The sequence below is a fragment of the Myxocyprinus asiaticus genome, chromosome 5, assembly GCF_019703515.2.
Source record: "Myxocyprinus asiaticus isolate MX2 ecotype Aquarium Trade chromosome 5, UBuf_Myxa_2, whole genome shotgun sequence".
In the NCBI taxonomy this organism is placed as follows: Eukaryota; Metazoa; Chordata; class Actinopteri; order Cypriniformes; family Catostomidae; genus Myxocyprinus; species Myxocyprinus asiaticus.
The window spans coordinates 12,680,626-12,752,714 of NC_059348.1; the positions used below are offsets into that span (position 1 = coordinate 12,680,626).

Below are 72,089 nucleotides of genomic sequence, written 5' to 3' on the forward strand. Positions count from 1 at the left end.
AGACTCTGATGTACTTATCCTCTTGTTTAGTTGTACATCTGACCTTCCGCATCTCTTTCTGTCCTTGTTAGAGCCAGTTGTCCTTTGTCTTTGAAGACTGTAGTGTACACCTTTGTATGAAATCTTCAGTTTTTTTTTTTTTTTTGGCAATTTCAAGCATTGTATAACCTTAATTCCTCAAAACAATGATTGACTGACGAGCTTCTAGAGAAAGCTGTTTCTTTTTTGCAAGTTTTGACCTAATATTGACCTTAAGACATGCCAGTCTATTGCATACTGTGGCAACTCAAAAACAAACACAAGGACAATGTTAAACTTCATTTAATGAACCAAATAGCTTTCAACTGTGTTTGATATAATGGCAAGTGATTTTCTAGTACCAAATTAGCAATTTAGCTTGGTTACTCAAGGATAAGGTGTTGGAGTGATGGCTGCTGGAAATGGGGCCTGTCTAGATTTGATTAAAAAATGACTTTTTTTTTAAAATAGTGATGGTGCTGTTTTTTACATCAGTAATGTCCTGACTATACTTTGTGATCAGCTGAATGCCACTTTGGTGAATTAAAGTACCAATTTCCTTCCGAAACAGCAAAATCTGTACATTATTCCAAACTTTTGGCCACCAGTGAGTGTGTGTGTATATATATATATATATATAATGTATATATACATACATACACATATATATATATATATGGACATTATCTTAATTGCATATCATTATTTGTGCATGGATAGTCTCCTACATTGCAGATAAGATTAGCTCTTGTAGGGGTGTACAGTACACTGTCTTCTTTGCTCATCAATAAAAAAAATATTCAGGCAGGACTAGACAACCTTTTCTCCTCTGCTCTTGCCAAAACAAATCTCTCATCGTGATTTATAACTTTCAATAAGTCATTATGCTTGCTTATTAAAATGTTTCATCAAGATCTTGCGAAACACATAAAGACAACATAAATAATGGCCTGTAATTGTTCACTGCAACTGAACTTGTGCCAGTATGTCCTCTCTGAAATGTAAGAAAGAAATACTTATACGGTTTCTCTGCAGACATGAGTCGATCTTTGACTCTACTGGGCAATCGTTAACTAAAAGGAACATGAATAATGGGGAAAATATGCATATGCTTTATGATATTCACAGTTTCTTTCTTCAGCTTGAGAGATGTTGTCTGAAATTCAAAAGGCCATAATGAACTCCTGTATTACAGTATATCAGAAAACGGGAATATTTATTCCATGACAGAAGAGTCGAATTGGTGTTTGCTGAATCAACCATCAGTTAGGGGTATTGCTCACACTTGGGGTTAGGGATTTTAATTTTGATGCGTAACATGTTTGTGCTACAGACATGAATGATACCTCAAATTATGTGGCTTGTTGAGCAGTGGCGTTCTATTACGTTTCTGAGAGATCAGACTTGTGACCTGATGGATGATAAAATTGCCAACAAATTAAAAAATAATACAAATAAAAATGGACTTAAATTGAAAAAGAGACTATAGTCTATGGACCAGAATATTATTAAGACTTGGTGATGGGCTTGTTTGTCTTGGACCAGTAAGCAACCACCCAAAACACCCCAATAACAATAGAGCAATGCACTGCAAACCATGCAGAATACCTTAGCAACCACTTAGCAACAGTCTGGCAACCACTCAGGCCAGAGCAGATTAGAATTTTCAGACAAATTGTATGCACAGCCTAGCACCACTCACATTTACTTCAGAACAATCTAGACATGTTGGGTTAATCAGTGATGCTGGCTAATAGGAACCTGATCCTGGAGTGATACTGCTGTTAAAGGACTAATGCAGGGGTCTTCAAACTTTTTAGGCCTAAGACCCCCTTGGTGGACAGTGAGATGGAGCAATTGGACCCCATGTTACTTTTTGTACAAGTATTGCTTTGGCCTATAAATAACATGCATATAGTACCTTGCTATGACGCTTATGCAAATCCATTAACATAATCATTATTTATGTACAGTCATATACTTGTACATTTCATATTAATTTTACTTTGGCTGTTAGTCAGTTAACATTTTTAATCGATATGCCGTTTCATTAATGACAATGAATCGCATTTAATCAATATTTGATGAAAAAGGCTTCCAAATTAAGCTAATTCAATATATGACAATTAAAATATTTAAAATGAAAATATATAATAAATATTTGATTTATTTAGCTAATTGAAAGACATTACATTATTGTGGCAGACGAGTAAAGCTTTGACTAGACAATACAAACACTGGCTTTAGAAGTCAATATAAGCCTTTTGTTTGGTTTATTTCCATATCACTGACCATAAGCCTTTTGCTGGCCAACACTCCACAACAATCCATTTTAAAATTGAGTTTTACAATCTGTTTGAGGTAGACTTAAGAGATGTTTCCACAGGACGTGTTCATGCATTCCGTCTGTACACATGCTTCAGACGGTCACTTTAGCTGCATCCAAACTATGGTTGCGTTGTGTTTCACTTACTTTTCTATCCTCTTTAGCAGTAAACGCTGCATTTATAGGATGCTGTGTCAAGTAAAAAAAAAAAAAAAAAAGCATCTCGAAACCCCTGCTCTTTTCCATCTAGCTGTCTTCGTTCAGCTGTCGGTTTGTTGTCTATACAGTAGCGTGTTGCCTGTACAGCTGGATCTGCACTTACTGCCCCCTGCTGAGGAAACTACCAATTGGTAGGAAAATTCCTTATCACAGTAGCATGATTAATTGCGTTATTTTTTTCTACGCATTATTTATAATGTAATAAATAAAACTGAATTAACAAGATAATTCCACACTCTCACTTCATACATTTAATATGGAAGGGACAATGCAACATTTATCTGAATTTTTTAATGCTTAATTTTATTTTGGTTGAAGTTAACTCAATATTGTATTTTCGTTAAATGCTTATTTTCATTTGTCAAAAATCATACAAAAACTGGCAGACCCAATGCAGTATTGCCACGGTCCTTTTGTTGAAGATCCTTGCTGGACTAATGGGAAGCTATGAACATCCAAGTTCAAATATAATCAAATTAATATGTAAAGAGAATAATGATTTTAATAACCATTTGATTTCATTTATTAAAAATTCCTAATCCTATGCTGGTACGACACAGAATGAAAATAAATAAATAAATAAATAAAAACATTGCCAAAGTCCATTATTTTACTTAAAGTTAAAAAGAGGATGAAAAAAGTTTGGACAAATCTCTGAGTTCTTTATCATTGACTACTTTTAGAATAAGAGTAAAGTCATCAAAACTAAATGAACCCAAATGGAAGTATTGAATTATATAGTGACGAAAACATTTTAAACAAACCAAAAATATTTTATATTTTAGTAGCCTTCGTTTACCAAGATTACACCTTAAACTTCATGAAGTGCATACTTTTTTTTTTAAAGAGTTGTGAAGTATGCTAGATAATTGTTGCCTGCTTTTTGTTCACTTACAACTCCATCCGTCCATCCAGCCATACATAAATGTACATTTATGTATGTCATATAGCAGACACTTTTATCCAAAGCAACTTACAAATGAGGGACATACTGTACTGTGCAAAGTCTTAGGCACATTAAATTTGGCACCAAAACATTAAAATGGTGTATCAGTAGGAAATATAAATTTTTGATTTTACCATTCCCTATGCCAATCGAAATGAATAGAAGAAGAACAAGGAGCCCTACAACAGATGGTGTGGCCCCCACAGAGCCCGGATCTCAACATCATTGAGTCAGTCTGGGATTACATGAAGAGACAGAAGCAACTGAGACAGCCTAAATAGATAGAAGAACTGTGGCAAGAAGCTTGGAACATCCTATCTGCCAACAACCAAGAAAAACTGTGTCCAGGTGTGAAATTTTGCTGTTTTAAAGGCAAAGGTGGTCCTACCGAATATTGATTTAGTTGTTTTTTTTTTTTTTAATGTTCACTGGACTTTGACGTTAACTGATAAATGGAAACTATTGATGGCATTATTTTTGAAGACATCCTCACTATGCAACATTTTTTCACAAGTGTCTAAAACTTTTGCACAGCACTGTATGCAATTTGTGCAAAAAATCCAACAATCTCTGCAGTATCACACTGCCAAGTTCCAATAGTAGCTAGAGTACTATATAAGCTAGAGCAGAAGAAACAGACACAGAGAAAATGATTTGTTATTATTATTATTATTATTATTAATTATTTAAATAATTTACATTTAGCCAGAGTAGAACCGGCTCCCCCGGCTGAGCCTGGTTTCTCCGCAGATTTTTTTTCTCTCTACTGACTAACACCTTTTGGAGCCCCTTTTCCCCCTTGCCACAGTTGTTTTTCAATTAAACTCTTAACTGGGGACTTTACGACAAGCCATACAGTATGATTGTCTGTTAAGCTACTTTAAAACTATCTGTATTGTGAAAATTGCTATACAAATACAATTTCGATTTTTATTTATATATATTAAATGAATGTATTTAGATAATTAAATATAAATAAAAATATATGGAATATAAAATTATTTATTTTAACTTATTTATTCATATTATCATTAAATAATAAATTCATATGTTACTATAGCCCATATGTCCATTTATACTTGTATCAGTCCAATTACCTATGTGTTCCATTCTGTAAATGTTATGGAAATATGGTTACGGATTTTTGTGGGAATTCTTAAATTACACTATATTACTGTATTCATAATTGTTTGCCTGTCTATTCCAGCAAACGTCAATAATTAAGCCAGACGAGCTTTCAAAATCCAGCTGCTCTCGCTCTCTCTCTCTCTCTCTCTCTCTCTCTCTCTCTCTCTCTCTCTCTCTCTCTCTCTCTCTCTCTCTCTCTCTCTCTCTCCTGCTCTAAGTCAATGGGAGGGGCGCAGAAATCCTCGCAGCGTATAAGAAGTGCAGTTCTCACCCGCAGGAATTTTACACAGCAACTCAGGACGAACGAAATGAGCTGCCCCAGAGCCGCTACAAAATGCTGGATGGACACCTACTCCTGGGATGGTTATCATTCACCATTATAGTGCATCTCATCAGCTTGACTGGACCGAGCGCAGCTTACTTCGGGTAGGTAAAACAACTGTTCTTCTTTTACTACTCTTGCTTTTAAATGTGTTAATGGAGACAGATGTGAAATGATGGATCAAAGATCATACATTCAAAAGAAAACGCAATCTAGAGAAATAGCGTAATATAAAATGTTACTCGAACTCACCTGTGAAGTTTTCTCCATAACAGCCGGTAGAGTTGCGTTGATCGCATTACATCCAGATGATGTTTGCATGCAGCATTCAGCAGACAAAGATGCCACCTGCTTTGTTTTACCTGTTATTATTTACAAATCCATTAAATAATGCAGCATCATCTACTATTTAATAATAGGCGTGTTAGGTGCCTTTTAATTTGAATTAATAATGTATTACGTCTTAATTTAGTAGTGTTTTAAATGGCAGTTTTAAGAGATGCTTCTACAGGATCAGAAACAGACATGAGCAGCTCTCAGCAGCTGGTAACAATAAAGCCGCGAAGATCTCTAACCTGGTGGCAGAAACGTCTGTTCATATCGCAGATAATATTTCTTCGTCCAGCATAAACACTCGTGTTGGCTCTCTCACTAGGATTAATAAGCGCAAGTTCAACAATGTGTGTTGAATTTACAGTTTCCCCAGCTCCCCCTATAAACATTCTCCTAGCATAATTTTAATTGAGGTAATTGTGGACACTGGAGATGTGATACCGCGGGAACGCCTTTGGAATTTATTCCTCTCTGACGCGTGCATTTCTGCACATTTATTTTATTTATTTGTTTATTTTATAGTTTTCCTTGTCTTTCAGCGGTCACACCAGAACTTCATCTTTTCAGAAACATGTGTTTAACTTCTAATCATTGTCTTTGAGCCACTGACACTTGTTTCAACAAGTTGGAAACCAGATTTGGAGAGTGGCAGAGTAGTGAGGTAGACTTGTCTTGCACTGCGTTGAAACTCACATTTTAACTATTTAATCTTTGAAACATTAAATATATAGGACAAGTCTCAAAAATGACTTTGTAATAATCTATTTCCCCCCCTGACACAATCCATGAATAAGCAGGTATCTGATATTGCCCCAGTATTCTAACCCAGTCAAGTTGGGTCTATGCTCTGAAAAAGTGATCTAAGGTACAAGAGTTCAATTACTGCTTTATGCATTTCAATAATTATTTTTCTTGGCTGGTGGTGAGCATTGATGAAAGATTTTATCTAGAAAGGTGTTGTAAGTGGAAGATATTGTTTGGGCAAATCAAGGGCCAGGGTAGGAGTGGCTCCCTAAGGCCCCATTGAACATTATGAAGCAGTAAACCGGTTTGTTGGGCCGCAGTGGTTGTAGATTGGGTCTAAACCTTTTCTTCTACCCCCTCTTAGGAAGTCAATAATTTTCATAAATGCTGGCCTGCTTTACCATGGGTGGGATAGCACTCTATATGAAGATTTATAGTCACTGTTATTTGATCTCGAAGATCACTATCAATTGCAATAGCCTCTTAAGAATATTTTTCCTTTAATTTCTGGCACGTCACTTGGAAAACGCTAAACTCCAATGTCTGATAATGAACAAATATGCAGTGTCAAGAGACTGTGTGCAATAAATGTCGCAATATTTTTAGCATTCAATCTGTCATGTTTATGTTAGGGTAATCAGCCATTGTTTAAAGGGATTCAGAGTTTGCCAATTTCAGCACTTTGTCTTCTTTGACGGAAATTGCTTGTGCTTCCATGTTATCAGGTCATGAAAACAAACTATAGGAAACTCATTAGCGATATTTCACTTTGGCATTATGGGTGTTCTTTCTTATCTCTCACAATGAGCGTTCATTTTTAAAATGCTGATATATAGCATTTTCTCGAAATGGCACAAACGCTTTCATTGAACTCAGTGAAGGGGGCAACTCTTCAAATGCAGATGGACTGTTCTAGATGGTTTGATATATCAAGTTGAAAAGCTTGTCCCTTGACCTGGACTTGGCATAGAGGAACAGAGTGAATTACAGTTCATACCTGGTTAGGCACAATTATAAATCATGTAATTTCAACCTTGGACTCTCAGTGTCAGAGATGGCATGAAGCCACTGTCAAACTTGCGTCTACTAACATGTGCAAATAAATACCTTCCATGAGGCTCATGCTGCATCCTCTGGGTACTGATTTACTTAAAATAGAGGGTCAGTGTTGCATACCCAATTTCCCCAGTGCGGTGGAGCATATATGTAACCTAAACACATCTCTGTTTGCCCACGGCCCCATGTCTCTCAGGGTTGGGTGGGATTCCTTGCCTAGTTGAGCCATTGCTGAAATTGTCATCCTGGCCACAAGAATGCAAGCCTTCGGTTTTTACCACACAGTCCCCTCCAGCCCGTTGCGGCAGGTGCTCCATGTCAATTTAAGCTGGTCTTGTTCAGCAGCAGCAGCAGACCTGGAGAGACCAGGTTTGGTTGGGTGGGGACGAAGTGGTGGTGGAATTATTGACATGTTTCTGGAACTAGGAAAGGAGGCAATGCAGGGGATGCATGCTTTTTATCTAGGTGTTTAGCTCACATCAAAAAGCCTAAAGTGAGAATAGGAAGGGGTTACATGCCGAGAAAACATGGGGGAAATAAGCCCTGAATATCCATGGAATGAGGTTCTTTTGTGCCTGGCTCTGACAAGTTCATACAGATCTCCTGTGGAGGCCAGCCTGGGGTCAAACGTGGGGATCTGCTCTGTATTACTGCCCTAAGAGTCAACTTGAATTAGGAAATGGGGTAAAGATTTATGACATTTATGAGAGATGTTGGTTATTTCCACTTAAGTTGTTATTCTAAATATTAAGAGAGGTGTAAATCACTTCTGTTGTGTTACAAATCTTCTGCAATTTCTAAGTGAAATGAAAATCCCAAAGCTCCTGCCTTTTTATCTCAGTCATAGTTCAAATGGATCCCATGGCTTCTGTTCTTTGAAATATAAAGGTGTACTTCGTTTTTTTTCCTTGAACACTAGTGTATGCCTACAGTCAATTGCTCTAGTCTTTCAAAGTATACTGCATTTGACTGTGCGCAAATACACAGGTGATAACACATGCACACTATGACTGCTATGAGATACTCAACTCTTTCTTTTCAGGAGTTTAGACTCATAAAGATGTCTTTATAGTCTTTCAGGCTCGAGTTATACAAATGCATGTATCTCCCTACCTCCACACAAACGCTCTTGATGTACACATTCACTGTTGTTGTTGTTTCCACCATTGTGTCCCATTGTCTTCTTGCTCTGCTTTGTGAAAGCAACAGCACAACTGTGGGTGCTGCCACCTTGTAGACCCACTTTTTAGTGCAAATAATTACATTTGCATGCGCAGACTATGCATACAGAGTACGTGCATTTAGAAAAATCAGGCTGCATGCGTACAGTGCTTGTGTAAACTACTGTTGACAAAATGTATGTTGCTTGAGATGAGACCCTGAAGATCAGTTCTGGAGTAGTCCCTGATAGGGGATCACTCAAACTCTAGCTTTTGAAGACCATTCTCAATGGGTCGTTTTAGTTGTCTGGTGGGGTCTTCTGATGCTCATTGCATCTATACTGAGAGTACTGATATCAGAGTTGTGCAACACTCCTCAAAAGTTATCGGTTATTTATTCTGGTTGAATTCAAGAGTGAATAATGAGTCGTTCTCAGGTTTTATCAGAATCTGTAGACATGTGGAGAAGTACCTGCATCCTCTAAAGCTTCCACCAGAGGGTGCAGTCACTACTGTAAAAACCCTCTGCTCTTCAATCAGCATCAGCTCCTGTATGAAACCTTAGCACAGTGGGAAATGAGTGGCAAAAACAGATATGAGAACAGAACTCTGTATGAAGAGGATACAGGGAGAAGGTAAAAAGAGCAACAGTTCAAAGGTATTCAAAGGTAGTTGTGGTCAAAACAGCATTTCATCTGTTTGCAGTGGCACTTTGGCAGTTTTTTGGCCGCAGCTCTTAGGAAAACCCCTGTACAGAAGCAGCTTGCTGTAGAGGACATTCAGATTTAATCTCTTGACTAGACTTATGCTTGGGAATGTTGATGAGAGCTGCTGCCTGAGCTGTGGTGGATCGCCTTTCAGTGTCAGAGAATAGCAGTATCTACGGACAACTGTACATAATTTTATTGAATCATACACACATACAGTACAAAACTTTAAATCGCAAAATTACAGTTACATCAGACGTGGAGTAGTGTTTTGTAAAGGACTAGTCTCAGGTTTACAATGTCCACACTGACCGTCTGATGTAGTGCTGTCAAATTAAATTAGAAAATAATTTAATAATAAAAATAAAATAAATATAAAAACGCAGAACAAAATGCTAAAACTGTGCATTCTAATACTGGATGTGTGCGAATCACTGACGTTGAATTCAGACCGATTGCAGTCTTGCACCATAAAAGGCTAGATGCAGCGCAACAAATACAGTTTAACAGAAAGCTGGTGTCTTGAGACGCTTCTTAAAGGTTGAAATTCTTATTAACTTGACATGGCATCTAAAAAACACAGCGCTCCTGCATGAGATGCTGAATATACAACAAAACGTGCCGAAACAATAAAATGTTTCCGTCTAGCACATGTTTAAATAGAAAAACAAATGGTAAACTGGATGGTTGCAAAATAGTTTGGTGTGAACAACCCCTTAGGTGGAGGTCTTTGGCCATTGCGTCTTGCTCTCTTATCAGCGTTTCTCAGATTAAGCCATGTGTTTTGAGATCCTTGCATTCAGTTTCATTCTGTTATGCTCCGTCTATTTGAACAGTCCCTGGGCTCATAGTCTGAGCCAATTCACCACCGTGTTTAGCCAAATAGCACTGCTATCTGGTAATATTACTAAGGTACATTCAACTGTAAGTAATGAAATACTTTATGCACATTAGTTTAAAATGGAATGGAATTTTTAACAGGCGGGAATGTTCTTTGCAATAATTTAACATGGTGCTGTATGGTTTAAAATGTATTCAGTGCATACTCTTGTGGGCTAAGGAAACAACGGCAATTTAAAAATCTACAGACTTTAAAATACTAATTTAATTCAAATTTTTGTAATATTTAATGTAAAAATTCGAATTTAGTTTCTCAGCCCAGTTGACAGCCCCACACAAAACTGAAAGAAATTTCTTGATCTGGGAGCCAAATCATTTAACTGAATTGGTTGTTTGTCGCAGTTCATGTAAATGAGCCGGTTAAAATAAGCGATTCACTTATATTTATCATTGGGAACTCCAACGGTAATTAATACATTTTCATGAGTCAGTTATTTTGGAAATGAACTAGTTCACATAAATGATTCACTTAAGCCCTGCGCAGCCTTAAAGCGACTTTGCCTTCTTGAAGCAAAATATTTTGTGTATTGCTGCTGTTCATCACTATATTTGGATTCTGTTATATAAAATAGGGTGTTTTCTAATTTTGTCACCCTATTTGTTAACCCTTAAGAAAATTAACCATGGTGTTACAATAGTAATATTTTAGTAACCATGACTGTAGTAACCACGTTTTTTTGGTGGAAACCATGGTTTTCATACATTTAACCAAGGTTTTATTAGAGTAATGCTTGACTGTAGTTTAACTAAGTTATGAGCAGCTTGTAGTTTGGAAAGCAGTTTCAGAGTAGCTTCCCCAACACTGGGTATTTCAGATAAAGAAAACAAACTGTGGCTGGTTGCTTTACATGTCAGTCATATGGTCTTTTTCTGCCCAAGTGGGTGGTTCTTATACAGAATAAGCTGCAATGTAGACCAGAATTTATGCCGTAGTCTGGCTATGCGAGACTAGTACAGGAAGAACCCAATGCAAAAAACTACAATTCTATTTCCAATGGGTATCATAGTTTGACAGCTTAGCTTTTCCTCTATAAACACACTTTAGATTATCATTATCTCATTGGCTTTTCATGAGATTTTCAGTAACCGCTTGAAAAACATAAATCCGTGTCTCTACATTTCTACTGGTTTGTTTTTCCTCAATGGACAAGCTGTGAGAATGGCTTCTCCCGCAGGAGTCATCCCAACCCCATCCTGATTATATGGTATTATTGCTCTGGGGAATGTCTTTAAATGTGTTTGGCACACTTGCATCTAAAGGGCTCAATATTCTGGTAGCATGGCTCCAACAACAGTTTGGAGGTCTGCCTGGATTTTTTAAGAGAGGGCGGCTCCGCTCCTACCATACCTCAATCAGATGTGCGTTTAGTAGATATGTAGACCGTCGTCAGAAATGCACTGATGGGCATTGCAGATGGGAGGACGGCTAGGCGAAACCAAAAAGCCAATATAGAATCTGAATAGTTTTTGGTGGTCATGGATTGATGAGATGACGTTAATTAGTGGCACTACCATGGTGTGTGTTTTCCGTCTCCCACCACAGGCTGTTCCTTCACAAAGGGCTTTGGGTGGACTGTGGTCCTAAATGATCAGTGACTACAGCCAAGATTAGATGACTGCAAAACCATAAGATGACTGTAAAAAAACCCTGAGCTATGAACCATTCATGTGCTTGGACTGGGAGTTGTTCATCTGCTTTGAAGCATAACAAATCTCAAACAGTAGCCTTCATTACAGACATGACAAGCCTATAATCTACTTTGATTAAGTTCATTCAACTTGATTCCATAAAAAGTAGGCGTATTGAAATATAGCTGCATTGCTTTTTTTCTATTTTGTTGGATACAATTATGTCAACATGATTTTTTTTGCTATCATTGTTGTAACCCTTGTTACATTATTGTTAGCCTGCATTAAATTACTGCATAAACTATTGGAAAGATATTACAAAGGCTGCATAACCTACAGCAGTAGTATTTACCACTGGTTAACATTAACTGGCCCAAGTGATGTCTGCTAAATGTAAAATTGCTTTCAAAGTGGTGCAAGTCATAACATTTTAATGAGAAATTGCGAAGACAGACATTCTCTATTTCCATAGACTAACGTGCACTGGGTGTGCACAATAAAACCAGGGCTGTATATTAAAAAAGTTAATATGGTCAACTTTGATTTCACATTTACTTTAATTGTATTATTTATAATAATGTATTCAAATGGATTTATTTAGCTAACCCTGACATAACCCATGTCATGTCAACAATGCTTGGCTCTTATATGTGCAAAATTTGGCACTGCATGATGTAATCTGTGAACACCCAAACTCATAATGACAGATCCTGCCCTTTGAGAGATGCCAATCATCAGTTATAAAGCAAGAAGGCAGAATGGATTAGACGTTTTGACAAACTTGCTTTATTAAAAGCATTGATTAACTGAATGTCTGAATGGAAGGCTTTGATTAGGGAAGGTTAAATTAATCTCAATCACCAGCTCTACAGACTGAACTGGGCCAGTTCTCAATGGTAATTGTTAGCCAATAATATGGCAACCAGACAGTTGAGGCTGGTCCCTATACAAAACATACTGTCAACAAACAATGAGGTACAGCAAGGGACTGTTCATTATTTTACTGTGCTCACAGCCATGTAGTCTGATTGGTCAGTGTATCATTTTGTGTTTCTTTTAGCTGAAACCTAAATGGATATGGATAGTTACTCACCTTGTGACAATTAAGGCTTTTTTGAACAAATCTTTTAGGTGAATGTATCGCTCTTGTTCACTTTCATTTACTGACTCATGCCTCATTTAAAAAGTGAGTGACTGCTTTGGTGGATTTTTCTGGACTTCTAAGACTGATTAGTAGAGCTGATAGAGCTTTTCATTGGTTGGATGAATTTACTGAACAAATACGCCATTGATCGAATGTCGAACGAACGTCGTTTTTGAGTACAATTGAGTAGTTTTCCCAACACGGTTTAAGGACGTTATATAAATTCATATTTAATTTATTTAGGTTATTTTTAGCTTTAAAAGACACATGCTGTCGCTGCCTACCTACTGGTGTAATGATGTGACATACAGAAAGAGTCAATGAAAGAATCAGTATATAAATCTGAACAAATCTTCTTGGATTGAAGGATTCAAGTCACTGGGATGAATCAAAATGCCCACTACAAGTATAGAGCACAAAGACAACTTACGGTTAACAAATTAAAGACACAATGAAATGGATTGGTGAGCACAGTTTTCTATTTAAACCGGAAATTGTGGCTGGACATAAAACAGCCAATTGACTTTACCATGATTTGCTATTTGTTGGGGAGTTTGCTGTTTTTTTTTTTAAATAAGATTTTTAGAAGAATATCTCAGCTCTGTATGTCCTCACAATGCAAGTGAATGGTGACCAGAAATCAGAAGGTCCAAAAAGGACATAAAGGCAGCATAAAAGTAATCCATAAAACTCCAGTGGTTTAACCCATATCATCTGAAGCTATATGATAAGTGTAGGTGAGAAACAGATAAATCTCCACTTTTGACAAACCCCGACCAGTAGGTGGCTAAATGTTAAAGTCAGTTCCACAGCACAATGTGGAAGTGAAAGTGTAGATTTACAGTAAAAAAAGACTTAAATATGTATCTGTTTCTCACCCACACCTATTATATCACTTCAGAAGATATGGATTTAACCTTTGGAGTCTTATGGATTACATTTATGCTTCCTTTATGTCCTTTTTGGACCCATATTTTTCTGGGTTTCTCCCGTTTTTCCACCCCTCCTCCCGCTGTATCCCAATTTACAATGTCTCCCGATAAACTCATGATTTTCCACATCCACACTTTGCACATGAGAATGTATTAGACCTCCAGGTAGGATTGCCAACCATCCCATAAAATACAGGATTGTCCCATATTTAAATATGAAATGATGTGTCCCGTATCGAATCTATACGGGAACTGATTTGTCCCGTAAGCTGGTCAGATGGCGTCACGATGAAATAGTTCCAGATCGTTAATTTAACATTGATATAAGTTGAAAATTTTTCATATGGTGGGTAAGGGGTCGTCTGAAAAGTCCACACATTGTGCTGATACGTGCTAATATTGTGGAGGGTGTGGTAAGGGACCGTCTGAAAAGTCCACACATTGTGCTAAAACTGTGGATTTTTTTACATTTATTTTTTATTGAAAAACAGAAGATTCACTATAAATGTTCAGTAAGATGTACAAAATTACACTGAGCCAACAATGTAGGAGTGCTATTACTGACTCATAAAGACAAGAAGTACAGGTGAAGGAAAAAAAAGTAAATAACAAATAAATGTAAAAATACATATATACCAACACAGATGTATACATAAATAAGATAAAGAAGATAAATAATCGAATAAATAAAGAAAATACACACTACCGGTCAAAAGTTTTGAAACACTTACTCATTCTTTATTATAATCTTTTTTTTCTTCACATTTTAGAATAATAGTAAAGTCATTAAAACTATGGAATAACATAAATGGAACTATGGGAATTATGTTGTGACTAAACAAAATCCAAAATAAATCAAAACTGTGTTATATTTTAGCATCTTCAAAGTAGTCACCCTTTGCCTAGAATTTGCAGACATGTACTCTTGACATTTTCTCAACCAACTTCTTGAGGTATCACCCTGGGATGCTTTTTAAACAGTATTGAAGGAGTTCCCATCTATGTTGGGCACTTATTCGCTGCTTTTCTTTATTATTTGGTCCAAGTCATCAATTTCAAAAACTTTTAAATTTTTTTTTATTTTTATTAAATTTTAGTTTTATAATGAAATAAATTAATATGGTGGCACAATTATATTTTTGTCTAGAAAACTAATTTCAAACATTTAAGCATACGCCTTCAGATCAAAAGATTTTTAAGATCATGAGAAACATTTCTGTCAAGTGTTTCAAAACCTTTGACCGGTAGTGTATATATATTTTTGGTCATGGTCATGGGTCAGGAAAGTTCTCAGCATTTAAGAAAGGATATACACTTTATTATTAATACCTCAAAAAGTATTCATTGCTTAAACTGTGAAGGATGTGGTAAGGGACCTTCTGAATACATTTCTTGGTATTATTCATCTTCAATGTAGAATTACTGACTGGCACTGCCGCTGCTTATATGCATATTATGCAGTCTGCGTGGTGATCCTACTCCCTACGGGGGCACCAGGAACTCGACCAGCTGCCGTTCCTTGAACATATGAACCACGTACCATGTACATTTTGTAAACATTTAGGAGTACATCAGCATAAAGAGACCTTAAAGTATCTTTTAGTTTAAGCCACAAGACGTAAGCAATATGTGTGTTAACATGATTTTAGTGTGATACAATCACTTACAAACCTTTTCTGTGTAAAGATATAGCCAATTTTACAACTTTGTTTCCATGATGATGTAATGTCAGCAAACCCTAAAACGACTGTAGAAATGAAAATTTAAACAACTTTACAGTTCAAATAATACATGAGTTTTAACAGAAGAATTCATGCAAGTGCTTTTATAAAATTATAATCTTCACATTTCTGCCTTTAAACCCTCCAAACATTTGCCCCATTCACTTCCATTTTTACGATTTTTGCACGAGTCGAAAATAAATTTGTGTTAATCAACATTATGCCACATGTGCTGTAGATTGAGCTTAACTTGTATTGAACCCAGAATATTCCTTTAAAGTTAACCTAGATTGATAAAAAGCCATAAAACTTTTTAAATGACAAACATTTTATGGGGTTGAGGGTTAAGTGGGTCTTTAAGCCTGAGGTACATGAGAAAAGTTCCAGGTTTGCTGAAGAAATATGTGAACACATTTTTAAATATTGTACTGCATTTTGCATTACGGTTCCTCTAAGCACTTAGATTAGAGGCTTAAAGAAGCTGACTTCACAAGAGTCTCCAATATGTAGGAAATACTCATTAATCTCCGTCAGAAGTAACTGTAAATAACTGTAACTAATATAGCTGCTTGTGTTTTGTGAGATTGATTGGGTGGGTAAAAGGCATTTTACCCTCCATTTATTTTAAGCGTTGTTAGAATTGCACATTGAGATGAACTTGATTGATGTATCAGCATTCCTGGAGAATCACTGTCATGGATGGTATGTCATTATATTGTCATACAGCTAACATATAAACCATAAATGCTATTTTACTGACCCCCACAATCAAAACATGCTAGAAGTCCCATCTTTTATGCCTGCATGGTCAAGGCAAACAGATCATTAAGGTTTATGTTTGCGTGCTTTTATTAAAGGCTTTTAGTGAGAGCCCAGAGGAGAGAGTGGAGCTCTTGAGCGGCTCTCGTACCTGTCACTGGGTTCTGGGTTTCTCAGTGGCATGGTGTGAGGTCGATAGGTAGAGTCATGCGGAGCTCCCTGGTGCACCCACGCTGTGCCAGTCACACAGTCACCATCGCTGAGCAGCTGACCCGTGCACAGCCCCGTGGTTAAACCTCTTACTAACGCTAACCACACACACACACACACACACACACACACACACACACACACACACACACACACACACACACACACACACAGAGTACTGTATGCACCAACCTACTGTGTGTGTCTTGACTGAGAAACATTTGTATTTATAATTTTCTGAAGTTGTGGCGCAAGAAAAATTACAAATTATATCTCAATTGTTTCCCCTGAGATTAAATGGAGTTTTTTTTTTTTTTTTTTTTTTTGCTGAAATCTCCTCCTCCTTAGATTTTTCTCAATGAAGAAATATCATAGTTGTCTCCTCTACTGATTTTAATATGAACTCAAATACTAAACTATATTCGCTATGCACATTAATTTTATTAAACTGCACATTTTATTTTATTACTGGTGCTTGCTAAGGTAACTTATGCTGAGTTCCAGATGAAGTTGGAGGTGGGAATATCCGAACTGAAATTTCCCAGTTCCGATCTCATTGTGTTCCAGTCAGTCACACGTCACGGCCAAAATACATGCCAAATGCATAAACGCAGTACAGCCAAGTAGTGATTTCACAAACAAAATAGGTGAAAACATTGGCAATTTTATTGGAACACAAACAATTCTTCTAATATCCTCTTGTATCTTTATTGTACATTGCATATTCATGCACTTCATGCTGTGAAAATACGTAAATGTTTTTTTTTGTTTCACAAATCCCAGCTCCAGTTTCTGCGGTTTATTGCATCTTGGAAATTGCGTCAAATGACGCTTCTCACTGAAGTTGAGGTTGGTCGATCTGCCCCGAGTTCACAAGTCAGATGTCCGACTTCATTATTTTTTATTAGGAGTTGGGAAAATTCCGAGTTGTCTGGAATGCAGCATTAGCCTAGTCACTATTACCAGAGACAGTTTATCCGAGACAGACCACTTGTATAAAAATGAATGGGAGAAATTGGAATGCCCAATATGGCGAGTTTACAAAAGGAAGTCCCACCTTACAAATAAAAGAGCAATTTACTTTTTGATATAGACTTCACTTGTCAATTAACTCCAGAATGCATACAGTATTAGCTGAACCAGCCTGAAAAATAACTTTTTTGTGTGTGATCTGAGCTAAAAAAGCAAAAGTTATGATACTATTGTTGTCAGATTTTACTACTGCTTTGAAAAATGTTCTTTGATTGTATTCTTGACCAACCATTTTGGAGATATCAGTCTTTCCCCAGTCAGGTAAATAGGAGCTGTACTTTTATGCCATAGAATGTAGCTGCCTGGGAGTATTCCCAAGATGGTCACAGAGTGGACTGACTTGCCTTGAAAGAAACTTCTATTACTATTACTCATACTTATAATTAGGATTAGGGTTTATTTAAACTTTGGTGTGTAACTCGTCCCGCACGGTTTGTGCTAAAGCAATGAATGGTAGCTTAAATTGTGGCCAGCTTGTTAAGAAGAGGTGTGCTTTTTCTTTCTAAGTGATCAGACTTATGAGTTTTGCATGGCAGACAGTAAAACAGGCGACTAATTCTCCTAGACTTACATTGAAGGTGTGACCCAAGTCAAATCTAGGGATCAGAATATCAGTAGAAACACGAGGATTGACTTGGGCCAGTAAATAACTACCTAAAAACCCTAGCAACCTCACAGAGGACCCCTGCAACTACATGGCAAGGCGCTAAAAACACTCAGAACACCTTGTTACCTCAACTGTAGCAACGGCGTTGCAATCACAAACCCTTTTAGTTAAACAACACTCACATTTTCTTCAGAAAATGTAAACATCTGTAAACATTGCTCCCAAGGTTTTTAAGGAGAAACATCTGGGACAAAGTTGTTACTGAAATAAAACATAACTGAGAACTCCATTACGTCATTGAATAATACAATTTTCCTGTGGGATGTGCTAGGTGTTGTCCATTTAACTTTTTCTTTGGATATTACACCTGGTTACAGCTGTAGTGCACCGGCTACTGCAAGCACATGGCTCGCCTGCTCTGTTAATGATTTTAAGTTCAGTCTCATGTGACCTTGCCAAACAAAATATTAGTGCCGAGTGAATAAACAACACTTCCTCGTCCATCTGGCCCCACTAGCACACGGATGATGCTTTTCCTTGTGAAATCTTTCTTACATTCTGGAATGTCTATCCGTATCCAATTGATTTTTAACCATTCTCTCTGTGTGCAAGTCTGTAATTTTCATGTTATGGGTTTTGGTCTTGAACAAACCAGTCAATTTTTTAACATGATATTTCTCAACCTCTCTAGCATTGCGCAAGTTCATTTGTGTTGGAATTCCAGAGAACATGTGCCATTAGACAGAGCCACAGTCCAGAGTGACTCTAAAGGTCATTATGACTTGTTCACATCCTGTGTGTGTCACTCAACTGTTGCCGTCATGTGACTCTTCCCTTCCAGACTGTGAAAGAGTTTGTCAATGGTAGACAATCTGTCATATTCTTGCTATTTGGGAGCATTTTTCTAGTTAGGCAGACAATTTTCTTGTGATCTCATAGACTATTGTAGGGGTTAGGGAAAAGAGAACTTTATAGTGGTCTATCAGGTGTGTCAAAGTACTGTCCCATGAGATTATACAGTGAGTGGTAGCCACTTTTTCACATGACCCCTTCAAGTTCTAATATTTAATATTTGAATGTGGTCCACTAATAATTTTTCACTTTCTGCATTTGAGTTTGGCCTTAGTTTTCTAAAAGGATTGTTATATTTTAACCACAAAAAAAAAAAAAAAAAAAAAAAAAAAATTATATATATATACTGGCGGCCACAAGTTTGGAATAATGTACAGATTTTGCTGTTTCGGAAGGAAATTGGTACTTTAATTCACCAAAGTGGCATTCAACAAATCAAAGTATAGTCAGGACATTACTGATGTAAAAAACAGCACCATCACTATTTGAAAAAAACTCATTTTTAAATCAAATCTAGACAGGCCCCATTTCCAGCAGCCATCAATCCAACACCTTATCCTTGAGTAATCATGCTAAATTGCTAATTTGGTACTAGAAAATCACTTGCCATTATATCAAACACAGTAGAAAGCTATTTGGCTCATTTAATGAAGTTTAACGTTGTCTTTGTGTTTGTTTTTGAGTTGCCACAGTATGCAATAGACTGGCATGTCTTAAGGTCAATATTAGGTCAAAACTTGCAAAAAAGAAACGGCTTTCTCTAGAAACTCGTCAGTCAATCATTGTTTTGAGGAATTAAGGTTATACAATGCTTGAATTGCCAGAAAACTGAAGATTTCATACAAAGGTGTACACTACAGTCTTCAAAGACAAAAGACAACTGGCTCTAACAAGGACAGAAAGAGATGTGGAAGGCCAGATGTACAACTAAACAAGAGGATAAGTACATCAGAGTCTCTAGTTTGAGAAATAGACGCCTCACATGTCCTCAGCTGACAGCTTCATTGAATTCTACACGCTCAACACCAGTTTCATGTACAACAGTAAAGAGAAGACTCAGGGGTGCAGGCCTTATGGGAAGAATTGCAAAGAAAAAGACACTTTTGAAACACAAAATACAAAAAGAAAAGGTTAGAGTGGGCAAAGAAACACAGACATTGGACAACAGATAATTGGAAAAGAGTGTTATGGATCTTCACCCCATTGAGCTTTTGTGGGATCAGCTAGACTGTAAGGTGTGAGAAGTGCCCGACAAGACAGCCTCATCTATGGCAAGTGCTACAGGAAGTGTGGGGTGAAATGTCACCTGAGTATCTGGACAAACTGACAGCTAGAATGCCAAGGATCTGCAAAGCTGTCATTGCTGCACGTGGATGATTTTTTGATGAGAACACTTTGAAGTAGTTTAAGAAGTTCTGAACATTATTTTCAAATTGTAATAGTAATTTTTCACATTACTAATGTCCTGACTATACTTTGTGATCAGTTGAATGCCACTTTGGTGAATAAAAGTACCAATTTCTTTCCATAAGAGCAAAATCTGTATATTATTACAAACTTTTGGCCATGTGTGTGTGTGTGTGTGTGTGTGTGTGTGTGTGTGTGTATATTTGTATACTGTGTACATATTAGGGCTGTGAATTGATAAAAAATTTTTAACTAATTGATCACACATTTTTCTGTGATTAACCCTATAATGACGTGTGCATCAAATATGATACACAACGTTTGACGGCTCCTGTCTCACTCTCTGTTCAAGCTGAAAAGCCAAAAAAACATATGGTATGTAAGGTTCACATGTTTATGGCACCATCTAGTGGTTATTTGTGAAAAAAAGTGGTTTCAATGTTTATATTGATTCATTTAAAATGGCGGACTTACGTGCAAAGTGACTCTTATGTTGGGATAAATTACAGCTTATTTTAATAAAGTAACAGTAATGATTTTATTGTTACTGATATTTTATAATGAGGATTTGCTGAATATAAGCAACTTGTGCTGCATTAAAATTTTGTATATTATTTTATTGAAAAATCCATATGAAATTACATGTATCAAATATGATACAACAGGCTTTTGAGGTAAATCTCTCAATCACCATTCCATTCCATTCATCCCCACCACAAAAAAAATAAAAAATAAAATAAAATAAAATTTAACAGAGCTTTGAAAATTCTGACATGTACTTTTTATAAGATATATTTAAAGAGTGAACTAATATTTCTGTGTATTATCATATATGCAGCCTGCTCAAAATCTCATTATTTTACATTACAAACTGTGATGTCATTTTACCGTTAGTTCTTGAGACCCAGCGAAAAAAGTTTTACAATTTCCCTTTTTTTTTAAATGTCAGTATAGTGTTTAGTGCATAAAATACATATGATCAAAATAGTTTATTGAAAAAAAAATATTTAATTCATATTGTCTTTAATATGCTGAATTGAACTGATACATTTCAATCCATATTTATAGACAAATGAGAGGAAGTTGTCATGGCCAAACTCTCAAAAATTTGGTATCTTTCAAAAGCCCTTAAAACAAACCTTAAAAAATCATAAATATATTTACTTTAAATTTTGTCTTAAAGAACTTGCAAGAAATTGGTTAGTGATCATTTATTTTAATTATTTAAATGTACATGTTAAAATGTATTTTTTTTATTTATTTTTTGTTGTAGTTTTGTTTTTCGAATGGAGTTAAACATTTTTACAGGTATTAAACTTTGATAGAAGTATATGTATACATGCCATAAAATCAATGTAAATGCTGTAATTACAATTTGGGCAAAATCTTCTGTCATTTTCCAGTTTACTTTTTTTTTTTTTTTTTTAATAATAGGATCAAATGGGCAGATTCAACTCGTATCAAACTTTATTGGCAAGAGAATCTTAGTGTACATTGCCAATGCATTATTCAACTCTATATACAGATATAAAAAACAGGGACTAAAAACAGTTCAAGGAACAAAAACAAAAAACGAAAATGAACGAAATTTGTAACAGAATGCAACCGAAAACTGGAACAAAGTGAAGTCAATTGTTCCTGAGTGAAAACGTTATTTTTAAATGCTGGTAACTGGTTATAACCGGTTAATTTTGTTCTAATATTTTTTTCATGAAACTAAAGGCCTAAGAGTTTATCACAGTAAATATTTGGAACAACACCACTTCATATTGCCTGAAAAATTTAAACATGTGCTTTGATCCTATAGCATCACACATTTCTTTGCCCATTGTGGATGTCGTATTCTCTGAATGAAGACCTTTTTAACAACTATGGATAATTACTACATATACTGTACAAGCACGTCTAATTGAGACAAGGAAAACATTAGTAAAGGTAAAAAGTACATTTCTCAGTTGTTTCCAAGTCTTCACTGAATTATTGTTAGATATGTTAAATGAATACAGATTTGATGCTGCCGGGTTTTGACTCAGAAACAGATCTGTAAATAGAATTTACTTAACTGTTAATCAACTGCTTGTTATGATTTCTATGTCAATAAATCCACCACACTGGAAAAACATGTATTGCTTATTTCTGCTTATTTTGGTGAAGCAAGGAGCTTGTTTTTCCAGACCATGTTGCTTGTTTCTCTTGTGAGATCTGGCAACACTGCAGTTGGTATTTCACGTAATTAACCGTTTTTTAAATTTGTTCTAACCGGTAAACTTTTGGAAAGGAGGCTGCGGAACTTCTGAACCGAAAGTTTTTGCTCAGAACGAACCGAATTGAAAAACATTTAGTTTTCTGTCCCTGATAAAAAAATATTGAATGCTGCAGTTTAAATTTGCTGAACTTTAAAATCTCAAAAATATTATTTTCTCTGGTTGCCGTTCAGTCTCTACAAGTATAACTGTCTGCAGCTTGCTGAATGGCCACGTCCATCTCAGTCTCTATCACACACACGCTGGGTCTCACTCGGGCAGTTTCGCTTTTGAAACTGGTTCAAATGAAAGTCAGTGAGCGTTTTCGTGCGATGCGAAGAGATAAAACAGCTTGCACGTATCACTCACCTGCTTGCGGGTGGCCTTCATTCTCCATATAATAAATCCACTCCTGTGTTTATTATGCCCGGGGCATGCATCACATGCAATGAATAAGCCCATTGTACAAAAGTTCCTGGGTTTGTTCCTGGCAGGCAGCAGATGCCTTAACCCCACCTGCTGTCACTCTCTCAGCAGCTGTAATCGAAACCCCCTCGCAGCAAATTCTAGAGACTGTTGCGTGTGAAAATCCCAGGAGATAAGCAGTTACAGAAATACTCAAACCAGCCCATCTGGCACCAACAATCATGCCACGGTCCAAATCATTGAGATCACATTTTTTCCCCATTCTGATGGTTGATGCGAACATTAACTGAAGCTCCTGACCCGTATCTACATGATTTTATGCACTGCACTGCTGCCACACGATTGGCTGATTAGATAATCACATGGATGATTGTTGGTGCCAGACGGGCTGGTTTGAGTATTTTTGTAACTGCTGATCTCCTGGGATTTTCACGCACAACAGTCTCTAGAATTTACTCCGAATGGTGCCAAAAACAAAAAACATCCTGTGAGCAGCAGTTCTGTGGATGGAAATGCCTTGTTGATGAGAGAGGTCAACAGAGAATGGCTAGACTGGTTCGAACTGATAAAGTCTACGGTAACTCCGATAACCATTCTGTACAATTGTGGTGAGAAGAATATCATCTCTGAATGCTATTCTGAGATGCGGGTTGATGCTGTTTTAGCAGCACGAGGGGGACCTACACAATATTAGGCAGGTGGTTTTAATGTTGTGGCTGATTCTGTGTATAATGCACAGACATTTACAGTGAGTGTAAATAAGGTGTCCGAATACTTTGGGGCAACTGTATATTTTACCACATGGCTTTCAACATGAATTACAATTGTAGCCTAGTTGATGACAACAAGCCTATGTGCTCACATCCGCCAAAAGTTGAAAGCTAACTCTGCCACTATCTGTAAATAGTTAAAATGCATGGATGTTTAAACACTTTTTTAAAACAACTATTTGTTGCAGCTGTTTAACTGGACTCTGATGGAGAACACCATCAAGCCAGTGGCCCTGAGGTAATTTGAGTTTGAGACCCTTGCTGTTTATGAATTGATTACAAATTTGTCCTTTTGACTTGTATTGAGTTGTCATGACAGATTAAAATTAAAATATGCTATTCTTGGGACTTCTTGCAGTGTGTTTGCTGCTTTGTGTCGAATTTGTATCTCAAATTTTAGTGAAAGATGAATGGAGAAGTCATGAGTGATTTAAGCACAGAATCCCAGGTCTCAGTCAGGCATTTTCTCAGACACATGTAATTGATCTAGCCATTAAAATAATTTGTGACTTAACTTAAGTTATTAGAACACAGTCATAGTTATGTAATACACTTTTCCATGTGATTTATACTTCCAACTTTTCAGAGAAGGAAAATGTTTTTGGATGCTGTTTAAAGCTTGTAGCATATTCATTTAATGTAATATTGTTTTACTTTGAAACTTTCATGGATGTAGTTTTACTGTGATATATTTGCAGAATACACATTTAGGCAACTTCTTGAATTGGACCTTGAATTTTCATCCCAATTCAAAACCTCAAACAAATAAACATAAGTCTTTACGATATACCCCATCAAACTCTAATCAGCAGTAATCACTGACCTGCTATGCTAACCGCACCCCACAGGTAAACATTTGCTCTAGCATTTTTATTATAAAAGCAGTCATTAGGATTATTTGGCTGTAGCGTTGGGGGTTGGAAAGATGTAAAACAGGCTACCACTGCTGCTTGGCTGCATCTGATGCTCTTGAATTCCTGCTGGGCCAAGCCAGACAAAATCTAGATGGGATGCCATTCAGATTCTTCTACCACTGAACAAGGTGATCTTTTGCCCCTGGAGGAGGTGTCCCTCTGCCCCTGGAAGAGGGCAGGATCTTTTACCCTGGAGGATGAAGTGATCCTCTGCCCATGGAGGAGGAGGTGGTGTTCTTCTTCCACTGGAAGAGGTGTTCCTCTGCTCCAGGAGGAGGAGGAGGTGTTCCTCTGCCCCTCGAGGAAGAGATGCTTTTCTGTCCCTGAAGGAGGAGGTGCTGTTCTGCTCTTGGAGGAGGAGGAGGAGGAGGAGGAGGAGGAGGTGTTCTGCTGCCCCTGGAAGAGGGGTGGATCTTTTGCCCTGAAGGACAAGGGGATCATCTGCCCATGGAGGAGGAGGTGGTGTTTTCTTCCACTGGAAGAGGTGTTCCTCTGCCCCTAGAGGAGAAGGTGCTTCTCTACCACTGTAGAAGGAGGAGTTGTTCTTCTGCCCCTAGAGAAGGAGGTATTCTTCTGCCCCTGGAGGAGGAGTTGATCTTCTGCCCCTAGTGGATGTGTTCATCTGTCCCTTGAGGAGGAGGTGTTCATCTGCCCTTGGAGGAGGAGGTGCTCTTTTGTCCCTGAAGGAGGAGTTCTTCTACTCCTAGAACAGGAGGTGTTTTTCTGCCCTCAGTGGAGGAGGTATCCTTATACCCCTAGAGGGGAATGTTTCAAACCAGGAAGGGGGGCCAACAAATCCACAGATTAATTAGGCTGATACTGAGCAGGCTTTTGGGTGTTTAACTTTCGCTTGTTATTTTAACAATTTCTTTAACCTACCTGGGTCATATTCCTAGTGGTGTGTAAATTGTCATCGAAGCATCTTGAAACATTCTAGTTGAACCATCATCATGAACTAACGTTAAAGCTGTGTTGCTGACACATCTGCTGAGATTCGGCTATGGTTGCCATGTTTTTGTCCAGAGAATTAAAGATGTGCATTCCATGCCAAGAAAGAAACACGAATGGACTCCTCAAAGGTTTTTGTTTGGCTTATGCGAGTAACTCACACTTTTTCCCACATCTGTCTTTGTTTTGGGTTACTGTGGTAGACATCTTGGTGGTGGGGGGGGGGGGGTGTTGTCTGAGTAAAGGCTTTGTTTAGGGTCAACAGCTGGGGGAATGATTGGCATGCATTTGGAGTAATTGCCCTGTTGGGGACCCTGACCTGCTAGCTGGGAGACCACACAACCAGCAAGCCCAAACGTATGGGAAGGGAGTTCACTTAGTCTAGAAGTGTCTACTGTCTCCCTTTGCTACTTCAGCTCAGCATGTGTAGTGCGGTATGTGTGTGTCTGCATGTGTGTGCGTGTGCACATTGAGCACTACTTTTTGTGGTGCAACCACAGCAGTGACGTTTTGTAGGGCAGTGTTGTGGTTTCAAACCTACTTAAGTGCTCACATAAAGAGAAAATCCGTATTTAATAGTAGCAATTAATTTGCTTAAAAAGCATTTGTTCCATACAGTGTAAGTGGGGCTGGGCGATATAGTTAAACAAATTAAATCAATATGATATTACAGTCTCTAAATATTTATATACTATAATTTTAACCAAACAGTCATTGCTGACAATGTAGACGTGCAGATACTTCTGCAGATACAAAGGAATCATTGAATCAGATTTTTGGAATCGATTCATTAAAATTGACAGTTTGAACTGAATTAAACAGAAATTAATCACTCTTTCGAACTCTTAAATGATCACAAAATTGACTATTCTTAAGGAAATGTAAAGGCAAAGTTCACCCAAAAAGTCAAGTCATTTTTATTTGTATAGCGCCTTTCACAACACACATCGTTTCTAAGCAGCTTTACAGAAGATCAGGCATTAACAGAATATAAAACTGTAATATCTATAATGTCTTAGAGTCATCATTGTGTAGTTTGATAAAATACGATTGTGTACTGTTTAAAAATAAGTAATTAAATAATAATTGTATTTATAACCCCGGTGAGCAAGCCGAAGGCAAGGAACACAAAACTCCATAAGATGTTTGTTAATGGAGAAAAATAACCTTGGGAGAGGGGAACTGGCCCCCACAGTCATGAATATAATGCCAATATTACTTATGTATAGTGCAAGTCATGGTTTAAAATGATTAAACTAAGTAAGCGTTAAGGGTCAGTGTTTAAAACATTTTGCAAGAACTGTAAGATTAATGACTAATGTCTTTGAAGTTCATCCTGGATTAACTGCAGAAGTTCACATTGATGCATTGTTCTTGTTAGCTGGCTGATGAAGGGTTTTGTTGGCAATTAAATGATAGTCTATATTTTCCATTTCAAGAGTGTAGTCCTTCATTAGACCGAGGTGATGTAGGCAGAGATCAGCGAGGTGCATCGCAGTTTAACCTGGCCAGTAGTTTTGGTGAGGTCTATCCTAAATCCAAGGTTCAGGCTATGGCATATGAAGTATCCCATGACTTATGGTTGGAGTTAGCATCAGTTCATCCTATGAAGTCCATCGTAATAGACTGAAGTGATGTTTGGCTGGCACCGGCTGCTATTAGTCATCATCACACAGCGACACGTAGCAGTGGAGTACAACACGAAGCAGGAATGGAGCTGGATCTAGCCGGTTCTGGTGACCTCAGAATAGGAGTCCCGAGGTTGAGACAGGGAAACAAATAAAATAATATTAGCATAGATGCCATTCAATTTATTGCAGAGTTATAGATCATGATCATTGTTTCTGGTTCTGGCAGACCTAACTAAAGCAGCCTAATTATGAGTTGAAGGATAAATTAGGTGTGTGCCTGGCTAAATAGATGAGTCTTTAGTCTAGACTTAAACTGAGTGAGTGTGTCTGCATCCCGAACAGTGTTAGGAAGACTATTCCATAGTTTAGGAGCCAAATAGGAAAAGGATCTACCTCCTTTTGTGGATTTTGATATTCTAGGAACTATTAACAGGCCAGAATTTTGTGATTGTAAAGAACATGATAGAATATAGCGTGGTAGAAGGTCACTTAAGTACTGCGGAGTCAGTTGCCAAAAAGGGAAATTCTGTCTTTAATTACTCACCCTCATGTTGTTTCAAACCTGTATGACTTTCTTTCTTACACAGAAAGATGCAAGGCAGAATGTTAGACACTGACTACCTCAGTCCCCATTCACTTTCATTGTATGGAAAAAAGAGCAGTGTTAACATTCTTTTCCAGGGAAAAAATAAATTAATTTCAATTTGGAATGACATGAGGACAGAATTGTAGTTTTTTTGGTTAACTAACCCATTAATGGCCAAATAAAAATCACTTTAAATTATTTGCGATATTCATTATGTTGCTTAATTTTCATTAGATTAATAAAAGCAAAATCATTGTGGATACATTGTGAATATTTGATAAACCACCCAGATCAAACCTCAAGGATATACTGTATTCTTCAGTGCTGCCTCTGCGTGATGTTCTGTAAAACTGGGAGGATTTGAGTGTGATAAGTTATACTATATAGAGATCTGCAATCTGACCCAGGCCCGACGGGACCCGAGAACCCGACAGGTTTCGCGCCAGGTTCGGGTCAGTTTTTCAAGTAGGACTTCGGGTTCAGGTCGGGTTTGTAATAAATGGAAAAATAAACAGGCTTACCGAACTTGTTTCACGCACGCGCACTTGCTCACAGACATGCGCAAATGGACGAGTTAGGGGCCGAATGTGTTATTGCGTGCATCTGTTCTGTTTTCCCATTGTTTAAACACATGCTGGACGAATGTCTTTGACATTTGCACAGCATCTCACTTTATCTTCAGCGTCTCTCGCAGGACCGGCATATTTTAAACACCATGTCAAGTTAAAAAGACACCTGTGCTCTGTTTCATTCTTTGCGCTGTGTCTGGATTGTTTTTAGCGCAGTTGTCACAAAGATTCAACATTCTAAACCAGTTCAGGCTGCATAGAGTGGACTGTTGCATTGTTTCATATTATTCCAGATTGTTCTGCACTAAGTGAAGTTTCAGCAAATAAACGGTAAGTCAATGCTTTTTTTCCCTTCTGCTCTAGTGTACTAAGGGGCTCCTGTGTCTTGTTAAAACTGTGCATGTTTACTGTTTCAGTACTGTTATAAATGTTGCCTATATGCTTGCATAAAATACAGCCTATTGCAACAGTACTTGCTAGGAGAAGGAAATAGATAGTAAGCGATTTCGGGGTCGGGTTTGGGCTTAAAATTTGACTGTATCGTTCAGGCCGGGTAGGGTCTTGGGTACGGGCTGGGTTTCATTTTAAGGCCCCTGCAGACCTCTAATACTTTATCTCTTCACATCTGTTTTTTATAATCTCGCTCCCATACTCAGAGCAACATCAGGTTTAAATGTTATCCACTGACCTTTCCTCTTCTAGAAGATCCTTCTCTTTTCCCAAGCGATCTCTTCACTTCTGACATCATGTTGCTCATGAGCCAAAAAATGTCATACCTCACATGCAACACTTGCTGTTATGGTATATGTAAAGAGCTGTTTGACAGAAAGGTCATGACCTTAAGCTTGTGAATGGACTGTCACTCATTTGTCATGAGCTGTTGATGTGAAAAGCTTAGACTGGACCTAGTAAATGCTTAGGATTCTTATTAGACAGGGACACAAAATGCTTGTTCAAGTAAACATAAAGTCAAAATTGAACCTATTTACTCTCATAACACAACGATCATGAAAAAACACTAGTGTAAATGCCCTTCAAGATGCATTTGAGACTGATAGCAATCCGATCACTCAATCCTCTGGAGGTGGTTTGAGACGCACACAAGACGTGACCATAAGTCGAAAAATAACTCTGAAACGTATCCTATATAGAAACGATATTATCTGTGAAAATTTCATTGCCTTGCTTAATGTCACAGAAATAAATGTTATATTTGCATATAACGCAGTAAAAGTAGATCAGATTTATATCCATTTTGCGGAGAAACATTTACTGTAGGTGGCCAAGTGTAAATGTAATGTATCAGATAGCAATCTAAGCAATCATGACACATGAAGTGACTAGGTGTAAGTTGGCCCAGTAATGTAATTAGGGTTGTGAAAGCCATTTAACTAGACTTTTAATTATTATCAAATAGAATTGTGTACACATAAGTGAATGGAGTCTTTTGTGCAGTACACTGTATGTTGCTTTCCTTGTTTCACCATTTCATCCTTGAAGTCTACAGTGGTTACTCACCCATTACTTAATAGTTCTCTAACTACATTTTAAAAGTCATAAACGCTTTATCACGAGGTCAGAACTAAGCTCCCTAAATAAGTTGAAAAGACAGACAACAGACTTTTGAATAAAAAACAACTATAAGGAACCTGGCAAGGACCTCCAGAGTGTGTAATGGACCATTTTAGTTCAGCCCTCACCACGGAAAATGCATATGACGGTAATGTCACGGGTAATATGAAGTGCTGACAGTAATAAAAAAGGGGCAAACAAGCCCCATAGCGCTGAATGAGAGCGCTGCAAAAAGACTCTAGTGAGGATACGGCAAAGAGAGCGTGATGGAAAAAGTGGGAAGAATAACACAACCCAAAAGATAAAACAGTGCTTTCAGAATCTCTTGCTGCAAATGTACACCTGAAATAAAAAGTACTGTATAAATCAGTGAATGAATGTCCAGAGGAAAATGTTATCACTCAAAGATTGCTCTTTCAAAGCTCAAGAGACCCAATGTACTTCTCAACTATGTCTCATTTATGTATCAACTTTGTCTCAGATGTTTCTAACATTTTTTAGGAGAAATGAAAATGGACACAAATGAGACAATTGTTTAGATACAGTAACAGTATAGAGCTATACAATTAATTGTGGATAGCATTGCTCAGATAATTTGGTCTTGGAAGAACTTGTTTGAGAAAAGTTTAGTTCATATTAAAATCTCTGACTTTTGATTGCAGACTTTGGTATCTTGGCAAATCTTTTGTTTGAGTCATTGTTGAGGTCTCTTCTGAAACTCTTAGTAAACTTCTGAAAGACTTAGTAAAAGTGTACATTTGCGGACTTGTCGCACTATGAAATTGGCAACAATAGGTCGAAAGTTTTGCTGATGAAATCAGTCTGTGCTCACTGAAATTCAAATTACTGCCCCCAGTGGTCGAAGCTGGAAGTGTTGGTGAATGTATGGGCAGATGCAAGCTCCAGTTTCCAGGTGAAAAATTGTAGTTATAAATGATGTAATACAGTGAACAGAAATGCATATTTTATTATCTTTACCCCTTAACCCAAACCTCAACCCTAAACCTAACCTTCAATGGAGTATAAATGTAGTTTCAGAGCGAAAGTGCAACCTCCAAATCACACTCATCATTTATTCTGTAAACATGATTACTTTCTGGTTTCCACGGGACCAGAACCTGTGTCTTGGAGGCTGCTCACACAACACGCTATCAGTAGCATTGGAAGGAAATGTGTTCACGATTGAATTAATGCAAAAATGTCTAATAGGGGATAACACTTGTCAATAATTTGGATGAATTGGGTTGATTTCAGGATTTTTCAACTTTTAGAAGCAACATGTTGATTTTCTGTGTTATCATGTTGAAATCTGCTTTCCATTTAATCTCAGTGCGGTCTAGGAGAAAAACTGAGATATTAAAGAGATCCCATTTGTGATTTATCATGCTAAGGGGTGTGTCCAGTTGCACAAATTCAGGCTCGCCCTCACCACACGGCTGAAAATTAGTAACTAGTTGCAGCATAAGATTATCAGTTATTCATTTATTGTAAGTGGGAGGAGCATAGGTGTGTTGAGGAAGTACAGGTGAGGGAACTCCAATTGTTTAGACAGAGAATATAATATATAATATAATGTATAATATTAGATACTAGATATTTTGGAGCCTGCAGCTGTTTCTAACACATTTGTTACTCAATAGTTTAATTTATCAGAGATGTGTTAAAGCTGAATTGTGACAAGCCTCACCAAATGAAAAAAAATAAATAGAAAAAATTTGTTTTCAAACAGCTTTCCTAAATACTCATCCAATCTGCTGTTGATTGAAATAATGGATAGTCACTGCCCAAACTCACAGCATTGGTTGAGTTAATGTTGTTGTGTTGGGCTGGATGGGCCACTCAATCAAATAGAGCAGATTTTTACAGTTTGAGGAAATTAGCCTGCAAATGTCTTACTTATAGTTGTCTCTCTCTGCACATTAAACTTGGAATGGAGAAAGTAATTTTGACATTAAAAAAAAAGTTACGCATTTCCACAAGTTATCCATTGTTCTGCAAAAAGTCTTGCAAGATTCACATGTGATTCATACACTGTTTATTTATTGTCCCTCAGCAACCCTAAATAGCCCGGACCCTACCCCAACCCTAACCCTAACCTTGATAACAACCAAATGTGAATCTCAAGAGAGTTTAGAAGAACAAGGTTGGGCAGAACAAGGTTAACCCTAATCCTAACCTAGCCCTAACTCTACTTTCCTGAAATGTTCCAATTAATCAAACACACCTGAACCAGCTAGTCAAGGTCTTCAAGTTCCCTGTAAATGACAGGGAGGTGCGTTGGAGCAGGGTTAAACTAGAAAGGTATATTACCAGGAGTAGCATTGAGAATTCCTGGTTTAGAAGAATTCGAGACCTCATCATTTACTCTTCCCTATTGTTGTCATGCTTAAAATGTGCTGCCAGCTCAGCTTTCAGGGCCTCAAGACTAGAATATACTTTACCTATTCCAATGACAAGAAGACCTTAATGTAGCCCCTGGGCATGAGTATAGATGAATGAAATCAGTCTTGACAGCAATGACAGCCTGTAGGGATTTGACAAATGGCATCAATCACTGCCATGTCGACATCCACACAATGATTTAGATTAGTCTGAATGCTGATGTTTGCCATTAGATATTGTACTACAAGGTCTGTTATGAGAAACACACCAGTTAAATCAATGATTCAGCAAAACAGCAATAGGCAAGTGTTACAGATAATATTTGTTTGAACTCTGCAAACAAACAATTTCACAGAATTAGTTTACATCAGGTACTAGGATGCAATCTTTGGCGGGGGGGTCATGGTTTTAATGATATCAACGTGAATGATAGAAATGAAACTTAACCTTTTGACTCCATTGGTAAAGAAATAATTCACTTAAAATGTATGGGGAGAAACAATATTCAGATTTGGGATGACATGAGTGAGTAAATACAGAATTTTCAGTTTTGGGTTAACTATTCCTTGAAGTCTAGATTCTCGAAACTTAAATGTAAGATTTATCGCTAGTCTTCATTGATGTAGACACTGTAAGCAATAGGGCTGTCTGTCAAATCTATATAGTTTTGGAAAAAGAGTACAAATAAAAGCTCACACATAGCTGTGGTGACTTCATCTTTCAAAAGCCTGAATATTTGACTGCTCTCCATTCTCACACATCCAGGCTTGCCCTCCAGCACTCTGGGTAAAAGGCTAAAAATACTGGGCTGTAAGCCATCGCCAGTAGCCGAGGGATTAGTGGAGCTCAGTATCTCTGGCAGCTCTCCAGGTCCATAGTAGCTTTTGAGTTGCAGATAGAAGCAAGTCTCAAAGCCTTCTTAGAGACCTGATATGAAATTTCCCTTTTGTTTCTGTGAGGCCTGTCAGTTTGTCCTCAGTTCCTAGAGTTCTTACAGCCCAACATGTTTCAGGTCTGTATGTTATTGGCTGATAATGATTCTAAAGGGGCTTTAAAGGATTGAGGGGTGAATGCTGTTAATTCCTGAGTTTTACTAAGGCTTTTAGAGCAAAATGATTGAGTCTGTGAATAATAATAAGTAATCTGCAACGTGCATTAGGCCAGAAATATACTTTGCCCAAGTACGCAAAAACAGAAACGAATGCTTTTCCAATGCATTACAAGTGTGCGATCCTGTTGAACATGCTTCAGGTTTGTGTTTGCGTTGCTTTGATTGTAACAAACCTTAGTACCTTAGAGTTGCGTTTGTGCCATTAAACCACATATTTGCGTTGCATTGTGAATGCCATTTGGATACATTTTAGAACACAGCAACACATAAAAAAAATCTATTTTGCATAACTAGAAGCATTTGTGTTTATGCACAAGCCTCATACAAAGAAGTTACCGAAATTTCTGTTACTTTCATTTGGATAAATCAATCCAATCATGATAAAAACATCCATTTTAAAGGTAGCAGCTTCACTTTGTGTAATCACATTGCCCCTTTTATGGTAATTGGTAAAATCTAGAGGGTTGCAATTAAATTGAAATTTATATTAAACATTTAAATATGTTGGTGTTAAGAATCAAATTGAGGCTATATTACGTAGATAACCTAATTAATTACATTTGTAACGTTAAACGTGGCAGTGTTTCAAAGGGATAAACTCTCATAATAAAATAAGCTATGGACGTGGGTGTTGTTAAGAACTTTTGGCAAGTCTTTGCTTGCCTAGTTTCTGTTTCACAGTTTGTCAATAGATGTCAAATTACCACAGCTAACAGATTCTTTACACCTAGCTTCAGCTCACAAAGATTGTGATTGTGTTCACTTAAACATGCTGACTAGTTGCATGAACTCATGCCTTGTCAGGGCTCCCTAGGGAAATGTCTCGCAGACATTTGCAGCCACCTGTTTAAATCGGTGTTATGTCTTCAGAATTCCCCTTTAGAACATGGAATGAAATCTGTAGATTATGTATACTTGGCTCCAATAACCGCTTGCATCATTTTTTTTTTCTTGGTAAACTGCTGTAAAAAGGGCCTTGCACTTGATTGCTTTGCTGAGGTTTCATTTGCAGTGTGCCGTCAGTCCTGTTTTATCTATAAGCTGTACTAGAATTTGAAAGTTCAACATACGACCAGACCAGACAAGGATGTAGGTAGAGTGGAAAAATACACTTTGCTTGAGAATTGTGCATTCCTTTTTACCATTCCCAGAGAACCCTAGAGTGTGTTACATGTTGAGGGAGGTCTCGCTGTGAGCCAGCACATTACAGGATCACAGTGCAGCCACAAGCATGTCTAATGTCATAATTGGATTATGTAGTTACGGTTTCATGACACCAAATTATTCGAACAACCAAATTGCCTCCTTTTTTGAGAGGTCTTTGCTCCAGCAACGGTGACAAATAAAGACAGCATTTTGGCATAGGCCTCAGAAGAAGCAAATAGCTCTCCTTATTAGGTGGTACAGAGAATGACTATGGTGACCATGAAGTAAGTGTCAGTGTCAGGGTGTATCGGACTGAAAGAAGCGATGCTACTAACTTAAATACATTTTCAGTAGCATTACAGAAGTTCAGCTTTTTTAATATAGTGTAGCTTTTCAAGGAACAAGCGTCTTTTTCCAACAAGTAGTGGTGAAGTGCCATGTAACACTACATTGGTTTTTATGTTTTAATTACAGCCTGATATCATAAATATTACTTGACTGTGGTAACATTTTTGCTAAATTATATTACACGGTTCCTTATACGTATTACGGCAGTTCTGAGGGGAAATTTTTACTGTGTGGCACTAAAAGCTAGTGAAATTTTCTGCCATACAGATGAGGTTTTTAAAATGAATGCTCTATCGAGTTTTAAACATGCAAAACGACCTCCCTATCTTAACCTAACTGATAGTGTCATAAAAAAAAAATGTCATCTGCCGTTTTAGTCGTGATTTGTTTGAAAGTGAATAAAAGTCATTGTTGAATCGCCTCTAGTGTTCGTTTCACCAGGAAACTACCACGATATGTACATAAAAAAATCATTTTGCAAACATGTAGGTCTATTAATGTGATTCCATACACCAGTATTGCACACACAACTTCACAGCCAAGCAAGCTGAGGCAATCAAATGTGCCCTCCTAAACGGTAGTAGTGTTAGAAAGTTCTATTCATTGTAGAGAATTAAGTTTGTTTGGACAGTTGATGTAAATGAACCAATAAGATGTAGTTCACCTGTTCGGGTCACTGTGTTGAACTACATAGGTCTTCTGTTGTATAACAAAATATTTCTTGACGGTTAGATTACTGTCTGAGAAAAAAAAAAAAAAAACACGGTTAACTGGTTTTACGATTATTTGCACATTTTCTTTTATGCAACACGAACTGAGGCAAAAAAGTGACATCATATCACAATTGAACATGTGAGTGGATGCGTTTAGCGCAACCATACAATAGGAAAACTGATAAATACACAAAATATAAATAGGAGGTAAAAAGAGACGATCCAACATAGGGCACAACACCGCTTATCTGCATCCCGGGTGCAGAATAATGTGCTTCAGTGTAACTGGAGTGCATAACTGTAAAATGATTGTGGGTGCGCAACATGTAGTTCACGGCGTCCAACAGTTTTTTTTTTTCTTCTGCAACAGTTTATTAAAGCAATCTGCTGTCTGTCAGACACCCCACCATAAAGAATCATCAAAAGCTCCTTAAAAATACTGTTCTTTAATCTGGCCACAACACCTCACAAATGAACCTGTGGACTATGCATAATAAAAGGAACATAAATATACTGTTCAATGCTGTGAATTTGTACACAAACAATTCTTTAAATAATGAGGATAAGTTAAGACGTAACTTCTCAAAGCTTACCATGCTTAATTTGCTGATGGATGACTTGTGGAACATCCTGTCCCCATTTGTAGGATGTGTATCTTTATATGACTTCTGTCATTTGACTACTTTACATCTGTCTTCTTCAGAAACCCTCAGTCAATCAAATGCTCCCAAACAGATGTTTAAAGTTGCTTTTTTGGTGGTATGAGTCTGGTAGATCGAATTCCTCTGTTATATTTTGGAGTTCATATGTAGTCCCAGTTTCACATGAATTGAAAGTTCACGTTCAGTCTGTGACACCTGGCGAAGCACCACACGGCCACCATCCATAACCAGGGTAACAGCCAGTAACCAACCAGACACAAGTGCAAGAGTTATTGACATTTAGGCGTACACTGAAAAACTATTTTATATTATCCACAGTTTTCCTGAGCAACCACTGGTCGATGCATGATGAATCTAATTGTCTGTTTTTTCTGTTTCTGGTCTCGAGACACAATGGAAAAACTACTGCATTCGTCTGACACAGCTGTACATTGACAGGTCCTTAGATAAGCCCTCATAATAAATCTCTGACTGATTGACAAATTCACTTGCAAAATGGATTGTTGTGAACTCTATGCCAATGATTGACTTGTTCAATAATATGCAAATAATATATATATATTGTGTGTGTGTGTGTGTGTGTGTGTGTGTGTGTGTTTATGTGTGTGTATATATATATGTGTATATATATATATACAGTACTGTGCAAAAGTTTTAGGCACTTGTGAAAAATGTTGCATAGTGAGGATGTCTTCAAAAATAATGACAAAAATAGTTTTCATTTATCACTTAATGTCATACAAAGTCCAGTAAACATAAAGCTAAATCAGTATTCGGTGTGACCATCTTTGCCTTTTAAAACAACACCAGTTCTCCTAGGTACACCTGGACACAGTTTTTCTTGGTTGTTCCAAGCTTCTTGGAGAATTCACCACATTTCTTCTATCTATTTAGGCTGTCTCAATTGCTTCTGTCTCTTTATGTAATCTCAGACTGACACGATGTTTAGTGGGGGGCTTTGTGGGGGTCATGACATCTGTTGCAGGGCTCCCTGCTCTTCTATTCTAATCTTTTCTATTTGCAAAATTAATGTTTGGGAGTCTAACATTTATATTTCCTATTGACACACTGATATATGCAGATGAAAATATAAATAACCATCTTAAGACAAATGCTTTTGTGAAAGACCTTTGCACCATTCTCTCTCTCTCTCTCTCTCTCTCTCTCTCTCTATATATATATATATATATATATATATATATATATAGTGTATGTATGTATATGTTTGCCAGGTTTTTAACCATAGCTTCTAAATTTGTATGGTTAAATTAACCTTGACATTTTTAATCGCAGTTAATAGTGAAACCGTATAATCATGACATCCCTAATATTTAGTGAAACGCTTCTGTTAATTAGGGATGTACACGAGTAATTGAGTACTTATTCTGTACCAGCTACTTGAGTATTAAAAACAGTACTTTATAGCAAATGAATGTTCCTTTGTGCATTTGCCTGCTTTGAGCAGTGCTGAATTATGTTGTATTTTCCCTCTGAATCTCTCACCAAATCATAGTTACAATTGAGTCCACTGGGGACACTGTGGTTGTGTTTCGTCGAGGTGTTGGATGAGGGCAGAAGATATGATGATGTCTGTGATTCTGAAAGCAAAGCACAGTGTGACAATGTGAATTCTGCTCTGTTTTTATTCGGTTCTTGTTGAAGTTATGCAAACCAACGGATGAGGCTCTGCTTTTATGGGGAAAAAATACAAGAAACTCGGAAGCTTATCAGACCAGTATGTGTGTATTGCGTTAAATCACTGAACACAGGCACAGCACATTTTACAAAAAGCAAACTTCCACCACTTGTTTTACTGAGTAATAACATCTGAAATTAAAAAAAAAAAGGTGATAGCCTTTATGTAGACTCAGATATGAGTATGTGCATTACCTAGGATGTCCTGATACCAACACGCACGCACGCACGCACACACACACATATATATACAGTGTGTGTGTATATATATATAATATATATACACTCAGTGACCACTTTAGGTACACCTGTACATCTACTTATTGATGCGATTATCTAATCAGCCAATTGTGTGGCAACAGTGCAATGCATAAAATCATGCAGATACGGTCAGGAGCTTCAGTTAATGTTCACATCAACCATCAGAATGGGGAAAAAATGTGATCTCAGTCAGATGGGCTGATTTGAGTATTTCTATAACTGCTGATCTCCTGGGATTTTCATGCACAACAATCTCTAGAGTTTACTTAGTGCCAAAAACAAAAAACATCCAGTCAGCGGCAGTTCTGTGGACGGAAAAGCCTTGTTGACGAAAGAGGTCAACAGAGAATGGCCAGACTGGTTCAAAGTGACAACGGCTATGGTAACTCAGTTAACCCCTCTGTACAGTTGTAGTGAGCAGAATATCATCTCAGAATGTACAACATGTCAAACCTTGAGGCGGCTGGGCCACAACAGCAGAAGATTCATAAAACAAGGAGAGAACGGCACACTGCTATAGATGCTCCCATGTAATTTAATAGATATAGTGATATATAACAGAATAGTTATTGGTTTATAATTAATTTGCCTGAATATCATGTATCTATTTATAATGTTAATTGTAAAGTTTAATTTGTCTTATGTTGATGCTGTGATATTAGCTTTTTAGGATAATTGGTGGTGTTGTATGATCTTTGTTGTAGGTCACTGGTGATTGTTTTTAGATAGGATAATTGACTTGTTGTATGTTCTCATTGGATAATTGCAGAGGTGGGTAGAGTAGCCTAAAACGTTATTCAAGTAAATGTACAATTACTTAAAAAATAAAATAAAAAAAATAGCTCAAGTAGAAGTAAAAGTAATAATGTTAAGAATTACTTGAGTAAGAATGTATTCAATAAAAAGAATACTCAAGTAGTGTGTATCTAGTTACTTATAATGTAATGGATGTTTACTCTCCTATATTCAGTACATGATACTCATTGAACATGCATTACAGAATTATTATTATTAATAATAATGTAATAATATTATTATTATTAATATTATTGTTAATAATGAAAATTGTCATCATTCACCACCATGTTGTTCCAAACCCATATGACTTCTTTCTTCCATCCATCAAATTATTAAAGGGATAGTTCAACAAAAAATCAAAATGCACTCATTTTCTCACCCTCATGCCATCCCAGATGTGTATGGCTTTGTTTCATCTGCAGAACACAAGTGAACATTTTTAGAAAAATATCTCAGCTCTGTTGGTCCATACAATGCAAGTGAATGGTGACCAGAACTTTGAAGCCCCAAAAAGCACATAAAGGCAGCATAAAAGTAATTCATACGACTCCAGTGATTTTCAGAAGCAATATGATTGTGTGGGTGAGAAACAGATAAATATCTATAACTTTATAATATATAAAGTCCTTTTTTTACTATTAATTATCATCCCTGCTCAGTAGGTGGTGATATGCACAAAGAATTTAATCACCAAAAACACAAGAAGAATGTGAAAGTGGAGATTTATTAGTAAAAAAGGATTTAAATATTGATCTGTTTCTCACCCACACTTATCATATCCCTTCTGAAGACAGAGATTGAACCAGTGTCATTTGAATTCCTTTAATGCTGCCATTATGTGCTTTCTGAGCTTCAAAGTTCTAGTAACCATTCACTTATGAACCAACAGATCTGTTGGTCTATGAACCAAAAACGCTAACCTTAATCATCATTTATATTCACTGCATGTTTTTTTCCCCTCCATATTTTGAAAGGGAATGGTGACTGAGACTGTCAGTCCCTAACATTATGTATAACATCTTTTGGGTTCCACAGAATACAGATAGTTTCACGGGGTTGGAAGAAAATGAGGGCGGGAAAATTATGATATAATATTAATTCAAGGCTGAACTATCACTTTAAGGACACTTCTTAGACTTGGATGAATCTGTCAATTAGAAGAGAAGTTTGGAATAGAGTGTCCAGATGTCCCCGTTTCCCCCGTTGATGGTCTGCCCCCGACTGGAGCTTCTGTTGATGTTTCTTGCATTCCTTGAATCGATCACGTTTCTCTCTTGTCGAATTCGCAAAGTCTGGGAACAAGAAAATACTATAGTAGAATGCCCAATTCCCAATGTGCTTTTTAAGTCCTCGTGGTTGCGTAGTGATTCGCCTCAGTCCGGGTGGCGGAGGACGAATCCCAGTTGCCTCCGCATTTGAGACCGTCAACCCGCGCATCTTATCATGTGGCTTGTTGAGCACGTTACCATGGAGACATAGCACGTGTGTAGGCTCCACACCATCCAATGCGGCAACCACACTCAACCCGCCACACGCCCCACTGAGAACGAACCACATTATAGCGATCACGAGGAGGTTACCCCATGTGACTCTACCCTCCCTAGCAACCGGGCCAATTTGGTTGCTTAGGAGACCTGGCTGGAGTCACTCAGCATGCCCTGGGATTCGAACTAGTGAACTCCAGGGGTGGTAGCCAGTGTATTTTACCACTGAGCTACCCAGGCCCCCAAGAAAGCCTTCCTTTACTCCTCGCCTGGCATAACGTGAGATCTTTATCGGATGATCTCAGAAATTTGGCCAGGATTGATGTCCTGTCTCCCTCCATGGATCTCCAAGCTGGGACTCTGTGAGCTCGCTTGATTTCCAGCTTATGGCCTGTTATGTCGAGCAGACTCTGAAAGAGCTCATCTAGGAATTTGACCATATATCGGCCTTCCTCATGCTCAAGAATTCCAACAATTTGGACGTTCTTTCGTTGACTACGATTCTCCAAATCCTCCAGTTTTTGCCAGACGCACTGCAAATCTGTCTTGGTCGCTAGCGGATTAGCAGCTAATTCCCTCTCCGATGACTCCAGATAATCATTTACATTTTACATTTATTCATTTGGCAGATGCTTTTACCCAAAGCAACTTACAAAAGAGGAAAACATAAGCGAATCATCTTAGGAGACAGTGGTATGAAAAGTGCTGTATTACCAAGTATCACTAGCATCATAATAGTATTCAAAACAGATTATTTTTTTTTTTATTTTTTTTTTTTTTTTTAATGACTGGTTAAGTGCTCATGGAAAAGATGTGTTTTTAGACAGAGAGTGAGTCAGCTTCACGGATGTAGTTGGGAAGGTCGTTCCACCAAGGTGGTACGATGAAGCTGAAAGTCCGGGAAAGTGTTTTGGTGCCACTTTGTGTTGGTACAACAAGGCGACATTCCTTAGCCGACCGCAGGCTTCTAGTGGGCCGTAGCTCTGCATAAATGATTTTAGGTATGCTGGAGCAGACCCAGTGACTGTTCTGTATGCCAGCATCAGAGCCTTGAATTTGATACGTGCATCAACTGGCAGCCAGTGGAGAGAGACAAGGAGTGGTGTAACATGTGCTCTCTTTGGTTCATTAAAGACCAGACGTGCTGCTGCATTCTGGATCATTTGGAGGGGTCTAATTGCACATGCAGGGAGGCCTGCAATGAGAGCGTTACAGTAATCCAGTCTAGTTAAGACAAGTGTCTGAACAAGAAGTTGTGTGGCATGTTCAGAGAGGAAGGGTCTTATCTTCCTGATATTGTAGAGTGTAAATCTACATGATCTTGTGGTCTTTGAGATGTGGTCTGTGAAATTTAGTCTGTTGTCGATGGTTACCCCTAGATTTCTGACCGATTTGGAAGGCGTTACTATAGTTGCACCCAGCTGCACAGTGATGTTGTGTTCAACAGCAGGGTTGGCTGGAAAGACAAGGAGTTCAGTCTTGGCTGGGTTGAGTTGCAGGTGCTGCTCCTTCATCCAGGCCGAAATGTCCGCCAGGCAGGCAGAAATTCGAGCAGTCACTGTGGTGTTGTTGGGCTGGAAAGACAAGTAGAGTTGCGTGTCATCAGCGTAGCAGTGGTAAGAGAAACCATGTACCTGAATGATGGGTCCCAGTGATGTTGTGTATATAGAGAAGAGAAGTGGCCCAAGCACTGATCCCTGAGGTACCCCAGTAAGTAGCTGATGTGGCTTGGATACCTCACCTCTCCAGGCTACCTTGAAGGACCTACCTGAGAGATAGGAATTAAACCAGTCAAGCACAGTTCCTGTGATGCCCAGCGATCTGTCTCTCGATGTCCGACAATCTTGTAAACAACTCAGAGAATATCTCCTCCATGGAAGTGATCCATCATCATATTACAGCAAGATCCACCAAGTCTGCAACAACCTTCGTCAGCATTGCCGACACATTCGTCAATTCACACCGGATTTTTTCAGTTCACCGTCCGAATTAAGTCCGGGGCTTCCGGCCTGCCACTGAGGGGAATCAGCCCGAGCACTTAAGTGTCTTTTAATATCTCCAGAGCCAGAGGATTTTGAATTCCTTGACATATTGTCTTCCCAAAACAATTAAGAATCAGGGTGTATTGAATATTGGTTTGTGACAAATATTATTAAAACTAAAAAATATTTTCAAATATTTAAAATTAACAGCAACATTCTTTGATAACATCAAATTACACCCAGTCTTTTTTGAAGATCATGAATTCGGATGCTTTTTCAAATTCAGGTTCTGGTGATATAAAAATGACGCCATAGACAACCTTGTGGTCTTGCTGAATAACTTACAAATTCTCTTGAAGAATTTACTGGGAAAAGCAATCATTAGCAGGGAATAGAACCTGAAATTCATTCTGAAATCCCCCACTTTGTCAAGCAGATCTCACAACATGCCAGACGGTAATACCTGAATAAAAACACAATTGGACCCCCTTTTACTTTTGCATGAAGTCACATTTGAGCTACTGAATAAACATCAGATTTCATGTGTCATGATTTCCTTATGAGGCAGCTCTTTTTCAACCTCTGGATATATTGCATGAACATTTGGAAATTTAGCAGCATGACAAGAGTCCACGTGCAGTGCCAAGAACTGGTCTCTCGACATGGCTTTCCTCAAAGATTACATTAAAGTGATCAGGGCAGAATGCTTCTGGAAACCTCCAGAGCTGTCAATAATGTCAACGTCTACTGCTCTGTTGGTATATGTCGTCTGGACAACCCCTAGGTTGTGGTTATTAATAGAAAGCACCTATGTTACAAGTCAAAAGTGGCAGATTTAAAGGCATAAATTTCACCGCAATAACATATGTGCTGTACGAACTGTGTTCGTGAGTTTTGCAAATCCATTTATTGCTCTGTCTCTCATTGGATGTGTGAAAGGAACCCAGAAATTATACATAATGAGCTACTACCCTGCCAGTGTTGTCAGTTGGTGTGACCAATATAGTCATTAGCTGACAGTCTTGTCCCCTGTGTGCTATGAAAGTAACACTCGGCTCTCCTCGTCACAAACCACAGAATGCTGGTTAGATGTTCACCAGCTATGCAGCAGACCCAGTGAGTGTGTTTGCATGCTTGCATTCTCTGAAATAACTGGCAAAAGAGGTGCTGGTCCAACATATGCTGCCTACACCATGTCTAAAACATAAAATCTTTAGATATTGACTGAAATTCTCTAATTGCAAAGGTACTCGCTGGGTATATGTGTGGTTCTTTGTTAGTTTGCTTGCTGATATTTGTAAAAAAACATATTGATATGGGCAAAGACATTACATAGACTAAAATTGAAGGACCAGAGTATATCTAGGGACCGGAATTTCCTGTAATTAGAGACATTTGGGGTGGGCTTTTTTTACTTGAGCCAGAATCAATTTTACCCTAGCAACCACTAAGAACACCTCAGCGACCGCATAGCAAAATGCTAAAAACCATTCAGAACAACTAAGCAACCACTGAATCCACCTTAGCATTGTGGAGGTGAAGCATGTAGCTGGAGAGTAAAAACATCTAGGTTCATACGAACATTAACTTCTGAACTATAATTGTGTTTTCCATGGGGTATCGGACATTAGAGAACATTAACCACATTAGCATTCATTCAGGCTACCAATCTGACAGGACGCACATTAAAAAAATATTATGCCCGAAGCACCGTCATTCATTTTTCCTTGCCGGATTTGTCCTATATAATGTTCACCCAGGTGAAACCAGGCTTGTGCTTTTATTCATTACATTATTTAATTTTAAAGCAGGAAGTCCAATGTAGTTATTTTGGACTGTGAGGGTATCATATCACATTTACACACCTACCTGAAAATGCAAGGCTTTTCAAGAGTTTATTAATCCATAACTATTATGAGTATTGGACCCAAATCATTTCAGAATAGTTAACTGTGATATGATATTCTACACAATCAGTGTTATCATGTATCTGTTTGGAAGTTTGCCACTACAAACTTTTCAAACTACTGGTCAACCTGTGTCGCTTATCAGCTCTTCAGAGTTTGAATTACCCTTACTTGATTAAGAAGAGTTCTATTATTTCGAAGAAAAGATCTCAAGAATTTGCCTGAGGAACCAGAATGGTCTGCATATGACATCCTCTCCAGTGCTTATTATTGATTTGTGCTGTGCCCTGTTTTGTCTTATGAACACACAGCGGTGAATTAAAGAAGCAAGTCTTTGTGTGCAGCTTCATACCTTGCACATCCAGGAGTCATGGCCTAGTGGCATTGAGTTGAGTTGTGGTGCTTATGCAGGGTTACGATTTGGAAACCAGCTCATAAACTGACAAATCACAACTCCTCTTATTCTCGTTTTGCCTTTCTTTGTCTTTATTAGATGGCCTTCAAAGAGAGAGAGAAGCCTTTCTCCATATTTGGCTTTTTTGTCACTTTTAGTAGTTATAAATGTACATAAAGGGCAGGAAATGCTGGGGAAACGACAGAGAAACAGGGTCAGGAAATGTGGTGAGCAAGACTTGAACTTGCCTTTGCCGCATAAACACCTCCGAACATTGTCTTGGATGTGCGTAAACCGCTAGGCTAGGTGTGGGTGGTATGACCAAAATCTTAAGGCATGGTCACTTTTACCTTTGCACAACAACATTCTGTGAATGACATCCCAATCTCAGTGGAAATCTGCACAATCAGGAATGTCACCTGATGTACTTCTGGTGGCAAAGAATTTCTCCACACAAATTTCGTGGTTGGTGAACTTTGACACATGAATTCACTGCCAAGTTTCTTGGCTCGGCAGTGACCTGAGTAGGCAATACTTTGTACACTACACTGAATATTCACTGGAAAATAATTTAAGTGGTGAGTTACTTTATTACTTCACTTTCTGCAATCAGTTCAAATAGAGCTTAACTTAACTTAACATGGGTCCTGAGTTAAACAATTCATTCAAGTAGATAGGAGCTGTTCTCTTATGCTGCTTGTATCCATAGAAAATAGCTAGCTGCCCAGGAGCATTCCAAAGATGGCATCCAAGTGAACTGACTTGCCTTGAAAGGGACTTTTCCACAGTTGATTTCTATATTAACGCTGCAAGCTGTGATGTTGCTTGCATGTTGCCATATACATCTTAACTCTGGTTTGCATTGTGTCTAAAGGCCTTCACACACCAAAGGCATCACCTTTGATAAGATCAGGCGATGCAAAGTAGTGATGCAGCAATATAATTTACATGTTAAGAGAACCCAAATGAGGAACTTTATTTCCATTTTTAAGATATTTGATGCAAATGAAATACATCCTCAAAGCTAGTTCAGGATTTCGGTGAAAATTTTGGTTGGTGTGCAAAGGCCTTTACGCTCCTTTATAACAAGTTATTCCTCATCTTGAATTTTTAAGGACACGTTGCTCTGCATTTTTACATTGCTTCATGTTTCTTCATTGCTTTCATGTGTAGGTAATATAATGCTAGCCCTACACAAGGCCACAGCAACAACAAGAGTTTGCCTTTAAACAATTCCTGGGTGGCATTGACCCTATTTGTCCTCTTGTTTTCTCTCTTATAGGCTGACAGGTAATGAACCCCTGTCCATTCTGCCATTGAGCTCACAGCCAGACGAGAGGGCGGGCAAGGCACACTACAAGCTCTGTGATCGACTCAAGCTGGAAAAGAAACAGCGCAGAATGTGCAGACGGGACCCTGGTGTGGCAGAGACTCTGATGGAGGCCATCAGCATGAGTGCCTTAGAGTGCCAGTACCAGTTCCGCTTTGAGAGGTGGAACTGCACCTTAGAGGGTCGCTACAGGGCGAACATTTTAAAAAGAGGTAAGCAACAGGGCTGAAATGATTAGTCGGCGTTATCGACAACGCAACAACGAAAAACTTGCCTAATAGTTGTTTGATCTCATTTAACATAACATGAGATAATGATGGCGCGCGAAAGAAGCACTTAAACTCACGCCTGATTGAGGAGAGGAAGAAGACTGCTCACAGTCCAGATGCACTCCAAAGTTTCCAAACAGCTTAAGGTGATGTAGATCGGAAAGTATAAGGAAATTATACAAAACAAGAAAAATAAAGAAGCACTCTCATTGTGAAATAAAGCGGAGCCGGAGCTGTGTTGCACTTAAGCAATACTTGTATGTCAGAGTGTCTTTAAAGGAAACACCCCGGCGTTATATCTTTAATGTATCCTTTATTAAAGTTAAAATAATAAGGAAGCAGGTCATGTAAATAAGTACAAACTCCGAAACTGCCATTTCTCTGTGCAGTCAATGCTTCTTCTATGAGTCGCGTGAAGTCATCCGATCTAAGGGCGTGAGATTGAAACTGCACCTGTCTGATGCACAGTCTGGCACAGGGACACTCGTCCCTCATGCGCTCTTGCTGCAGCTAGATTATTATGTGCAACGTAGTGAATCATAACACATATGAAGGAAATCACCGATACACAGCTCTTTTAAGAAGAGAGAGTTTGTTTTTGAGTTAAAGGTGGATCGAAGTGAACAAAATGTGAGAGAGGATAGTCTTCGCCCCATTATACACTGCAACAAAATTTGTTTTTGATTTGTTGTTGCTTTGGCTTGTTTTCCAATATAAATATCTAAAACTCCTTTAAAACAACCGTACATTTACTTTAGCAGCTATACTGCAGAAGAAACATTTGTTATCAGAGAATGTTGAATATAATATTAAAAATACAAATATTTTAAAATATCTAAAAATCCTTAAAACAAGATACATTTACCTGAGAAGCAACATATAAGATATTAAGACTTGCTTTCAGAGAATGTATCTTGAATATTAGTGTATTTTGACTTTACTGCACTCGCAGAAGTATGAACAAGTGGAAAAAATACACTTATATTCAAAATACACTAATATTTAAGATACATTCTCTGAAAACAAGTCTAAATATCTTATATGTTGCATCTAAAGTAAATGTATCTTGTTTTAAGGATTTGTAGACAATTTTAAATGGGAAAAAAAGGCAACACTTGATAACAATAGAATTTTTTTTTTTGCAGTGAATTCTTTACTGAATTAAACTTCATAAATGTATTTTTTTCATTGAATGTCATTTAGAGGTATTTTTAAAAGATGATTTTGTCCTCTTTATTGTTAGTAAGCATCGTTTAATACAACCTTTTAAGTCGGGGCACAAGCTGAATAATCAGTTAAGAGCTAATAATTAATCATCGCAATAATCGACCGAATAGTCGAATAATCATTCTAATAATTGTTAGATTAGTCAATTATCAAAATAATCGTTAGCTGCAGCCCTAGTACGCAAATAAGTTATGTTACATTAGTTAGTAAGCTTAAAAAAAGTTTTAAAAGTTCTATTTTTTAAAGTAGAATTAAAAAAATTAAATCAATACATTGCTTTTTTTGTTTTAGCATTCCGACCACCTTGACATAACAACACTGGCTCAACCAGTGGCATGTGTTTGGGCCAGGATCTGTTTTTCATCAGACAGGGGGAGTGTTTGGGAAACCTGTATTTCAAACAGTCATTATTCCCATTTGCTGATGCTAGTGACTCTTGACCTTTAATTTGTACAATTTTCTTACAGTGCCCAAACTGTTTTTTGATGTCCAGTTAGCCCAACGTCAACTATCTAATAATTTTTACAAGCAAAACATTGACGTTTTGCTTGTTTTTTGTCTTTATTTATCTGCGATAAATAAAAGCAGTACTGTTTTTCAATATCCACTCCGGAACTGATCCTGACAGATAGCACAAATGTCTATTTCGTGGCAGGTGAAAATTTGTGCTCTGATTAACTTTTTAGAGACTAAATTATTATTTCTTCCTAAATCTAACATACATTACATGAATATACCATTAAAACATTTCTAATGTAATATGAATTAAAGATTTAAATTCATAATTCATCACCCCCACCTTTAGTTCTGGTCTGCAAAGGTGCCTGACCCACACAAATCTTCCGGTATTTCACACCCTAGAGGTACATGTAAGTATGAGAGGGGTTTGGTGCTGTTACTGGGATTCCTGTAGGAGAAATTCAACCCTTAAATTAGCAGGAAAATCACTGGATTGTAGGTCAGAAATGAACTGCTGGCTCCCTTGTAATCTTCATGTTCTTCACAGGCTTCAAGGAGACAGCATTCCTCTACGCCATCTCTTCAGCAGGCCTGACCCACGCCATGGCCAAAGCCTGCAGCGCCGGCCGCATGGAGCGCTGCACCTGTGACGAGGCTCCAGACCTGGAGAACCGCAAGGCCTGGCAGTGGGGTGGCTGTGGAGACAACCTCAAGTACAGCAACAAATTTGTCAAAGACTTCCTGGGTAAGAGGTCCAACAAGGATCTCCGCGCCTGGATAGACATGCACAACAGCAACGTAGGAATAAAGGTAAGGTGATAAAATATGTTAAACAATAAAATATTTGTTTTGTAGTGCAAATTTTACATGTATATTACACTGTTCAAAAATTCTGTTAAATTTACGGTAAAAAACTGGCAGCTGTGGTTGCCAGAAATTTACCGTAAAAAATACGGTAACCACGTTTCAGGCTTTACGGGATGTAATTTTGATGCCTGTGTATTTCATGGCGCATTACCGTTGTTTATATTATTAAATAAAAAACATATACATTTACCTTCTGAAACTGTAAAAATCTGCTTTTCATGTTATAATGTATTGTTAATTACCATAGTAATTACAGAAGGGCACATGATGACTTGAAGTTGATCAATGGAGGCCCTTCCAGGAGCAATGACCTATAAACATGTAGAGACAGTGCTCAGTGTCACTCACACAACCACTAAACACCTTCAGGGTAACTATAATAATGTAATAAACATTAACTAAACTACATCAAATATAACACAGAACACCCCAATATACGTAACTGATATTAAAAATAAGAAGAGACATAACTATTCCCATAAAATATAATTAAATGAACTGGCTCATGCAGGGAGTTCTGGGAATGCCTGATTATTGTTTTTTTACTGTAATTTTAACAATAATTTACTTAAAGTACATGTACTCTCTTGTTAAACATAATATAAACTTTTACTGTTAATTATACAGAAAATCATACTTTTTATATTTAAAAAAAAATATTTTTAAAAAATTTTACCATAAAACTACATGTATTGTCTATTTAAAAATATATATTAAAAAAATTACTGTATATTTTAAGGTAACTACCCGTTAACCAATTAATGTTTTTTTTTTTTTTTACTGTAGCATTTTTACAGTCTTTTACTGTTAAAATTACGAAATGTTTTACTGTATAGGGTTAGTTTTTAAAAATGACTCCTTATAGCTAAAGATCCTTAAATCAAGATACATTTACTGTAGTAGCAATGGGAAAATTGGGTAACACTTAAAAGTAAGGTTTTGCTTGTTAGCATTAGTAAATGGACTGAACTAACAGTGAACAATATCATTTTAGAGCATTTTTCACCTTGATTAATGTAAATGTTTAAAAATACAACTGTTCATTTTTTTGTTCATGTATTATGTTATATTGCATTAACCAGTGTTAACACAACTTTTAATTTTAAAAATGTATTAGTATATGTTAAAAATATTAATATATTAATATTATTGTTATTTTAATCGAATAATGTTAATGAAAGTTAACGAATACAACAATTGCAAAGTGTTCCCAAATATTGGGTAAGACAAAAAAATTATTTTCTTGTTTTAAGCATAAATCTAACAAAATTTTAGACATTTATGCTTAACATTATTAAATACATTTGTGAATAGGGTACAAGTGTGTGTGTGTGTGTGTGTGTGTGTGTGTATATGTATATATGTATATATGTGTGTGTATATATATATATATATATATATATATAATATATATATATATATGGCCTTAATGTAATTTTGCTTATCAATATCAATAGCAAAACTGTCTTTTAAGCTGGGGATCATAAATAGTGTGGAAGAGTTATGGGTTTGAGAAGTATGCATGAGTAAATTGAATATAGAATAAAGCAGTTGATTTGAATTGTTTCTGTCTTAGATTTCTTTCTTTCTTTCTGTTTTTGCTGTGGTGGTTAAACGAATCGCTCCATACATTTTTTAAGGTCACTTAAATAGTCTCTAAAATACCCAGCTTAAATCACTTTAATTGACTATTTAATTCAGTAATTTATAATAAGTGCCCATTAATCAAGGCTCGGTTTCCCCGTAAGTCTAAAGAGCTATAGGTTTGTCCCAAATGCAAGTCTTCCATCTTTTTTGTTAAGAGAAGGAGGCAAGGTAATATGGAGACCCTTGTAAGAATAAAAACAAAAAGAAGGAAAAGAAAAAAAGCCCATAACACAGAGCCAAAGTAAACTACAGGTCTGGCACCAACAGATTGTCTCATATTGTTCGTTTTAGTTTTAGTATGGATATAAATTACAGCATGGCTCAGCACAGACTTGTCCTCTATGCTCGGTCCATCTAAAGTAGTCGTCCTCAGGCCATTTTGTCTGCGATAAGAGATTTACAGCACTGCATTTTATGTTTTTGTCCATCTGCACATGTAAGGAGGTGTACAGTCTTTGGGGTCAAATCCCATATGGAGAGCAAACTTGGAATGTGCTAGCCTCGGCATCCCCTCCACTCTAAAGCTGACGTTTCACATTTTCCTCTGCTTCCATTGTGGTGGATTTGCAGTTTCTGTTGAAAACTTCAAAGTTCACCACTTGTTTAACAGAAATTGTCCAGACAGCGCCTTATATATTCTTATCTTAAAGTCCACTTTCTTACAGAAATGTTGAATGGGTCAAACATTGTGGTTGGTAATGCTCACTGAATAACATGGCATTAAGGTAACTTACAGTGTGAATAGTTTTAAAAGCGCACTCAGCACTTTTTCACCATTAAAAAAGTTTTACTCTTAAAGAAATGAATTGTATTTTTTTAAACATATGTATAAAATTATGACCACTCACATGAGATGAGGACTCTAGTCATATCAGAAATCTTATAAAAGCTGTTTTATTCCACATTGGGCAGCGGCGCCCTCATGGGTGCTACCATTTTAGAGTCACATGACCAGCTGAATACTACTCGCTTAATCTCAGTAACTGCCCTGTTATTGGGCACTTTCACTCTTGTAAATTAATCATGGCTGATTGTGAATAATGAATTTCTACAATGGCATCGGTAACTGAAAACTGTTGATTTTGAATGATGCTGCATCCACACCACTAGGCAAAATGTTACTGAGTGCACTTTTAATGTGTGAGATCTGTTACACCATGTCCTTATCTGACGCTACACGATAAAGCGACTAGCAATTTAATCTCTTCCATGTAAACCATGAGTTCTTGCCGTGACTGAAACAAGTGGCAGGACATTATATTTTTTCAATGTGGTGCAGGTGAGCCACAGTGAAATCTCATTGGTCCAAAATCTTGTTCTACATAACTGTATGGTGTATTCACCAAATATGTTCTTATTGGATGTAATTGGCTGCAAATCAAATTTGATACCTCAAATTTGGCTGTTTGTTGAGAAGATGTGTTTGATTACTTTGAGCGATCTGACTTCTAGTTTGGAAATCTAGTTTATATTTATTGGATCATTTCGAGAGACAGAGAACATTTTATTGGAAATCTGTACTGGAAAAGCACAAAAATGTGTAGCGCTCTCCTGACTTGTTTGCATGTAGACTTCCGTGTGACTTGAGTTCCTTAACCTCCGCTTCACTTCTAAAATTTACTTTAAAGTTACCATTATAATAATATATTTCTTGGTGATCCCTACACATAATTGACATATTTTAAAGCAGAGCTTTTTGACTAGAGCGTTGATAAAACCATAATTATGGCTATTAGGAAGGAATGAGGATAATATTGTACCCCTCAATGGGCTGTGTTGTCATTCACTCTTTGGTTGGGCAGGGTTAGAGCAATCAAAATATGAGGGAGCATCAAAGTTATTGCTTCAATGTGCTTTTGAAATACTTGTTTTGTAAACAATCATGCCCATATGTTTAACTGACCTTTCAATATGAAGGGTAACATAAGGGTTTGGTAAACATGGCACTCGCTGTGTCTTTGATGTGTGGCAGCTGAGCTCTGTGCTGTGTCTGCAGAGATAATTGGAGACATAAATGTTGATGTTTGGTCAAATTCTTCACTGTGATGCCTTTGATGTGTGTCGTCTCACCACTTTCAACATTTGTCCCGCCCAGGTGATCAAGGCTGGGGTGGAGACCACCTGTAAGTGTCATGGAGTTTCAGGCTCCTGCACTGTGCAGACTTGCTGGAGGCAACTGGCACCTTTCCACGAGATCGGCAAGCAGCTTAAACAACGCTACGAGACTTCAGTCAAAATGGCCAGCTCCACCAATGAAGCTACCGGAGAGGGGGAAATCTCGCAGACAAGATCCCAGGGGCAACAGCCCCCACTGGGCCCACGGCCGGACCCCATTCCCCGCACCACCGATCTTCTGCACATCGAGGACTCACCGAGCTTTTGCCGGCCCAGCAAGTATTCGGCAGGCACGTTGGCACGCAAGTGCTACAAGGATAAAAACTGTGAGGCCATTTGCTGCGGCAGGGGCCACAACACTCAGAGCCGAGTGGTGACTCGGCCGTGCCAGTGCCAAGTACGCTGGTGCTGCTATGTTGAATGCAAACAGTGTACTCAAAGAGAAGAGGTTTACACCTGTAAAGGGTAAAAATCATGACAACCATGCAGAATATCTCTGACCAGAACAGTGAAGAGAGACAAATGAGAGTTAGTGGAAAACAAAAAAAACAAACAAAAAAAGGACCAGAAGTGACGTGTTGGAATAGGTGGATTCCCTTGTCCTGGTTTGGAGAAAGTTAAAAAAAGATAAAAAGCACTTTTGGAGAGGTTTTGCAAGGCATTTTTTGTTTTGTTTTCCAAGTGGAGTGGTGTGAAGGCTGTATAATATACCCAGCCTAAGGGAATTGTCCACAATTTTGAGAGACATCTTGGAACTAGACAAAACACTTTGCTGAGTTACTCGTCTGCCAAGATATCAATCAGCGGTAAAATCCAGTCTTGGACAGACAATTGTTTGTTCAGTGATCTGACAGTCTCTGTATAATAGCTTGAAAATTTTCAAGCTGTGTGTAAGAGTATGTTTGTATGCGAGTTCATTCCAACTGAAATTATTCGGAGACTGAATATGCATTGACAAATCGATGGCGTCAGATTTATTCTACATGCACATGTATTCTACACCCACACAAGAATGTGTGTATGCATATGTACATAGATATAATTATATTATAATTCTATTATATACACCACTTATCTGAGTATGTTGAATAACCACTAACCACACAAAAGTTTTAATGTTTGTGTGCTTGCGTTCACTTTGTGTTGTAATTCTCATCGACAAGGCCCTTCGTAAAGCAATACTTTTTGATTTGTGTCTTTCTGTGGATATAATTTATGGAACTTTGGAGGACAATTCCTTTGCAAGGAACAAAAATTATTAGCTTTTCCTCTTGATTTCCTTTTTTTTTATTGTTTGCTTGACAGTGAAAATCTTTGCCAGTCCATTTAAGATTTATCTCTGCCTTAAATGAACTCTACAGATGACTGTTCAGGGAACAAGTGAAACCACTATGCGCAACTGGATGGTAAAGAAAACTTTGAGATATTGCAAGCAGGAGTGTTAGTCTCCATTATTTAGGCCTCCACCTGACGACAGATCCATCCATCCTCATTAAAAGCTGCTGATTCATTGCTGTAGTCGCTGCAGCAGTGCTTTTCAGGTGTTGTTGGTTTAGTATGCCATGGTTCGTGGTCACTTTAGGTTCAGTGAGTTTTATAGACAGCTTGAGGGTGTAACGAAGAGACGAGAATAAACATGACAGCAAATGTGAGCCACAAGAGTCTGCATTGAAAGAGCTAATTTATTCCCCTTTTTGAATTTGATTTCTAGGAGCAAGTAGTTAATCTCGAAGCTAATACAGGATTTGATGTAATTCAAATTTGATGGAAATTATGGTGGACGATTGAACACCTGCTAGATTTCAGTTGGGAATGGCGGTCAAAGTGTGATGGGCCACATACACACTGCATCTAGATCAGTCATGAAGCTCTACGTGGCACATGCTGAAAGGTTCTTTGAACATGTAACCTGTTAGCCAATCAACTTGCATACTCTCTTTTTGTCTCACATTTAAATTGCCTCAGTTGTTTGCAGGTGAGCCGGTTTTACTGCAGAGTGCTATGAAAGTTTTCTCTCTGAAACCCTCCTTCCCAGCACCACATGTCTAGATCTGCTTCAAGGGGATTGTATGTATGTTAAATTGTGCAGCAGCAGCAGCATTGTATGCAGTCTTCATGCTCAACACAGCATGTGTGTGTTCTTGCTGTATCAAGACTTCATACTTTGCAGTGGCAGCAGCGTAGCAGACCTAGTCTGCAAAGACCAAAAACAGAAATCTGTTATTTGTGGGAGTGACAACAGAATTCACTCTCAAAAAAGTCAGGGGAAGTCACAACCTAATTTTCGTTTAATCCACAGAGTGTGTACAGAACCAAAATGAACAACTATTTGTTAATGCAGTAGCACCACTCTCTTTTGGACACTGACATCTCATTTGAGGTGCGGTGCTACAAAAATCATAGAGCAATTTTGGGAGTGACTCCGGCATTCTGTACACACACAGAGCGATAGTTTAGGGAATTCATTCCCACATTTAGATGCAAAAATTTGGAGTGCGTACGTGGCCAAAATGTTCTGCTTGAATGTGGTTCTCCTAACACATTGTTAATCAGCAGCAACTTTATCTAACTTTCTTTAGAAAATATTCTTCTAAAGTTTCATTGAACCTATTCACAATTGTGACAAAACAATCTTTGCTTAGAATTAATTTACTATATCCTCCTGTCAACTCCATTATTATAGATTGGCATATTTATTTATGTCCATATGGACATGGATGTCCATATATACATATTGTTAAATAGAACACTGAAATTTCATTTTTGTATTATTATTTAAAATGACCAAATGACAGGATCTAAGTTTCTGATCAGACTTTTAGTCACTTAAAAACAGACTCTGTCAACTTAGTGGTGGCACAAATTTTGACAATGTATGACTTTGGATCCAGACCACCAGACTCTCTAGAGATAAACATAGTGTAAATACAAATACATTTATATATATATATATATATATATATATATATATATATATATATATATATATATATATATATATATATATATGAACATATGACAAAAGTATATGAATGAATTATATATGCTTTTTTTTATTGTTTTAGTTGAGTGTGAATGAACTACTGAGTGAGGGAATGACAAAAAGCAAAATGGCACCATTCATGCACTGAAGCTTGGAAGCTCTCCTATTAAGTATTTAAAGACATGTATTTATGAATATATATATATATATATATATATATATATATATATATATATATATATATATATATATATATATATATATATTTTCAACAAAAAATTCTCTCAATTGTAAATAGCTAAGTTTATGTTCCTGTGGCATACAGACATAAGTGAGGCACATGCATACTGCTCAAAGGCATTTGGACAGAAGTTTCCAGAATTGATGTTTAGATGTAGCCCAGGCTAACCGAGTAGAGGTAGGCTGTTATTGTAAGTTCAATCAAAATCAAACAGATTTTACATGAATTTAAAGTGCCAATTTCAGTGCTTTGTACATAGATAAGATGTTACCAAATAATCCCCAATAAGCACAAGTATGTCGCAAAGATATTAGTCGTCTTTGCAATCAATTTTTCAGTGCCTTATTTTTGTATAAAAATCTTAACATGAGCAAATTCACATTCTAAAACATTAATGTTGCATGAACATTTGCTAAATGTTGTTATATGCATCTGACAGGACAATATGACAACTTGGTGATGCAAGTGTTTAATCAGTCAGAAGGTAAAGGATAACCACATTACCCATAAGAATACCCCTGCAAATGACAACACTGACAAAAATATTTTTCCCAATCAGTATATTGTCTTGCTCTCCAGTAAAAATATCTTAAAGGGATCATGACATGAGAAATTTTCATTGATCTTTTGACATATAAGAAGTTATTGTGCTATAAAAACACTTTAAGTTTCAGAACTCAAAACTTCCTCCTCACTGCTAAAAGAGCATTTGTTGAAACTAAGTTGCCAAAATGACTCGTTCTCTACTTTCTCCACATTATGACGTCACACTGTGGTAGACATTTGCATCTTACCGCCTCAAACACATCAACGCCTGCTTTACCTTATTACTTCCGTAGCCCTGCCCAGCGGCAGTGAGCAGTGAGATGGCAAGGAGAGAGCATGTCAGTCAAGAGCAGAGAGCCAATCATAACAGTGGCCGTTTACTGTCAAGTCTTAAAGGAGAAGCAGCACCAAAACAGAGCGTTTCTGACAGAGGGTCAGAATGAGGGTTAAAATTGATCATGTTTTGCGAATATATGACTGTTTTTTGTGCAAAATCTTTACTAATATTATAAGTGAACCTCAAGGAACATAAAAATAATAAAAAAGGCGTGTCATGACCCCTTCGAATTAAGTGTGAGGTTTTTGCTTAAAACAAGGGGGGAAAATCCTCCAATGGGGTGAGAAAAATTAAAAACGTAATATGTATTTTCTGAAAACAAGTCTTATCTTATACCAATTTGCTTCTCAAGTAAATGTATCTTGTTTAATGGATATTTTGTTAGTTTTACTGGAAAAATACTGAGATATATTTCATTAGCAACAAGTACATAGCAATATTTCTGACTGAGAAGGGATTTTTTTTATTTATTTTTTTAACCTTATGAGCTGAATTCCAAACAGTAATGTGATGGGCGACATGCCAGTTAAATAATGCTTGTAAACATATACATAGACCTTTGCACGCTACATGGAAACCATAATGGCAATGCCAAGTCTCTCATCAGTCATGCCCTCTGCCCACAGCAGAAGTGAGCAGAAAACAGCATGGACATATGTACTCTCCTCAGATGCCTGCTCACATCTGTTCTACCTTAGTAAATAAGTTTTGTTGACAAACAGTATAGATACCATATATAATTTTCACATTTTTGGCATGTTGCATGTTCTCAGTAATCAGTCATATTTTCTTATTGACAGAAGGCAGTGTGAGATGACGTTATCCATTTTTGTTTTTAATGCATTTTTGTCTTTGATACTTGTTCTTACTTTCCAATGCAACGTATACAGTCTATTGGGTAGGATCAAAGGAAACAGAGAAGAAATATAAATTATTTTGAAATGTTTTATGAGCATGTGTTAAGTGTACATTTTGTAAAGTTGGTTTTATATTCTTTTTTTTTTTTTTTTTTTTTACTCTAGCTTCCAATGTCCTGTTTTGGTATTTGCTTTTTGGGGGTTGAGGTAGTATGTTTTAATTCAATGTAATTGCTCCTGATGGCTAAAATAAATAATTTCCCCCCAATGTAAAGCACAATGCAAACCCTCTCAAATTTAGCCTTGCTCCTATGTCTGTTTGCTACTCTCAAGAGCAATGTAACTATGTCCCTATTTGATTTATAAGGAATGTAGATCAAAGAGTGCCATTACGTAGTATATAACCATCACACAACCAACCTCACCCACAGTATGATTATGTCCCAGTAAGCTGCAGCAATCTCACAATGCAAAAAATAAAAATAAAATTATTATCTTGTTTTCCAGTAAAAATGTCTAAACATCTTGATTAAAACAAGTACCAAAAAAAAATAAAATAAATAAATCTGCCAAATATATATAATATATATATATATATATATATATATATATATATATATACAGATTAAGATATATTCTCTGAAACAAGTGCCAATATTTTATGCAATATTACATTTATATGGATATTTTTTTTACTGGAAAACAAGACAAAAAATACTGGTATTATTTTTTAAATGCATTATTTGGGCATAACGCCTAATATATTTTTCTACTTCTATATTGATTATGGAATCAAATAAGCATACATTTCATAAAGAGCAAGTCAGTTGATCGTTTCAGACCTACATTCATTGAGAGCGGATCAAGGACACTTAATATTTGACAATAAAATGTTGTTGTCAATTCCAAAGGCTCTGTCACTATTCTGATTTTGTCAGGGTTTGTGCAATGCTTTAACTGTTCATAAGCATTCTTTTTCTTTAGGTTAGAGTTTTGTCAGTTGGTTGTCTTTGTCCACTTTTTCTTGTCTTATGGGAAGCTATTTTCTGCTAAATTATTTTCCTCTACCTCATGTGTATAGCTTGTAGGTATAAACTGATCATGAATGACTGGTAAGAATGTATTTAAGTTATTTAACATCTTTGTATAACAAAGGCAGGACAATCTGAAAATAATAAAATAATAGTTAAAAAAAATAAAAAATGTCAGAATTTTGTGTTTCTGATTTTGCAAGAAATTCTTCGATTTGGCTCATGTATTTCAATGGAATGAGATAAAATAAATATAGAAATAAGAAAAAAACTACTCGTATTTATTCAGGAAACATAATAAAATCTTACTTAAAGTCTTACCTTTTGACAAAACTAGAATATATAAAGTCATTTGCAAAACATCAAACCATATTGTATAAGTAAATGTGAAAAATTTAGCGGTTAACAGTTTTAACATAAAGGTTAATAGTGGTTAGAATCATTTTAAGTGATCATATTAAACATCAAATGTTTCTTATATATAAGTTTTCTGATAGTTATAAAAATATGCTGGTCATATTTTTAGATTTGTTTGGAGTTTAAATTCTGGAAAATAAACCATATTGCATAGCAAAGAATAGTCCTTCGCATTGACCTAACATAGAGTTATTGTAAATGGATAGTTGATGGCATGCCCATGGACTTTTTATTTTTTAACTTCAAGATTTTAATCATTTATAATGGAAAGTGTACCTATAATTTAAGTTCTGTGATGTTTTTCACAATTTTTAATCACCTTTTTGAACCTGTGTTGTGACAAATGCATTTTTAAAAGTACTAATATCCCATGTAGTCTCTAAATTATAGGCATAATAAGATGCAGGCATAGTAAGAGAAATATTATGTTTAAAATAGATTTAGATGGAGTATAACATGTCACACCGCAGGACATGTCAACTTCTCAAAAGTATTTAATGTCAACTACCCAAATGGAACATTGGCTTAATGGAAAAAAAACAGCAACCCTCTAAACGAATGTCAGTTTCATTTTATTTCACTAGCTTGGAAAGTAAGCTGATTTTAATTAATTAAAAATGTTTAAAGACATTAGATCTCTTTAATTGTTTCTCATAAATAGCAATGAAATTAAGAGTAAATTAAGATTTTTGAAGTCTATAGCTCTAAGTTATTTCACCTGTGTTTGTCTGCAATCAGAATTCAGATCACAATTATATGAATTCACAATCAGAATCAGAATGAGCTTTATTGCCAAGTATGCTTACACATACACATGAATACACACACACACACACACACAAAAGGAATTTGTCATGGTGACAGAAGCTTCCAGTGCAAAGAGAATACAAAAACAGATACAATAAAAAATTAAAATACAGTAGATAAATATATATAGAAATACACATTAGGGCAATAACGTTTGTTCAAATATGTTATATACAGATATAGTTATGTGCAAGGGGATGTATTGTACTGTGCAGAAGAGGTAAGGTATGTAAAAAATATAAATATAAATTAATGAATTGGATATTGCACATGATTGCACTGACACAATGAGACTTTGGGGGCAGTTTTAAATGTTCATGAGGTGGATAGCCTGAGGGAAGAAACTGTTCTTGTGCCTGGCTGTTCTGGTGCTCAGAACTCTGTAGCACTGGCCAGAGGGCAAAAATTCAAAGAGGTAGTGGGGTGAGGGATTTTGGAGGTGTACAGTTCTTGGAGCGAGGGCAGGGGCAACCAATAATCCTCTCAGCAGTCCTAACTGTCCTTTGTAGTCTTCTGATGTCCAATTTGGTAGCTGAACCAAACCAGACAGTTATTGAAGTGCAGAGGACAGACTCAATGACTGCTGAGTAAAACTGTATCAGCAGCGCCTGTGGCAGGTTGAACTTCCTCAGCTGGCGAAGGAAGTACAACCTCTGCTGGGCCTTTTTCACAATGGAGTCAATGTGTGTCTCCCACTTCAGGTCCTGTGAGATGGTAGTGCCCACACAGCAAAATCCCTGGTGTCAGATTAACACTCTTGGTGTTCCCATGTGTCCACTCTACAGGAGTTCAAAACTACCTCTGAGCAGTGTTCAATCTACAGTGTTGTGTTGAATATTGAATTGGCCAAACAGTTAATGAGATCAAGTAGATACACTCTCTGAGTGATGATTGATCATTAGTGATGACACCTGATGTAAACAAGCAGAATCTACTGAAGGAAAGAGAAACAAGAACAGAAAAACAAGAGAACAGACCAGCAAACACCACAACAATTGAATCTGTCTGAGATTTACATCAACTGCAAATAAAATAGATTATTGGACAACAATCTCTTAATATGTCATGTGAGGATGTTTAAGAAATGTGGGTTATTTTGTTTTTCATATGTGTACAAAAGTTATTTATTGAGAATTAATAGAGGTTTGTTTCTATTGAGTGTTTCTGATGTCATTTTGTGTCATCTGAAGTCACCATTTCGATATTAGTGTTCACTTTGGTTAGGCACAAAGCATCTAAAAGACTAATTCACATAATATTTACCAAAGCTATATTACAGTATAGTGCAGTACAGTATACAAGTATATAGTATGGTACAAAATAAAATGTATGTGCATGTGAAAATAACATGCAAATTCATATTTTTACTGCTACCTGTACAAACACATTTGAAAAAACCTTTGTTTGCACATTACTGTATAACAACTCTACATTCATAAATGATTCATTCATGTACTGGAAGCTTCTGTTCAGAGGCCAAATTCCTTGTGTGTGTGAGCACACCAGGGCAAAAACACAGATATCTGATGCTATCAGATGGAAATACCATGGTACTTTGATATACAACTACCATATTAATTTATCGTTGTGTATTCACATGGTTCTTCAAAGTACTTCAAAGAATACCATGGTACTACAATGATTACCATGATTACCTGAATGACGCTCTGAGTCATTCAGATTGAATCACAAACCATTTCAGACTGCTTTGCTATCACATGTGACCAATTCATTGTTAAGAACCGACTCGAATGAGTGATTCAATTGTGAATCGAACATCTTTAGTTCTGATTCAAAACTAATCCAAAAAATATTTTCAGTTGAAGACATCCATTCCAAACACTCTCTTGAATAGCATCTTCCAATGGCCGGCTCTAATCGGATATGGGACTGAGTTTTCTGCCACCAGAGATGTAATTAGTGAGAATTGGTCAACTGAAAGGGGATGCACAGCTGGGCAGATGGACAGGAGCTGGAGGGAGGGGAGGGGGGTGTAAACAAGTATACAATTTCATCATTTATAACATTGTTTTGATATATCCCACAATGATTTATACAAAAATAAGAAGCAGTGTGATATGTACCTCTCTGATTATGCATTATTGCAAACCCGTTCCACATCATGCTAACGTATCAGCTCAAGAATCTCTGATTGTGTTAAATCAAAAGTCGAGCAACTCTGCCAGATTATGATACTAACTCCCCACTGAGAATCTTTTGTTCGGTCAACAACCTCAAGTTCTTCACCAGCTGTATAAAGCCTTAGTGAAAGAACTGTTGGGAAACCTCCAATATTCCCAACAGCATTCTTGTGCTAAGAAGGTCTTTGAATCTTTCTTAAGAGTGATTTAGTATTAGCAAAAACTACTGCAGCCTTTCACCTATTTTACCTAAATAGTAAAAGGTTAGTTCATCCAAAAGTGAAAATCAATCACTCATCTTCACATTGTTCAAAACCCATACGACTACCTTCTGTCGACCACAAACAATGTTTTGAAGAATATTGATGCTATTGTTTTCCAAAAAATTAATCTATACAGTGACCATGCTCTCAAACTCCATAAAAAGCATCATAAAAGAACCATTAAAGTATTCGATACAAGTTGTGCACTATATTGTGTAACTGGGTGCACAGACATTTTAAAATAAGAGTCCCCTGTGTTCAGACTGTGTTAGAATCAGAATCAGAATCAGAATCAGCTTTATTGCCAAGTATGCTTACACATACAAGGAATTTGTCTTGGTGACAGGAGCTTCCAGTGTACAACAATACAAAAACAATACAAAAACCACAGCAAGACATAGATAATAATAAAAAATAAAAAATAAAACTAATTATACACATACATACAGACACACACATACATACATACATACACACATACACATGGGTAGTGCAAATCTAATACAATCTGTTATCTGTTTATGGATAAAAGTCCCTCGTTATGCATTAAATCTTATTTTTCTTCTCGTTACAAAAGTATATAATTAAATATAATTCTTCCATGAACTCATTTAGTGAAAAACTGTAAGCGGAAACATGTCTTGAATATTTTAAACTTGCAGTAACCCTGTTTTGCTGATAAGCAGTGTTAAGGCCTTGTTGAGTGTCTGTGTGGTATGGATTTTATTTGTTGAGTTCTTAAATACTGTAGGTCTTAAAAAGTTTTAAATTTGAGTTTAAAAACTCCACAGCAACCCTGAATTGGTTCTTGTGTGTCATTTGAATTATCATGGTTGGCGTCAGAAGTCTTGGTATATAGCACAAAGTTATATGTATTACTTTTATGGTGCATTTTTGCCATTTTGTTCATTGCCTGTTTTTATTGTATGGAAAAGTGCAGCATAAACATCATCTTTTGTGTTCCAAAAGAAAGAAAGACAGTCTTTTCAAACTGACATGCAGGTGAGTAAATGACAACAGAATTTTCATTTTTGGTTGAAGTATTATCTCAAAGAGTACTTACATGAACCTTTGCTCTTTTCATGGCAATGGAAAATTTGGCTCTCAACTCGTCTTCAGAGGCTGAGATCTAAAGACTGTTCTCTCTCTTAATTTTTGGTAGCTAGATCGTAAGAGCAGAAACCGTGCGCTACATCTGACACGTGTTAGATAATTACCAGCATTAGCGTGGCTGCTCTGGCTGTATTAGCTTTTCCTCCCTCGGGCTGCTCTCACCTCACGCACAACCAGAGTATTCTCAGCACGACTCACCCTGTCTAGCTTCCTGCCTTATGCCAGACTCCAACGCCAGCTGTAACTGTGTGGTGTGTTGTCATCCTGCAACGTTTTGACAGCTGTTACCATTGAGGAAGTGGGTGCAACAAGAGCATAGACTGGAGAAAAAAAATGGCAACCAGCAACCCCCCCCCCTCCCCAACACACACAAAAGCAATCAGTTTCCTCTGTTCTCATCCTTTCGTCTTCTAAGCCCCACAACAGGGTTGATGTGGTCAAGGAGAGTGGGACAGTGAGATAATTTGTCAGTCAAAACCCTCTTGTGAGCTGAAAACAGCACAAAAGTACATAGCAGTCTCCTCGCCAGCCTCCTGTAGAGCAGAACTGTGTAGTTGCTCATTTCATAGAAGTTTTGTGCTGAGGAGGACTTCATTTTGAGGTGAGATGTGAAGTCAAGGGTTGCGAGGTAAAGAAGCCGCAGAAATGAAAGGCTTTGCACTGCAAGTTAACAATGTTTACACAGGTAGAGCTGCTCAGCAACTGAGAGCAGAGGGTTTGCGAAGAGGCCATCAAATCAGTGAAACCATTACAGATACAGCATCAGACCAGATATAAGATGTGTTTCTTTTTCTGAGGAAAATGGACATGTTACAAATAGCATAATTTAGCCAATTAACACACAATCAATATGCTTTTTTGGTCCTGGAATAGTCTCATGTAGCTAGAGTTTTGACTAGTAGCATAAAGTCTGGTCAACTTTGCAATGTATTCTGGCTAAGGATTGCCCAGGTAGTAAGAGACTTCCTAACCGACATATAAAACAATCAACAACATCTGTGCCATTTGGGCAAATAAATATGAAATTGATAATTCAATTATAATAGACTAGATTTACAGACAAGATTCAGTTTAATCAGAGCTCTAACACACCAAGTGTAAAGATAAGGCTCATTAAGGACCGATTTTATTGGTCCCGAATGGCCTTTGAGATCACTCAGTACATTAAGAACTGTGGTAGATGTGTTGCTCGTAAGACAGTGCCCCAGAGAGCTGCACCACTGCAACAAATCACAAGCACCTGTCCTTTAGACTTGGTGTGCATAGACTTTTTGTTCATTGAGCCTGATTCAAAAGGAATCGCCAATGTGTTGATTGTGGCAGATCACTTTACCAGATATGCACAAACCTTTACAACCAAAGATCAAAAAGCCTTGACAGTTGCAAAAGTCCTGTTTGACTAAGTTCTTTGTGCATTATGGATTGCCAACTCCATTCTGACCAAGGGCGCGACTTCGAACGTCAAGTTATCAAAGAGTTGCTCGGAATGCTTGGTGTCCAAAAGTCAAGAACATCCCCATACCACCCTCAAGGAGATGCACAACCCAAAAGATTTAATCACACATTGTTGTCAATGCTTGGAACTCTCGATCCAGATAAGAAGTCAAGATGGTGCCAGCACATAAGTCAGCTTGCGCATGCATATAACTGCACTAAAAATGGTGCCATTGGTTTTTCTCCATATTGCCTAATGCTTGGTAGAGAGGCAAGACTGCCCATTGATCTGTGCTTCGGGATATCTCCTGATGGTGAAGATGAAATAAAGTCCCACCAATATGTGGACAAGACGTGAGTTGAAGAGTGCCTATGAACTAGCTACTAATGCTGCTTCCAAGAATCATGAGAGAAACATGATTTGAAGAAGGTGACAGAGTGCTGATATACAACCTAGGACTCACCAGTAAACACAAATTGCTAGACAGGTGGAACCCCTTACCTTACCTGGTGATTGGAAAGCTTCCTAATTTACCTGTTTACAGAGTAAATCCAGAACGGGGACTAGGTGTTGTAAAAACAATGCATAGTGACCACCTTCTACCCATTGGTTACCTAGTGAGGATGCCAGTGAACTCTCAGGAAGTTCCAAAGAACCAGAGACCAATGACCCGAGCACAAAGAGCTAAAAGGTTGGAAGAGTCACAAGAGCAGAATCAATCAAAGAGTGATCAAAGAGAAGTTAACGAAGAGTGGAGTTCTGAATCTGAAGATAAGGATTTGTATCCTCTACCGCAACTTACCTTTCATCGCACAAAATCATTGGAGTCCAATGACACCTCACCTGTCCTGTGATACTGATCCTGTTGAGGAATTCCAGGTCCCAGAAGTAGCTGAGGAGGAAAACAGAAAAGAGTTAGTTCAGGAAGAGGAAGAGACAGAGAATTCTCTATCACCTGTGCAGGACCCTGTGGTGGACACAGAACAAGGAGGGGGAGACGTCTTTGCTTCTAGTACATTGGATGACGAAGTGGAGCCTATCTGTGAGTGCACAGCATGAAGAGAAGTAAAGCCTGTTATCCTAAGTAATGATGAGCCTGGGAAGCCAACAGACAGACCACTTACAATAGTACACAGAGGCATGATGATTCTTTCTTTTTCAAAAAAAAAAAAGAAAAAGGAAAAAAAGAAATCAGAGAAAATAAGCACTTACCATGTATCTTGACACAACACTACTTACTTGCCTTATCCAGTAGCGGTTTTAACCACCACACAAACCATGCAATTGCGTGGGGCCCCGGATGTCGGGGGCCCCCGGCCCGAGTAGGAAATCTCTGCAAAAATCGCTTGAGGGGTGACATGTTGTTCTGAGTACACACGCGGATACGCTGTTGTCTGCGGTCTCAGAGCGGTTCACGAAGCCGCCGGGTTCGGGTCAGTAGGACTTTGGGTTCGGGTTTGTAGTTTATGAAAAAATATACAGGCATTCCGAACTAGTTTCGCCCACGCATGCTCACTCACACAGAAACGCGCAAACGGATGAGGGGCCGTTCACACTGAACGTATTTTTGCGTACTTCTACTCTGTCTTCCCATTGTTTTTCTATGTAAACACGCACTGGATGAATGTCCTTGACTGCTATACCACGTCTCGCTGTTTCTTCAGTGTCTCATGTAGGACTGGCACATTTTTAGAGACTGTGTCAAGTTAAATATAACTTCAGATTTCAAAAACGCATGTCGAGACACCTGCATTCTGTTTCATTTTTTGCGCTGCGTCTAGACTGTTTTTAGCACAGGTGTCACAAAGATTTAGCATTCTGAACAAGTTCAGGCTGCAAGAGGTGACTGTTATAATTTTTAATATTATTCCAGATTATTCTGCACCAAGCAAAATTTCAGCGCTTGATAAACGGCAATGTTGTTTTGTTTCTCTTGTTTTTTCTTATGCTCTAGTGTGCTGAGGGGCCGCCGTGGCTTGTATGTTTACTGTTACAATACTGTAACGAATGTTGCCTACGATGCTTAGCCTACATAAAAAAGCCTTTTGCACATTATGAACAATACACAGCAGCATTAGAATATATGCTCCAGGTAAAAAAGTAAGTTGATTCATTTAAACTAAGTAATTCTTTTGAGTGAACTTTTGAATCTTTAGTCTCTATTTGTTGTGTAACCACCAATACACAGTTATTGTTAATTGAGAACTGTATTGATTGGAAGTGATTGTGAATCTTTATTGATTCATTTTTGTCTTAGACACATTCCTTTTATATATATATTTATTTACATTTAAAAGATAAGAGAAATAATAAATCAAAGAATATATATATATATATATATATATATATATATATATATATATATATATATATATATACAACCATACTCTTGAAGTCCTGCTGTTTCTTTTTGAAAAGTCTTTAGTTCATATAAGCCTATATAGAGTGAATACCCATTAGTAAATATAACTCTTAATACTTTAATGAACCCAGAGCACTTCATTTCAAAGGAGTGAAGGAAGTGCTGCATACAGCCATCTAAAAACCTTTCTGATCTGCAGAAGGGCAAATATAAAAGAGAACAAAATTATATACTGATGCTTTGGTTTTCACCATATCCTATTCAGGCTCATAATATAGTTTCCAATGAGATTTGTTTTGTCAGTATACATTAAAAGAGTAAATTGTGTGTGACACAATATAATAATAACCCCTTAGAGCATATTTGATGTTAGAGATAAGATTTAAGAGATACTGGTAATAATTATACAGACCGACTGCAATGGCCTTCTCCCTTCTGTTCCACAAGAACTTCAGAAATCACTTCTAATAATACAAAAACATGACTTAACACTCATCATAAATTTGTCATAGATAACATTTTCCTATATAAAAAAAGAAAACCATAATAAATAAATAAATCTATAAATAATAGCACGTAGCATGTGTTTTTTGAATTGGCGCACATACTTGCACAGCTTGGGAAAAGCCCTTAAGAGACCATAGCTGTATTTCAAGTAAAATGAGATAAACATGAAGTGGATTTGTGCTTCGTGTCTCAGGTTCTGGCAGCTCTTACATGCTTGCTGTGTATGCCAGCAGAGGTACAGGGTTAGCAACATTTTATTTAAAAAGGAAATTCCACCTATTACTTCATTATTCATGTTAATCTCTGAACTATTTGTGACCGTAAAGGCCTAAACAGACATGCATTTGCATTAAAAATGATTTATCATGTGGGCTACATATCATTCCATGCTGTAAAGTCTAGTGTACATACTGAAAAAAAAACCAACAACTTTTCAATTAGTTTTTAATTATTATTATTATTATTATGCTTTCAAGAATATCTTATTATACATCTAAAAGATGCATTCTCTGAAAACAAGTATAAATGTATTATGCAGTGTTCCTAGAGTACTCAAGTATATGTTTCTTGTTTTAAGGATTTTTAGAAATGCATCATGCCAAATGACATATTTTAACATTCAAAATATTTTAACATTCAAAAACCAAACAATTTTAACCTCTAACCTCCTGAAACCCAAGCGTGACACATTCCATATTTATGCAACTATGCAATACAAATGACTTAAGTGTTGGGCCTCATGTATTCAGATAGAAGACAAAGGCAGGCCTAACACAGTCATAAAACCTAACTCAGCCCCCACATACCAAGTCGTAAATCTTACTGATAAAAATCGTGCCAAAATCAAACAAAGGGAGTCCAAAACAGACTACAAATCCCATGAAGCCTTGCTCACTAAAGGATCGAACTCTCAACTCCTATTGGATGAGGCACACAACAGAACGCACCTCAACCATGACATTATCAGGAGTAGAAATACCTCTGAAATGCTTCCGGGATTTGCTTCCAGCAACTTTGCTTGCAGTGGGTAGATGCAGCTCATCGCTGCTCTCAGGTGCAACCTCGTGGCACAAGGAAGTAACGTCCGACTTGAAACTGTGGCCATACAATCTCCATCTCGCTGGACGAGTTGAGATTACTCTGTGTTCAACCGAACACTCTAACGGATCCGAAGGGGACCACCGAGCAATTCGCATCTTCATCCGTTTGCCTACAGAAGTGAAGAGATTAAAGATTTCTCTTCCATCTTCAATCAAGTTGACATTTCTGATTTCTCCGCCAGCCCGCCGAGAATCAGCAGCCGTACGCCTGCCGACAGAGCAAGGAAACAGCCTCCCATCATCACCCGAGCCTCGAGGAACCGAGTCTGCGTTAAAGGACGGATGAACACACATTCTGCATCCTCATGCGATTCAAGTAAGAGGTTTACGTCTGGGCAGAGATAGAATATTATAGTGTGTTATTCTTGTGTTTCAAGGTTTATGCTTGTACAGTTTACGGACCGCCATGTCCATTCATTATTAATACTCAGGGTATTAATTATCACGAATAAGATTTGCTGTATTGTGGTCCAACCAAATTGGACTGTTGTGCATTTTCGCCATCGCAGGTGAGACCGGCAAACTGAGTTTATCCATTAAAGAATCAAAGAACGCGGGACTGTTTACGAGTCGTCCACCGCATCTCTGAGTGATAAACTAACAGCTGCTTTCACTCCCACGATCATGAAATCGGCTTTGGGGCCGTCACTTAATTCTCGCTCTCTCTCTCTCTCTCTCTCTCTCTCTCTCTCTCTCTCTCGTACTAACCACACACACACACACACACACACTCGCGACCCCTCACAAACATTCTGGCACACATTTTTGGCTCGTAGATAGCTTCATGCTAAAGCTCAGCTTTGTTCCTAAGCTATCGTACAAGCGGATACACGTGGTAACTGGTAGACGCCATTGACTGGTTTCTCTCCGCCCACATTCACGGCCATATTCCCTGGCCGGAAGTCTCGTGTGATATACTCTCCATGAGAGTCACGTCTGCCATTTTGTGCACGTCCCTCCTTACACACACACACACACACACACACACACACACACACACACACTTGCTCTCTCTCACACACACACACACCCTTATGTGTTATTGGATTATTTTGATTTCCATATCTAATCATATCACTGTTTAGTTTGTAGTTGTAAGTCGGAAGTTTATTGACTGCATTGTATGAATTATTAATTGATATTACTGCATAAATAAACTTTGTTTATATTTCAAAGAGAAGTGTTTTGGTTTGTTTTGCATACACCTGTGTCAAACGCTGACAGGGGATGTCAGTGCTCGGATTCAAGCCTTCATTCATTGTTTTTTTTCCCGAAAATCGATATTCTTCGGATGTCGATTTTCCTAAGAAAACAATCTAATACTGAGACTGTTATACTATCTGGTTATTAGTCCCTGATTCCAGGGTGGTGCCCCATCAATGTTAATCCTTATTAATATTCTATTGATTTTTGATAATTGATAATTATCTTTGATGATTGTTGAATTTGAATGATCAATAAGCTAGTGTTAATTTTAATTAATGTTTCATCGATGTTAACAATTAACAATTATCTTTGATAATTGTTGATTTAAAGGATTAAAAAAGCTAACATTGATTCTCATCAATGTTCTATTGATTTTAATAATTCATAATTATCTTTGATAATTATTAATTATTGCTAATAACCAAACTTGCTCCTAAACGTAGCGCACTACATTTACTGGAGTCCCATATGAGGTTTTAATGAGTTAGATTCAATTAATTAATTTAAATATTAATTAATAACTAAAGAAATAATTATTAATTATTTCTGATAGTAACACTGATCTAAACAACCAGTTGAAGCCCTACATATGTATGTCAGTAACCTGCAATACACTTCCCTTTTCTCGCTCCAAAGACCAGTGTTTTTTTTTTTTTCTTCTTCCTTGGTACACAAAAGTATTTTCACAGTAAAATTAGGTTTAGGGTTTGAGTAAGGGTATGACTCTTGTATGATTTCTTATGATTACACCATCTTGTTTTAATTACATGTATTACAGCTTGTCTAGAGACTGGGTGGAGTAAATCATACTAGTGTTTTAAAACATTTTAACATTCAAAAAACTACACAGTTCACCTTTAACCTCCTGAGACCCAAGCATGACTGCTGTGTGCAGTTTCCATTTTCCTTTTTGGTTTGTAACTAGTAGCACTTAATAAACAAGCCAATTTGTTATTTTTTTTATTTTTACCTAGAGCATATCGTTTTTACAAAAAATTGGTGTGCAGGACTAAGTTATGAAATTTCAAATAATACCAAGCTATAGAAAGTCAGATTTTTTTTTTAATCAAATTGTTCATTATGTTTCCAAGAGTGTTGCTTATTCATGTTTTTGAGACGTTACAGACATTACAGCTGATTTTCTGTAAAGCTGAATAAATAATTCTTATTCAAAGTAATGGCCAGCATCATCCAATCACTGCCAACCATGTTAAAATAAAATGTTGCATTACAAAATTCTAAATGTAATCTATGTACTGATGACCATTGTCCCATGCCTTCCAAACATGTTGAGTGGTCCAAACATCATCTGCAGCCTGGAACTGAACTTTTGGTCAGATTTTAGGAGTGAATGCATTTAGCTGCATAGAAAGCTATAAGATGTCCCCTTGCTCTCTTGCTACCTATTTAGTGAATGACTTAACCTCCAGTGTGCTGTCTGTCTACACTGTTCTCAGAACAGTGCGAAATGCACCTTATTTTCATCCTAACTCCATATAAAGCCCAGATAGCTTTTGGATGAATCCATTGATTGTCAATGTGAATATGCACAGTAAACATAAACATACAGTGATAACAAATTTATATTAAAATGACCTACAGATGTGTTCAAATGTAAAATCCTTCAACCCACGTTTTTTTCAACTTTTGAGGGAATAATGTCCCAAAATCCATGTATGTGGACATCATTATCAGTGCTCTGATGCATGAAAAATTAAAGATTTTTTAAAGCGGCATATTAATTATTTCTTATTCTTATTATTTCTTGAAGTCTGAATAGCTTCATTAGTTGTCTTATGGTGGGGATTTCACATGGTTAATACCATTTCATGCTGCGTCGCTGTGGGACTTTCCAGCCTGAAGGTGTGAATTTGAATGAAGCTGATGCTGTAAGGATGTTGTGATGGCATGGTCAGTCTTTTTCTTATAATAAGCCGTGTCTACCAAGCTTTTTAACAAACACCTTTTCTTGGTAACTTTCTGGAGTGTCTGCTTTCCTTGTATCAGGTAGACACATTTAACTTGACTTAGTAATATGTCAGTGGGTGCTGATGTTTTTATCCAACTTGACTTGCAAAATAGAAAAACACAAACAATTTCTCATACAGAAGCCAACAATATTAGCTGTACCACAA

The 72,089-nt window shown here is 37.2% G+C and overlaps 1 pseudogene; it reads left to right on the plus strand.

Annotated features, from left to right (window-relative positions):
* The first annotated feature begins 4,858 nt into the window (after positions 1-4,858).
* On the plus strand, positions 4,859-55,581 carry LOC127440955 (protein Wnt-9a-like; annotated as a pseudogene).
* The last annotated feature ends 16,508 nt before the right edge of the window (positions 55,582-72,089 follow it).